The sequence below is a fragment of the Petromyzon marinus genome, chromosome 43 (genome assembly GCF_048934315.1).
Source record: "Petromyzon marinus isolate PM22_M1 ecotype Great Lakes invasive population chromosome 43, UKy_Petmar_22M1.pri1.0, whole genome shotgun sequence".
Taxonomy (NCBI): Eukaryota; Metazoa; Chordata; class Hyperoartia; order Petromyzontiformes; family Petromyzontidae; genus Petromyzon; species Petromyzon marinus.
In genome coordinates, this window is record NC_133709.1 from 13,260,061 (window position 1) to 13,332,149 (window position 72,089).

The 72,089-nt window shown below is 47.7% G+C and overlaps 1 long non-coding RNA gene across 2 annotated transcripts; it reads left to right on the forward strand.

Moving 5' to 3' along the window:
- The first annotated feature begins 36,464 nt into the window (after positions 1-36,464).
- Positions 36,465-44,114, forward strand: LOC142930817 (uncharacterized). 2 transcript variants are annotated; one of them, XR_012946791.1, is made up of 3 exons: positions 36,465-36,780; positions 37,679-37,739; positions 38,680-44,114. It is a non-coding gene; the product is annotated as an uncharacterized LOC142930817 (long non-coding RNA). The 2 variants fall into 2 exon arrangements; XR_012946790.1 differs by lacking the exon at positions 36,465-36,780 and having other exon boundaries at positions 36,890-37,739.
- Positions 44,115-72,089: the final 27,975 nt, after the last annotated feature.

Here is a 72,089-nt window from a genome sequence, read left to right on the forward strand (position 1 = left end):
TGTTATCAATAAACTCTATATTCTCCAATCAGCTAAGCTACCAACAATAAGTCGTTATATATCACAATGCTATATGGCGAAAAAATGGGTGGATTCTTACCCTCAAATTTTCAGCACCACGGATAGCTACGGGCCCCGTTCAGACGGACGAGTTCGTCCATGGTCGGAACAGAGGAGGGGGAGAGAGACAGCTGCGAGGCCCTAGTATGCTCCATATTGTAAAACTATGCCATTAACCGTGGTGTGAGAGGCATTAAGAGGCAATGCTGGCGAAAGAGTTGCGGTCTGAAGGTCATCGTAAAAATACAATTAATTAAGAACAGAAATGATTTAAAACATCTTTCCAGTGGTTACTAAGCCTGAATCCATCTTCTCGGTTGAAATTGTCTCTGTGCTTGTATATGTGAATGGCCTCATGAACGAATCTCTCATGGTAGCCGGTTGGTTTGCAAAGAACCTCCGTCTTGGAGAAGTCAATGTCATGTGAGCCCACTGAATTATAACAGTGATCTGCCACGGCAGAGGAGTTCGTCCTACCGTGTTTCAAGTCTGCTTTGTGTTCGCGGATGCGGTCCGAGATATGTCTTTTGGTTTCTCCAATGTAGCTACTACCACAGAGGCACTTTAGTTTGTAAACGCCCGGGTACTGTATGTCTGGAACAGCATCTTTTACAGATGGAACTAAATCACGGATTTTATGTACTGTGTTGAATCGGACCTGGATCTTGTGTTTGTTCAGGATTTTGGAGATCTTTTTAGTGACCCCTGCAATGTAGGGTAAGGTGATGGTTTTGAGTGGCTCCACAAGAGGATCCTTCTTCATGACTGGAGTGATGGCTTTTCGGATTGTGTAGTCGGAGTAGCCATTAGCCCTGAGAGCCTGGTGTACGTGCTTGAGTTCACTGGTAATGTGTTCCTGGTCGGAAATGCATTGGGCTCTATGGTATAGAGTCTTGATGAGGGAGTTCTTCTGGGATGGATGGTGGTGGGAATCCGGTTTCAAGTAAGCATCTGTATGGGTAGCTTTCCTGTAGACAGAGTGGCTCATTGAACCATCATGTCTTCTTTTAATTAAGACATCCAAAAAGGGTAGTTTGCCATCTTTTTCGACCTCCATGGTAAATCTGATGGCTGGGTGTATGGAATTGATGTGGTCGCGGAATTGGTCTAGAGCAGGCTGGCCATGTGGCCAGATGACAAAGGTGTCATCAACGTACCTCTTCCATAAGGTCGGGCGTAGAGTGGCAGTCTGGATGGCGTCACTTTCAAATTTTTCCATGAATTCGTTGGCTACAACCGGAGATAGGGGGGAGCCCATTGGGGTGTCCTCAGTTTGTTTGTAGAAAGTTCCATTCCAGGTGAAGTAAGTGTTGGTTAAGCAATGTCTCACCAGGGGGGTACATCAGTATGCAGTCCTTGATGAACCAGGTCTTCAATGATAGCGATGGTCTCAGGTACCGGGACTTTGGTGAACAAGGACACCACATCAAAACTGACAAGCAGGTCGTTTGGGGACAGGGAAATGCCTTTGATTGTCGATACCAGGTGAGTAGAATTTAGTACCGCAGAGGTGGTTTTTCCAGTGAAAGGTCGCAGTATATCAGCAAGAAAACGTGCCAGTTTGTAGGTGGGGGAGCTGATAGTAGAGACGATGGGACGAAGGGGTGTATCTTCTTTGTGTATCTTTGCTTGTCAGTTTTGATGTGGTGTCCTTGTTCACCAAAGTCCCACCCATTTTTCGCCATATAGCATTGTGATATATAACGACTTATTGTTGGTAGCTTAGCTGATTGGAGAATATAGAGTTTATTGATAACATGAAGGTAATTTATATTTTAGTTTTTATTGGTTCACTATATAGTACTGTGAATAGCTCAGATGTGTAGTCATTTCTGTGACCAGTCACTAGCTAACCACTCAGTTGTTTCAATGCTGGATTCGCCTAGTTATTTCAATGCTAAATTCTCCTGTTTGATTTGTACTAAGGGCCTCGGTGAATGTGTATGCTCTGACTTTAACGTAGCTATTTCTGCAGCAGGTACAAGCTCTATTTCTGCAGCAGGTACAAGCTAATCACTCAGCTTTCTCAATGCTAAATTCTATGCGAATTCCATTGTCAAGATGTGTATGCCTTAACTTAGCTATTTCAATGCTAAATTCTATGCTAATCCCTTTAACAATGGGTGCCTCTGCGGGTGTGTATGCTTTAACTTTTAACATAGCTATTTCTGTGACCAGTCACAAGCTAATCATTCAGCCATTTCAATGCTAAATTATATGCTAATTCCTTTGTCAAGGCGCTTTGTTCCTCTCACACAGCTTAAAGGCCGTATCTGAACGTGGCTCTTTCACTCCAGCGCTGTCCTATCAGACAGTCTCGCCCCCCTTCACCAGATGAAGGCCGCTTGTGTTGTGGCCGAAACGTCGTGAGAATATTATTGTGTTATTTTATTTTATCAATTTATTATTTTATTATCATTCTACGTGACTTTACCGAAAGAACAAAAGAAGATCTCCATGATCATTTCCACGATCATCTCGATGGTCATCTCCATGATCATCTCGATGGTCATGGAGATGACCAACAAAGTGGCTTATCAGGTGGAAATGTATACGGAACCAAATAATCGAAGGGCATGTTTCTAAATGTGGAGGGAAAAACTGGAGGGTCCGAAAAATTTAAACCTACTGCGACCATGGGGAGAACATTTAAACTCCAAATATACAGCAGCAGGCGTCAGGGTCAGAATCGAACCCACGACCTCCTGCACACCAGGCGAGGGAGTTAACATCTCCTAGCCACCGCAGCGCAATGCAAGATGAGCTATGGGAGGTCCATCACGATGTGGGTGTGTATTCATGTGTTTGTGTTTATGTGTGTGTGTTTCATTTGGGGGAGCGGTAGTGTAGCGGTTAGCGCGCTGTGCTTTGAATCTGGCGACCGTGTTCGATTCCCGCTCACGGCCAACACCAGTGACGATTATTTGAACCGGTCCAGGGCCTCCCCGAGGTGGATTCAGCCTCAAATGAGTACCTGGTGCGATGTGTAAACACTGTCACTAGGGAGACAAAGGCGGCCGGGCGTGGTGTTGGCCACCCCCTCGTGTGCCGTGCCGGCCTTCGTAGGTGCTCGCTAACAGCACTTGCCCCTACAGTCTTTTAAGGCTACATGGGGGATCTTTGCCTTGTGTTTTATGTGTGGCGTACTGCACACTATAGTAATGTATAGTAGTTTGAGTAGTGCAGTGTAGTGTGTAGTAAATATTGTAGTGTGTGATGTTATATAGTGTAGTATTTAGTGTAGTGTGTGATGAATAGTAGAACGCATGAGTGTGAGGAGTCGTGTAGCGTGAGGGTGAATGTGGTGAGGTTGACCTGTGAGTAGGGGGTGAGTGTGAGCAGGGGATGTGTGTGCCCCGTCAGGTTTCATCAGTGCTTACTAACAGCACTTGCCACAAAAGTCTGTTTCGGCTTTGTAGCAAGGTTAGTGTGTGCGAATGGCAAGTAACCCCTCCACCTGGCACTAATCTTACCAAATACCGGTTAAGCGGCATTATCTCTACCTGCGTAATGCTGTGTGGAAGCTACCTGGCCTATCACTCCATAGGAAGCTCCAGGTCTTCTCGGCCAGTTATTCCCTACCTTCTCTAGAATTGAAAAACATGAAGCCCTATTAAAGGAACATCTACGCCAGTTTGATATATTCAGGCTGATCTGTCTATGTTTAACCAGAGATTGGATTGTGTGAGGAGCTCCCAGATCCTTGAAATATCTGGACATTTCCACCAGTGAGCTCTTTTGGCTGGGTCATGTAGCTCGCATGCCCAGCCACCACATGCCAAATAAACTTTTATGTATCTGGATAGAGGGGCAGAATGGGCGAGGCAGGGGTTAGAGAAGAGATGGACTGATGCGGTACAGAAAGATGTGGAGCTGATTGGACTTCCAGATGACCAGTACAAGCGGTGTCAAGATCGGTCTCTTTCAGGGGCAACTCGTGAAGGACGCTCCTGGGCAATTGGAGGCAGCCACCCTCCAAGAAGAACGGAGCACAGAGCAGTGACCCTCACAACAACGAGCCAAGTGCCGGGCGACTAAAATGCAGCAAGTTGACAAGTGGGGAGCGCAGGTGTTGCATCTTCCAGTCTCCCCAGTCAGTCAACCTATGACACTTAGGCCTGACCCCTGACCTCCTGTTAGCAAGCTTTCGACAATTCACAAGGCCTCAAAGTGCACCGAGTCTTGTACAAGCTCTGTGGTAATGTTACTGTCACTTATTGGCGAACGACGGTCGTTATCGATGTTAGAGTTGGTCGGTGTTGGTGCGTGTGTACCTCTTTATCGTGAGTGTGCACACGTGTGCATTAGAGGTACGGGGCTCTAGCCTATAGCGCCACCCCGTGGTCACGTTGTGTAACTGAACACAACTGTCAACGAATACGCGGTGGGGTTAAAGGAAACAACTGAACCTGCTTTAGAGTGAGAAGGCGAGTGTTTGAACTCGAGCGAGGTCAAGTAGATACACAAGTGCAGCCGCCAGGGGGGGCAAGCCGAGTCCAGCGCTGGCACGTACCACCAGATGCTGTGGCACCAATAACGAACCCCCAGGGGGCTTCGAATGTATGTTGAACTTATTTCGCGGCGTACGTAGCCAACAAAGTAAACACAAAAAGCAGTTCGAAAGAAATTTAGTTTGTCATCTAGATTTAAAAGTATATAGCTCCCAGTGGCTTCCTAGAGCGTTCCAGACGGCCACAGAAGCGCATCTGAAACCGCGCGATGCGGTGACCGTCTTTGTTCGATGGCTCAGCCAAAAGCCGCTGCTGCGAGGATGGTCGGAGTTCGCGTGATTGTTTATGCTCCTTGACGAGATCAGCAAGGCATTATGGTTCATTTGTGGCAGGCCCTTTGTTGTATATATAGGTGTTATGAAAATTGATGAAAAGAATGAAAATTAAATGAAATGTAAAATTTGCATAATTTATCCGAAATTATGTTAATTGGTGTAATTATGCGCAGAAATTATGCTGACTCGAGATATAATCGTATTAATTTATGCGAGTGGGCGTGGTTATGATAATCCTGGTCGTAATGGTTTATGTGGTCGAGCCTCGGTGACGAGGTTTGGTTATTAATTGGAACAACGCGATTAATCGTATGCAGTGACGCAGGCGTTGTGAGCGTAAATGAGAGAGTCAATTCGACTCTGCTCTTTCATTCCGTATTATTGATAAGGATACGATTACTCTCGATTGAACATTATGAATTATGTGTGTTATGGATTATGTGTGGTGATAGTGTGCTTATGATAGGTCCCCTCAAGGTTCAGATCTCATACGCAGAACAATATTACGCAGAATTTCAGGAAGAATCACACACAAACCTGCTTTAATCAATTTTATTTTCTAGCTAACTTTAATTTTTGGATAATATGAAAACTCAATCTCGAGATTTTGGAATTTCAACACAGCGTTAACATGATACCATCACGATTGCGTTGTTTCACTTTGATAACGGCACCTGTGGTTAATTCCCGACGCGTAACGCAATCGATCGGTTGTTGAGAGAGAGATTAAAAACATGCGAACTATTCTATCAAAACCTTAACCTTATAATATGCAAACTCGTATACTTGGATTGTTACACAACACGGCACTCGGTCTTTGATTCGTATCCAATCCTTAACACATTCTGATATGCGAAGTTATTATGCTTGAAATCGTCAGCACAGTACCACGTCGATGTTCGTTCATTGATTCATAACGATTATGCAATTAAAGCGTTCGACTGAAAAACTTCTAATTGCCTTATCAACACCACTCAATTGCCGCAATGTTTTCGGCACTTGAATTGTCACACAACACAGCATTCGGTCATTGATCATGCGCGGCCCTTAATGCAATTATTGTCACGTTGTTGACAATAGGATGACTGATTATTATGCATCGCTACTCGTTGAAAGGGCACTACAACCAGTATTATTCTTGAAGGCACAAATATGCGTTTGCATTCGTTATTTCATTCATGGATACCAGCAAGATTATGCAGAAAGAAAAATATTAACGAACGACTCAAGTATTTCTAATCGACTTTCTCAACGCAACTCAATGGGTGGCGATGTTTCCCTTTGAGATCCTTATCTCGGGCCAATCTTTTAATTAATTGTGGCCAGACCCCTGACAGGGAACCGGTTGAACACGCTCTTCACCCCCGCGAGCGACGCTCCGTGGTGAGGTGCCAAGAATTAATACTTATTAATGGGTCAGTTTGTAATTTATGCGGTTAGAAGTACAGCCCCAACACAATATTAAAGAGGAAAATTATGAACACTCTTAAAAACGACGGATTATTCACTCGGTCGTTGCGATGTTTCCACAATCACGGTTGGTTCAATGGCTTGAGGTTTTAGGCTTTTGTTAATGACCCGTGTGTGTGTTGAATGGAATGAGTGGTGAAAAAGTAGGCCAATGTTCGGAATCGATTCTTTGCGTCAAGCAGACGTCTGGTTTGTCGTGTAGTTGGTTCGGACTCGGCGGACGTTGGTGAACGAGTTGATACGTTGTTGTAGTTGCGATGACCGTCCGGTAGATGGCGCTAGAAGCACGCCCGCAGCGGCGCGGTTGTACGCGGACGGTAGGTAATGCGCGCAGTGCGTTTGCGAGCAGCTGGCACGCTGGTGCTCCGTCGTTTGCGGTTGTAGATTGCAGGCTCACGATTCGCTCGTGGTGGCGCTGGCCGCTAACAGCGGCATCGGGTCGCCAATCGGCGACACTCGCCAATTGGGCGAGTTTGTAGAGGCGTCTCCAGCGTCGGTGATGGCTGGTCTTCTGCTGAGACGAGTGGAGATGAGTCTTCTTCTGTTGAGCTGGCCCCGAGGGCTGATGAGTTGAATTAAATTCTGAAACGGCTCCTTTTTATGCCAAAAATCTTTCTCCTTCTTGGCTCCTCCTCCCGAGGCGGAGCTGTCTTTGATCTTATCGTGTGTCGGTGGGGTTCGTGTGTCAGTGTGTATGTATGTGTGTGTGTCATTTATGACAGTTCTGTTCGGGTCTTTTCGCTAGCTGTTGTGTGTGTTTTCCCATTAATCCGTCTGGCTAGCTCCAGATGGCCCCTTGTGATAAGGTGTGGTTCCTGCTTCTCCGTGCTGTGAGAGAGACAAAGGTGGTCGGGGTTGCTTGGGATATTGTTTAACTCTTTCGTAAGTTTGCTCGTTCGCCTCATTCCTTCTCGATAACCTTTGATGTGACTCGGTATTCCCGCTCTCAAGTTGGTGATTTAACAGTAAGAGTATTAAAAGGTGAAAATCATTTGATGTTGAATTAATAATTGAATAAGAATTCACTGATGTGTCTAGTGGCCTGTTCTTAATTGGAGTGAGCGTTAGGACCGCTAATTTTATCTTATTCTTGTTGTTGCCTTTTAATTATTTTTTCCGTTGTTTTACCGGCAAATAAGAAACAAAAAAATTGTATACGATTTACCCTGTTGGCGCCTCCATGTCTACTCTCTTGGTGTTCTGACCTCGGGGGGACCTTTCCTAAGGGGCCCATCAAACTCTTGTTCATCTGGAGATTTTCGCAGATAGCTGTTAACATCCTCGCCTTGAGAGTTTTATTACTTATTTATATATGTCCTGTTTATGATCGACATCTGGTTTTTCGTGTTTCTGGCTTACGGGTTTTATTCATTATTAAAATAAAAATTGTTCGTCACAAAATAAAGGAAAAATAAATCTACGTGTATGCATCCTTAAATATTCGTATGGATATTAATTGTGGAAAAAGGGCCGTATACAACAACAGGTTCCACAGGATTGGAAGGACACCCTGGTGGTCCCCCTCTTTAAGAAAAGGGACTGCACAGATTGTAACAATGACAGGGAAAGGCCCTGGCAAGGATTATTCAACATCGTTTTGCCAGGCACACTGAGGAGAGGTTTGCAGAGCCCAAATGTGGTTTCAGGCCAGGGAGGTCCTGCACGGATGCCATATTCTCTGTCCGCCTGCTACAGTAGAGGTGTAGGGAATACCAACATAACCTATATCTCTGCTTTATTCACCTGATCAAGGCCGATGATAACATCAATAGGCCGGGCTCTGTGTTGTTGTTCGTGTTTTCGGATTCCCCGACTCTGCTCACAATCATTATGGACCTTCATGATGGTGGGCAGGCCCGTGTAATGCTACATGGCTGGGAGTCAGAACCATTTCCTGTTCACCTTGGAGTGCGACAGGGATATCCTCTATCTCCTACATTATTTAACACATTTTCGACCACGTAGTTTGAGAAGCTTTCCATGGCTGTACTAGAGGAATGTCCATCTGGTACAAATACAATGGGAGGCTGATTGATGCCCAGGTGCGGTCGAGGGATGGCAAGATTGGCCTCTGTGAAGGAGGCATGTGAAGGAAGCTACTGGGCAATTGGAGGTAGTAGTCATCCTCAAGCAATAGTGGAGGGCAGAGGAGTGACGCTCACAAGTGGTGCATCTGCCAGTCATCTCACTCAGTCAACCCATGGCACCTGGGTCTGTCCTATGACCTCCTGCCAGCGAGCCTTCAACATTTCGCGTGGCCTCAAAGTGCATATAGCCTGGCACAAGTCCACTGGTGATGTCACCGCCACTTCGTTTGGAATGGAGGTTGTTGTTGTGACATAGAGTATTGTGGTTGAACACGATATGAATGACATGAAAGAGTTGGGCTGGTAGACCAAGACCTCTCAGCATGGGAGGAGGAATTGGAGGAATTAACAAGTGAAATTCAGGGGAATAGTAACCATGATAGGAGAGATAGAAGAGTGATATGGAGGTGACTGACCACCGGTGAGCAAGAAGCCAGAGTGAATCAGAATCTTTATTAGACTGGAGGAATCCGATGAGCCATGAAGCTCGTTTTCACAGATGTCCATTTGGGGCAGGTGAGCAAGTTCCAACAGAAAGTCAGTGAGTGCTGGATCATCAATCACCCTGCTTTATGTTGAATTCTATCAAGTGCAGTGAGGTAGAAAATAGGTACTCCACCCCAGATGTGACAACAGTTTTCCACCTTGCATGAGTGGTGACACCCTGGGTTGGAGTGAGGGCTGCAACCACTGCGTGTGATTGAACCGGGTTCTCGAGTTTAACGAGTGGATGGCTTTGGCCCAGCTAACAATGACTGTACCCATCAAATGTGTGCACACATTTTAGAGTCTGGATTTCACTTCATTCGGATAAATTCCACCGAAACATGCGATTAACGCCAATGTCATTACGAGGGCCCTTAGGCAGGATAGAGCTTTGGATGAAGGAAGGAGCTGTGGATGAAGAGGAGAGAGAGTTGTGTGTGAAGGAGGGAGCTGTGTGTGAAAGTGGAAACAATTGACTGGAACCCTTCCCCGTCTCCGCGTGTTGGCGAGGGGTGAGTTGGCTACACCGTGCAAAAGTCTCCGACGTTGCCCTCCTGTAATGGGGGATCAGCCGTCAACATTCGTGTGTCCCCCTCTTGAAAGCCTTTCTGGGAACGTGTATTGCTCGTTTTCTTCCATGCAAGGGAGTTGCGAGGTCATATTTGTCTACGTCAGGGGTCGGGCAAACCTGCGGCTCTTGAAGCGACCGCTTCATGACGTTATTTATTAAGGACCCACCGTCTCGTATTCACGTGGCATGGTGGCTCTTGAAATTTAGAGAGATATTTTTCAATATAATATACCAAATTAGAAAAAAACAACGGCCCGTCTTGTTATTTTGGCTGCCGACGCCTGGTCCGAGCAGAAAGTGGCGTCCTGTCCTCGCGTGTTAAAAATAAATTGCCCGTGAATTCAGAATTGGTTCTACGACTCGTGACGGCCAAACAGCAGCGTGCTGCCACGCCTGGGAATGACCATCAAGGAGGAGTGAGCAACAGGAGCCTTGCGATGCGACCGTGTCAGCCACCACCACGACGACAGACTCTGCGGGACGCGTGTGCACTTTTTATTCAAAACAGATTATGTACAAAACACAGATGAGAGAACACGCCAGTTTTGGAAGGGCATCTCCATAATCATCTCGTTGGTCATCTCCATAATCATCTCCATGATCATCTCGACGGTCATCTCGATGGTGATCTCCATGATCATCTCGATGGTGATCTCCATGATCATCTCGATGATGATCTCCATGATCTCAGAATGGAATCGTAGTCACGTGCATCTTCGAAATTAGCGGCTGGTGTACATCCCTTATGTTTTTCTTCCAATAACTGAAAAATAAAGAGATCGTTTAAATCATCATCATCAAAGTTACTTGTGATCTATATCTCGTGAACGCCTTTTCCAATATACAGGAGCATCCGAGCGTAATTGTGTTAGAGAGTACAATTTTTTAAATACACGATGCGTAGCCGAGTTGACCCCGACACTGAAGGAAAGTTGTGAACATCGATCGGAGGCCGCGCGGCCCCTTTTAAGAACATGCACGAGTTTTGTGAACTTTAAACATAACCCTCACCACCCCACCCCTTACCCCTCCCCTGTACCGTCAAACGAACACTAAAAAAACCGCGTCAGAAACACCCACGAACGAACAAACGGCGAGTGTACAAGTGAGTGAGTGTACAAGTGAGTGAGTGTACAAGTGAGTGAGCGTGGAGGCGAGTGTTCAGGCGGGAGTGCAGGTGAGTGTACAGGTGAGTGTACAGGTGAGTGTCACAGGTGAGTGTACAGTTGAGTATACAGGTGAGCGTGCAGGTGAGTGTACAGGTGAACGTGCAGGTGAGTGTACATGTGAGTGAGTGTCACAGGTGAGTGTACAGGTGAGCGTGCAGGTGAGTGTACAGGTGAGTATCACAGGTGAGTGTACAGGTCAGTGTACAGGTGAGCGTACAGGTGAGTGTACATGTGAGTGAGTGTCACAGGTGAGCGTCACAGGTGAGTGTACAGGTGAGTGTACATGTGAGTGAGTGTCACATGTGAGTGTCACAGGTGAGTGTACAGGTGAGTGTACAGGTGAGTGAGTGTCACAGGTGAGTGTACAGGTGAGTGTACATGTGAGTGAGTGTCACAGGTGAGTGTACATGTGAGTGAGTGTCACAGGTGAGTGTACATGTGAGTACACAGGTGAGTGTACAGGTGAGTGTACAGGTGAGTGAGTGTCACAGGTGAGTGTACATGTGAGTGAGTGTACAGGAGAGTGTCACATGTGAGTGTCACAGGTGAGTGTACATGTGAGTGAGTGTACAGGTGAGTGTGCAGGTGAGCGTGCAGGTGAGCACCTGGAACGCGTCGTTGGCGCACTTGCGGCACGGGTTGTGCTGGCAGGGCAGGATGACCACGGGCTTGGAGGACATCTCCAGGCAGAGGGGGCACAGCAGCTGGCGCGCTCCAGCTCCACGTAGCGCGCCTGGGACTCGCGCAGCAGCAGCAGCGACCCACAGGCGGACAGCCTCGTCGCTGCTACAGCTGTCACGTACAGGCGGACAGCCTCGTCGCTGCTACAGCTGTCACGTACAGGCGGACAGCCTCGTCACTGCTACAGCTGTCACGTTCAGGCGGACAGCCTCGTCGCTGCTACAGCTGTCACGCACAGGCGGACAGCCTCGTCGCTGCTACAGCTGTCACGTTCCCGGGCTCCCTATCCTCCTCTTCCCCATGTCACGTGGAGACAGAGAGAGAGAGGGCATTCACACCACGAGGTCACGTGGCCCAGGAGAGAACAAATCCCCCCCCTCTAAACCATATCCCAACATGGACTGGTCCGTCCAAGTCAAACTCCCTCGCCCCCTGTCAAACACCAACTATGGACTCGTCCATCACTGGTCCCACCTCCCTCACGGAAAATCATCGAAGTCAACGTACAGTAGGACAGTCCACAGAAGCGGCATCGACAACAACAACAGCCGTCACCATTCGCCACTAAGTGGCGGTGACGTCCCCACGGCGTTTGTGCCAGGCTAGGTGCACTCTTAGGCCACGCGAAGTGTCGAATGCTCGCTGACAGGAGGTCACGGGACAGAACCCTGCAGGTTCCATGGGTTGACGGACTCGAGATGGCTGGCAGACGCCACCAGCTGTGCCAACTCGCCGCATTTTAGCCGCCCGCCTCTCCGCTCGTTGTTGTGAGCGTCGCTCCTTTGCCCCTCCGTCGTCGTCGTCGTCGTTGTTGCTGGAGGGCGACTGCCTCCAACTGCCCGGGAGCGTCCCTCACGAGCCTCCTCCTCCTCCACAGAGGCCGATCTTGACACTGCCGGTACCGCTCATCGGCAAGTCCACTCGGCTCCACATCCTCCAACCAGGTACCTTTGTAGACCCGCAATGATGCCGTGCCGTGTTGGCAGTCCACTGCTGGATGAAGGCTTCGGGTCGCCACGGTGGCTAGGAGATGTTAACTACCTCGCCCGGTGTGCAGGAGGTCGTGGGTTCGATCCCGACCCCGACGCCTGCTGCTGCTGTATATTTGGAGTCTGCGGTGTCTCTCTCCCCGGGGTCGCGTGGAGTTTTGCTCCGGGTGCTGCGGTGTTTCCATTCCACATTGAGAATCGACGTGTTTACAATATTTGGCTGCTCTAAATGACCACACGATAAGCCACTTTGTTGAGCTATCATCTGTGGCCAGGTCGCTTCTTATAAAAGCGCTATGTAGCTCAGTGGGACTTAGGTGGTTAAAATAATTAAAAATAGTAAAAATAACAACACCACCACTCCACGCACACAGAACATCTGTCGTGATCCTGACTGCAGTGCACATCTCGATATGGTCGATGAAAGTGAATTACGTGACGGCCGCTACGTTCAAAGGTTTCGTCACCTTTGGGTGGCATCAGTTGCTGCTCTGGCCCATCGGGAAATACAATAATGCCTTGATGGAGGCTCCATTGAAGATGCGTGCGACCCTCTCAACTGGCCGTCTGACCCGAATGTTCGGTCCAACCCGAGCTGAATATCGAGTGGAACTGTGTGACCCTGGGGCTATTAGCTACAAAGCAACACTTTATTTTTTACTGCCCACGGTAAATCCACTGCTGGATGAAGGCCTTCCCACCATTGTGGTTCTTTGACCATATCCCACCACGGGTGTTCGATGCTGGTCGGTCAAGGTAGCGGGCAACCAGCCCTGACATCGCTCGCCAGTCGTGTCGTTGTTAGCCCTGGACAGGAATTGAACTCGGGTGGAGCCGGTTCGTAGCGTGGCGCGCTAACCATCTGTGCCACTTCTCGTCACCCTCTTTGGCTGTTTACTCAACGACCCCAACATCCGTCAATGATGACCGATTCCATTCATGAAGTGCGCTCTTGCCGCCGTGTGCGCTGAGTAGTACTCAGTATTAAACACGCGTTGACTACTCTATACTGCTGGGGTGTCCAAACTTTTTTTCCCGATGGCCACATACAGAAAAATATACGAAGGATTGGGCCACTCACTAGACGAGATGTATACTGCCTCACTTCTCATGCACTAATATTGTCAAAATCAATCAAATGCAGGTAAATTACGTTTGATTATTGAACATGTTTGAAGAAAAAAAGCCTCCATCATAGCTCTTCATTAGTAGATTTTAATTTTATTTTTTACAAAAAGGTTGGCAGGTCATTCTCTCAGTGACAGCCTCAGATTGGTTCTTAGGGTGCTGATCCCCCTTCATTGTCCATATGAAGGGAGAGACAAGAAGAGAAATAGGGGATGTGGATATTTCAAGCTTATTACACAAATAAATTATTGGGCTTGTTAACACATCAACTAACGTTTGTTAAAAAAATTGTCATCAACTTTAATTGACTGAATGTATTAAGTAATTGGGCTTATTAACAAATGAAAACTGCGTGTATATTTTTAACTCACCTGTAATGGGAAGAATGTTACGCTCAGTGGGAGCAGTGATGCTGCGCTTTGGTGTGAAGGATAGCTGGCAGGTCAGGAGTAAGTTTGGTGGTTGAGATGCGAAGGACGTCACGGAGATGGCTGTCGGTCGTTCTGGTTCTCAGCCTGCTTTTGTTCAGCGTTAACAGAGAGAATGTCTGCTCACATATATATGTTGAGCCGAACAGACACATCATTCGTTTTGCATGGCGTCTCATAAGAGGAAACTTGGCCTTTTCCAAACTCCGGTAGAAGTCAGGTAGGGAGAGAAGCTGATGCTGATTCTTCAGAGAATCATCACACTGAATTTCGATCAGTTCTAATTGCAGACTCTCCTCCACTTCTTTCGCATCCATTGAAAACGGAGCCGCAAACATTGTGATTTCCTTCTCAATGACAGAAAAATCTTGGAAGCGCTGACTGAATTCTGTCATGAGAGATGTGATCACAGACACATATTCTCCCATTTTTGCAGAGAGCTTGGCATTTGGAAATGCGCATTGATTTCGGTCAGCGTGGGGAAGTGCGCTACATTGAAGTTGCGCAGTTGTGACTCGAGGAGACGGAGCTTCGCACGGAATGCTTTCATGTGCACATACAGCTGTGGTACCAGCTGCTCTTTGCCTTGTAGTCTCTTGTTCGGGGTGTTGAGATGATCAGTGAGATCAACTAAAAAAGCCAGGCCTGCCAACCACAAAGGGTCACTGATCTCATGGAGAGGTCTGCCCTTTTCTTTCAACAACTTGTCGATATTTGATCTCAGGGAATAAAACCTCTGCAGCACGGAGCCGCGACTGAGCCAGTGCACTTGAGAATGGTAGAGTAGGTCCCCGTATTCAGCATCGACATCAGAGAGGAACGCTTGCAATTCTCTGTGGTAAAGCCCTCGGGCCATAATTTTTTTGACATTTTTCACAACTGTGTTCATCACATCGCCAAGCTGGATTATCTTGGCACAGAGGGCTTCTTGGTAGATGATACAGTGCATTTTAACAGCCTCACCTCCGCTCTCCTGCACCTTGGCACTCACCATAGAAGCCATTCCTTTGCGCTCGCCTGTCATTGCTGGAGCCCCATCCGTTGTAATTCCACACAGCTTGTCCCATTTAAGTCCAGCCTGGTTAATTGAATCTGACACAGCTTCAAAACATGTCCTTCCCAGTTGTTGTCCCCTTTAGACTCCGAAGATCAAGCAGTTCCTCTGTAATGCAAAAATTATCATCAACTCCCCGCAAAAAAATTAACAGCCGTGCAGTGTCCGTGGCATCTGTGCTCTCATCACATGCAATCGAGTAAAAATCGAAAGCACAAGCTTTATCTGACACTTGCCGTTTTAAGTTAGCCGACAAGTCTTCAATTCGCCGCACAACCTTATTTCTGGACGTACTAACATCGTTGAAATCCTGCATTTTCTCCAGGCACATTCCCACGACTTTAGTGAGGCACTGTTTGATGAAGTCACCGTCTGAGAAAGGTTTCCCGTGTAGGGCAATGAGTTGAGCTACTTCATTGCTGGCTATTGTTGCATTTTCTTGAGCTTTGTTAGCACGGAAAAAAAAAACCCTGCTGCTGCGTTAGCAGGCTAGCTTGCCATTTGCTTTACCTTCTCTCTCCGCTCGGCGCCAGTGTAGGACGTGAAGGTCTGATGTTTCGTTTCATAATGCCGTCGTACATTGTACTCTTTCATCACGGCAACACTCTCATTACAAATCAAACAAACACACTTCCCCTTGGATTCTATGAAAAAAAAATCATTTTTCCACCGAGTCTGAAATTTTCTGCACTAGCTTGCAATCTTGCGTCTCTTCAGTTCCGGCATTTCTGGTGACCCTGAGCAAATGTTTTCTTCGATTGCTTGCTTTGTGGAGACGCTGCCTTGTTCAAGACAATAGCGCCATCTAGTGTATAAATTAAGAAATGCAATACACTGGGCCATAGTCCATTATATTTTTAAACTTTGATACGGGCCAATTAAAAATGGATGGCGAAGTTGGCCCGCGGGCCGTAGTTTGGACACCCCTGCTATACAGGGCGGGATAGAGATCTCTACTCAACCCTGCAGGGTGACCCCTCTCATAGTGAAGGCGTTCACACTCGAGCCGCGGTTGCCCTGTGCCAGTAGTTGAATCATTAACTGTGCGAAATCATTATCAAACCATTACTTTAAAAATGCAGAATTTGCCATTAAGTTATTTTTCTTGGGTTTAGCAGAATTCCATAATAGCTCTCTCAATAGCTGTAGCGATTACATATTTGCATTGTTAAAATGAATGACTCATAAAACGATAATTAAATGACCCCTTAGTGTAGGACGATCATTGAATGTTGAACCCTAAAACTCTGCAATGTTAAATTTCGATTTAAAGCTTTCGTGACTGCAATGATTCATCTTCTTTGGTTCTTTCGGTAAAGTCACGTAGAATGAGAATAAAATAATAAATTGATAAAATAAAATAACACAATAATATTCTCACGACGTTTCGGTCACAACACAAGCGGCCTTCATCAGGTGAAGGGACGAGACTGTCTGGTAGGACAGCACTGGAGTGAAAAAGCCACGTTCAGATCACGACCTTTAAGCTGTGTGAGAGGAAACAAAGCGCCTTGACAAAGGAATTAGCATATAATTTAGCATTGAAATGGCTGAGTGATTAGCTTGTGACTGGTCACAGAAATGGCTATGTTAAAAGTTAAAGCATACACATCCGCAGAGGCACCCCTTAACAAAGGAATTAGCATAGAATTTAGCATTGAAATAGCTAAGTTAAAGCATACACATCCGCAGAGGCACCCCTTGACAAAGGAATTAGCATAGAATTTAGCATTGAAATAGCTGAGTGATTAGCTTGTAACTGGTCACAGAAATAGCTATGTTAAAGTCAGAGCATACACATTCACCGAGGCACTTAGTACAAATCAAACAGGAGAATTTAACATTGAAATAACTAGGCGAATTTAGCATTGAAATAACTGAGTGATTAGCAGTGACTGGTCACAGAAATGGCTATGTTGAAGTCAAGGCCTACACATCTGAGCTATTCAAAGCTATTCAAAGCTCAGATGTGTAGGCCTTGACTTCAACATAGCCATTTCTGTGACCAGTCACTAGCTAATCACTCAGTTATTTCAATGCTAAATTCGCCTAGTTATTTCAATGCATCAGATGTGTAGGCCTTGACTTCAACATAGCCATTTCTGTGACCAGTCACTAGCTAATCACTCAGTTATTTCAATGCTAAATTCGCCTAGTTATTTCAATGCTAAATTCTCCTGTTTGATTTTACTAAGTGCCTCGGTGAATGTGTATGCTCTGACTTTAACATAGCTATTTCTGTGACCAGTTACAAGCTAATCACTCAGCTATTTCAATGCTAAATTCTATGCTAATTCCTTTGTCAAGGGGTGCCTCTGCGGATGTGTATGCTTTAACTTAGCTATTTCAATGCTAAATTCTATGCTAATTCCTTTGTTAAGGGGTGCCTCTGCGGATGTGTATGCTTTAACTTGTAACATAGCCATTTCTGTAACCAGTCACAAGCTAATCACTCAGCCATTTCAATGCTAAATTATATGCTAATTCCTTTGTCAAGGCGCTTTGTTTCCTCTCACAGCTTAAAGGTCGTGATCTGAACGTGGCTTTTTCACTCCAGCGCTGTCCTACCGGACAGTCTCATCCCTTCACCTGATGAAGGCCGCTTGTGTTGTGGCCGAAACGTCGTGAGAATATTATTGTGTTATTTTATTTTATCAATTTATTATTTTATTCTCATTCTACGTGACTTTACCGAAAGAACCAAAGAAGGTCTGCAATGTTAATTTAATGCTGAGGGTGTTGACAAGAAAAGTAACGGATGTGTGGGGTTGAAATTGTCAACTCGTGTCCGCACTGCATCGTGCGGCGGGTTTCTGACAGCAGCAGCATCGCCACGACGCTCTCATTGCCGCTTGGTGAATATCCGTGGCGGGTTCCTTTTCGTTTTTTATTCATTGAATGAGGACGTCACCCTCCCTGCACCTGGCCACCCACTTGTGTTGTTTGTGTGGCTTCAGGTGTCACTGCAGAGCTATTGCAGAGGGATGCTGCGACTATACTGGCGTGGGGCTCAGCATAGACGGCGGCCCTCTGTCAATCCACAGTGGAGGTAAGAGCCCCCCACTCTGTGTCAGTAAATGGGGGGGGGGAGGGGGTGTTCGATCATACTTCACCACGCTGGTCAGTATGAGTTGGTGTGAAGGTGAGCCAGCCCAGAGATTTGTTCAGATGTCACTCAGCACCGACGTTAGCCGTGGCCGGGAATCGAACTTAGCTGGCAGTGGTCAGTGTGCGCTAACGGCCGGGCCACCGCTTCACAGGTGAACGGGTTGATTAGGTGAGACGATGGCGTTGCGTTTCATATCAGTGGCTACTCCTCCACGTGGCTGGGCGATTGAGTAACCACACCCACAGCAGTGTCCCAGTGTACCGGCACCCCCCCAGTGCTAGAGTCAACATTCTCTTGGCCCCGTTTTTCTTCACACGCCGCCCTGCATTTGAGCCCAGCAAGAAGCGTGTCCCCACCGAACGCGTTACGGTCAAATGTTGTAAGCGGCAGGTGAATCTAACTTTATATTTGACGACCTCTTCCAAGCCGTTCTGGCCAGTGTGGAGGAGTAGGCCAATGACCCTCACAGGGGCTCTCTGGAGCTCCCGCTCGTGGAGGCCCCATTTGCCGGCAGTGGCGTGAACAACCACAGGGGCTGTACCATTACCTTTTATCCACTTTTTATATTCAACATTTAATTTGGTCAGCAACGTGGTCTTGACCTCTTTCCCACAAACATTTCTGAGAAATACAAGTGCACGTGTATACAAGTGTACTTCTGTGGCAATGCTGTCGTGGTCGGTGCTGTGAGGGAGAGGGCCAATTCCAATTGGCCCTCTCCCCTTATGGCGTCTGTGACCATCACAGCGGCTAAATGAGGGCTCTGGACGGGTGCGAGGGGCTGGTAACCCCTCTGCCTTCAATTAACTACCACTAAACTACGACCGAAAAATGTAATTAGACATACACACACACGCATTCACATACACAAACACGTACACACCCATCAACACACACACATACAAAGACAAAGATCCCCCGTATAGCCAAAACAAGCTGTTTGGGCAAGTGCTGTTAGCGAGCACACGCACCTGCATACACACATACATACACACATAAACACACGTAAACAAACACAAATACACACATACACCCACACACAAAGACACATAGACATACACACTGCGATGGCAAAGTAATAAATGGAAGCGAGACCAGTTTTGTCACGACAAGTATATATTGATGTCAAGTGCAAATACAAAACGAGGTAGACAAAATCTCTGGAAAACATTAATCTCGCTTTCCCTTCCCACACTTTGAGCTGCTTTTGTACAAACGATAAAAACCCGGAGGAGACCGAAGTGTCACCGATCTACATTCACGAGTTCAGAAACCGCTGTTTCTGGAGGCATCATGGAAGATGGAAATAAAGTGCTTGGCGAAGTTCATAATTTATCGTACATTTCACGTATTAACGGCTTTGCGCTGCGGTTAGCCTGTCCATTGACATGTGCACGCCCCGTACATTAAAAAACAAAGTAACATATATGTATTCTTTGGGTCTTTCGGTAAAGCCACGTAGATAGAAAAAATAATCAAAATAATAACAATATCACGATGTTTCGATCACAACACAAGCAATCGTCTTCAGGTGAAAAAAGAGGGGTAAATCTGCCGAGGTAGGCTGTTGATAAAGGATTAGAGATGGGCAGGGCAGCTAATGCCAATGTGGGGGAGGTACTACGGAGCTGTGGGGGGTGGCCATTGTATTGTGAGAGATTAGCATGTCAATGTAAGACAGCGCAGTGGCCATATGGAGAGGGAAAATAATGGCAAGCCGCCATTTACTAACAGCTAACGATGGCTGTGTAGTGAATGTAACTCAGAGAGTCAAAAATAACTGCCAGGTAGGATAGGAACATCACAGCCAGTCATGACCTAAACTGGTTAATAACGTCCTTCCAATTATTGCTCAGTTTGTACCCGTCTTCTCAGTGGAAATTGTGTCCGTGTTTATACATCTGGATGGCTTCATGAAGCTACTCTCTTACAATACAATAGCCACCCCCCACAGCCACATTCACTAACACAGCCACCGTTTACTGTGTTAGTAAATGGCGGCTTGCCATTCTTTTCCACCTCCATGTGGCCACTGCGCTGTCCGAGCTCTCGCTGAGCTTCAAATATCTCACATTGACATGCTAATCTCTCACAATACAATGGCCACCCCCACAGCTCCGTAGTACCTCCCCGACATTAACATTAGCTGCCCTGCCCATCTCTAAACCTTTATAAACAGTCTTGATTTGAAGCTTTCATGACTGCAGGAATCCATACTCTTTGGTTCTTTTGGTAAAGTGACGTATTTTATTTTACTTTATAAGCAGCCTGCCTCGGCAGATTTTCCCCTCTTTTTCACCTGAAGACGATTGCTTGTGTTGCGATCGAAATGTCATGATATTGTTATTATTTTTTATAATTTTTTTCTATCTACGTGACTTTACCGAAAGACCCAAAGAATATTAATTCCTGCAGTCACAAAAGCTTTACGTCAAGATTTAACAGATATATAGTTTAAAAAAGTGCCGACGTATTCACAGTTCGATAAATAAATAAATACTTTGCAACAGTGGTGACTTTTTAAATAAAAGCCCCGCATTTTAAATGAACAGAGACAAGAACCGTAGGGAATACCTTGCACGACCTCAATGTGACCGCACTCCGGCCTCACGTTGCGGTGGACACAACCACTCTTCATTTGTTATGGGACGGTTCATTTTACGGTCACCATCACAATAACGTTCCTGGTGCCATCTCTCTTGACAATTGACTTCGGAATAAACAGAAACTCCAAGCCGTAATGGGTTGGTGTCGGCTGCATGGATCTTGGCTCTTGTTTCCCAGAATCATGGCTTAATTTTAAGCGCTTTGGTGCTGGGTTTTTCAAGTAATTGTGGATTGTGAGTTTAGAGTTGCTTTAATTGTTTTCCATCTCAGCATTGGACAGGTGTGCCATAAGGCCCTGAGGTAATAATTGCAGCTCTTTATTGTTTAGAGAATGTGGTCGTCGAGTGAGAATGTAGAGTCCAAGGTGATTGCTATGATGTTCAAGTGATTTCTGGGGTTGATGTTGGAGCTGGCGATGAGTAAATTTTGGGGCGCCGGCGACGCCGTGGTGAGCCGCTGCCTGGTGCCTTTGTAAAATGTCTCTCAAAATTAGTTTGAATTTGAGAGGAAGGAAAGGGTTAGCCACTTGATCGTGTGGAATTCAGGCACTAACCACTATCGGTGGGGCGACTGCCAGTTGTTACACCGGTGGTGGCTGCTGTGAGACCAGAGTGGCGGTGGCTGCTGTTGGACTGGCGTTGGAAGTGGCTGCTGTGGGATAGGCGGTGGCGGCAGCTGCTGTGGTTCTGACTGCTGCTTCTTCCAGACAGGCGGTGGCTGCTGTGGATCTGGCGACAGCAGTGGTTTCTGTTGGACTGGCGACAACTGCTATAAGATTGGGGGGTGGTGGCGGCTGCTGTTGGACTGGCAGCGGCTGCTAGGAGAGCGGGGTGGTGGTGGTGGTTGCTGTGGGACTGGCGACGGCTTCTTCGAAACAAGCTGTAGTGGTGTTGGCTGCTGCAGGACTGGCGGTGGCAGTAGCTGCTGTGGTGCTGATGGCAGCTTCTCCAAGACAGGCGATGGCTAATGTGGATCTGGCGACAGCAGTGGTTGCTGTTGGACTGGCAGTGGCTGCTAGGAGATCAGGGTGGTGGCGACTGCTGCGGAACTTGCGGTGGTTGCTGTTGGACTGGCAGTGGCTGCTTGGAGATTGGGGTGGTGGTGGTGGTGGTGGCGGATGCTCTGGGACTAGTGGTGGCGGCCGCGGCTGTTGCGTGCCTGGCGTTGCCGGTAGCAGCTGCTGCTGCTGCTGTTTCTGCTGTCGCCCTTGCAGTTGCTCCGGCAGTTGTTCCCGTTGGGGCGGTTCGCCATCTTGGGTTTCTGGAGATAAATAAGATGAGGGTGCTCAAGTCCAAACCGCTCGACACTGAGTGAATGAAACAAAACTGGTCTCAAGTAGAAACAAGAAGATTGCTGTACTTCACCGTTCCTCTCATGTAAAATGATGCACTGTCAGGGTTTACATTCTCCCCGGGCAGTTCCACGCACACGGGGTAACGTTTCAAAACCATCCTTTACCTTGCACGCCGGTGAAGAGAGCTGCTGTTCGGTGACGAGGTCCTGGGTCTCCATCACCGAGCGGGAACGTTTGATGCACAACCTGGACTTCGCCTTGACGTGCTCCAGCGGGCGGTAGCTGTCCGCTGGTGGCGCGTTCAATTCTGGGGACCTGAATGCCGGCACCACACATCGCAAACTGCGGTTAACACCACCGCTCGCTCCACCGCTGAGCTGTCTGGCCGGACACCCATCGCGGCGCTAAGCTCCAAATTAGTCGGAACAACTCAACTGCCTTTCAAGGAGACACTGCTGCTGCGGCTCGCGCAAGACAATATCTGTGCAGCGAGCTGGTCTGGGGGACGGTTGTAAGCGGAGGTCAAAGCGGATGGGAGAGAAGGGCGACTTACCGAATGTAGAAGAGCATGTAGGCCTGCTCATTCATCACAGCCTTGGTGTCGACGTGCCGCACGATGGAGTCGTTCATACGGCACCATTGTCCATCGCTGATCTGTGCACAGTTAAAGCATAGCTGCACTTGGTTACAATGTTTACAAAACCGCACCCAACATTCTCCGCTCATGTAATGACAACGAACGATACCCTCGAGACAACAAGATCCTCAAGAGCATCGCCCCAACGTCAGAGCTGCAGAGCGTGCTACGGTTGCTATGATGGTGTTGAAGTTACGGTAAGGTCTGCCTGAACACATCACTGCATCGATAACCTTGGACAAATTTAATAAAAATCTGAATTTTTATTGAGACTGGAAGAATCTGAGCTACGATGCTCTTTGTCACAGATGTCCAGTAGGGGTGGGTCAGAAAGTTACAACAAACAATACATAAACCGGTAGGAGTGAAGAGTGTAGGAAAGCTAAGCAAGTCAATAAATACAAATAAATAAAGTATATACTGGAAGTAGAAATTGCATAAATACATCCAAACGCAAGAACAGTTGCAAGACTGGCGGGTTTATTTATTTATTTATTTTATTCACTTTATTTTTATTATTTTTCTATCTACGTGAGTTTACCGAAAGAACAGAAGAATATGAATTCCTCCAGTCACGAAAGTTTTTTAGTAAAAATTTAGTTGCAAGACTTTAATTTCTTCCTCCCTATTAGACATTTGTAACATTATGGGCGCATTTGCAGATGTGCATTGTTATTGTTTGATGGTAACAAATGTAATTACCTTATTGTAGCAATAATAATGGCCGCTGTTGGAGTCGGCTCCCTTGTGCACCAGCACCGAGTACAGGGAGTAGATTGCGGGCTCGCCCTGAGATGTTGAGGTGAAGGGTTGCATGTCCAGGTGCTCCGGGTAGGTGATGTTCTACAGGCAGCGCACAGAGACAAACGTTAGAAGAGGAAACGGCAGGGGTGGTGGGGTGGGCAGCAGAGATGGGCACCATCTAAGTTACACGTCAACGTGATGACGTGATGCCTCGCTCATTTGAGCGTTGAAGACGGTGCTCATCTCCTGTTTATAGCCCTGAGCAAGTGGTGGAAATTCTACAGTCATATGACGGGGGGCGAGTCTTTCCGTAGCACTTATTCCAACATGGAGAGGCATTTTCTCCAGCGTTGAACTGACAAGGGCTGTAATAAAATAAATTCATTAGAGCGACGTGGAGGGGCAGAATCGTTACCCGGTTGATCTTGACGCCGTAGAGGTTGTACCGCTTGATGGAGACGGTGAGGACGTTGGGCAGGCGGTGGAGAGCCATCGTCTTCGTCGCTTTCCCCTTGTGACAGCACCTGCACGACAACAACGCCAGACATTGCACGCGTTCCCCAACCGATGAGGGCAACTTTTAAACGACAAATCTTCTCATTTTTTCTTTACTATTATTATAGTAAAAAAAAACAATTATTATTTATTCAATGTTTTTTTGTAAAACGAAAATTCTGCGTAGTAATGTATTTTGTTCTAATTATTTCTCATAATTAATATTCTTGTTTATATTATTGTGAGATATATATTTAATCTGCAGACTTTTGAAGCGACAAATGTTTGCAGGGTCTCGACACCCGACGGCCCGCTCACCTTGCACAGGTGTATTCATCCAGAATCTCCTCGTTGAAAAATTCCCCAAACGCCTCCACCAGATCCGATGAGTTCTGTTGCCCAACAGAGTGAAAGGCAAATGATGACTCTTAAGAAGCATTCCATGAACATCTGCAGAATTGTATTGTGACGGCTTCTCCGAAAACCCACATCTTGTATTAAATCGTACGACCGCAATAAACGAGATGCCGCACGTTACTGGCAGTGTTTGGATGTTCAGTGACTAATTGATGTATGTGTCTGCGTGATGTATGTTGGCACAGAAGGGGGCACAGGTGGTACATCGGCCAGTCATCTCAGTCAACCCATGGCACCTGGGTGTGCCCCGTGACCTCCTGCCAGCGGGCGTTCGACACTTCACGTGGCCTTAAAGTGCACTCAGTCTGGCACAAGCACCGTGGTGACATCACCGCCATTTAGTGGTGAATCGTGGTTGTTGTTGATGTATGCATGTTGAACCTCCTTCGCACCGTACGTACATGTATAACTGTTAAGCGATGGCTTTCTCATTGCTTACATTAATATGGAGTGCAATGTCCAGGCATGTGTCGTAGGTGTCGGAGTGGTTGCAGCACTGCATGCACTCCACTGCAAAGTAAACAAACATTTGGGAGGGACATCACATGCGTCTTAGTCAAACTCAATGCACGCTCCCCACTGACATAGGTAATTGGTACTTTTCACCAACTGGTAAAAGGTTATTCTGTGTGGCACGTGCGTGAGAGTGTGTAAACGCTGCAACGCGAGCGCGTCTACACTGTGATGATGCACTTGCTGCTCGCGGTTAACAAGTTTCTAGAGGAGTGCGCACAACTCACCACGTGATCGAAGGTAACCCCCGAAGATCTGGTAAATGAGGGTGGTAGCTTCCGTGTATCTGTCCAGCCTGCCACGTCACAGAGAACGACACCACACGGTGGTTACAGCGGCAGCAGAAGTAGGACCTTTACCGGATGCACACGCGTGTGTGAGAGTTACACCATTGCCCGAGCTGTCGATTCACTCTTTGCCTTCAGCACTGCAACGCGTGCTCTGTAACAACCAAACGTGCTAGCGTCTGCACAGGGCAGCCACCTTCACGGCACAGCCACAGAGCTGGGGGCAAGCTGGCAGCCGACACGCGGTGCTGTTGCCCGGCAGTTTTGTTGTGCTCGGCGTGCCACGTGCCGTCCGTCAACACGAGGAATGATGTCATGGGGCCACCGACGTCGAGATATCGACCCCCCGGTATTTATCGTCAACGTGAAATGCGCAAACAAAAGACGGCCCACGTCAGTGCCAAGGTGAAAGAACCGTGGTGCCAGCAGGGCCGGTCCTCTGCATCTCCCAGGTGTTCACACAAAAGTGTGAGTAGCTTCTCACAGACGTCGAAGGACAATCGTGCAGAAAACCAAGAGGGAGCCGTGAGGTACCGAACTGCAGAACGACCGCCGCAAGTTGACTGGCGCGCGGTACTCACTCGCTGTGGCCATGGAGGCATGAGGCTTGCATGGCATCTACCACGTATCGCAGAAACTCGTGGGCATCTTCCTGCCTCCCAATGCGCAGGTGTTTGGCGATGCCTGCAGAGAAATGGACATGGGGACAAAGTGACAGGTACAGGATCTGATGACATCCTTCAAGAGCTCCCCAACATGTCAAAAGGAGCAGTGCAAAGGACTTGGAACACAGACGGCGAAGGATCGCGGCCATAACTTCTCCTTCGAGTGCAAGTGTGAAGGTAGTTGTGGGACTCACGCGTGATGTTTTTAGTGATGCCGCTGGGTGTCAGCACTCTCTGCGAGTTGTTGAATGTGCTGACGACGTGACGCTCCATGACGCACATTAGGCAAAAGTCGCTCCGTTCGCCTGCGAACGAAGGCACAGGTGGCACAATCCGTCAGCGCACGCCACTCGCACTCAGCCCAGCTGGGGAGTAACAACAAATGCTAGGAAACCTGGCACCAGCAGCAAACGCAATTAATGTTGCGTCTAAGTACCAATTGCATCACAAGATGCTTTATAAGCCCAAGTTAAATCTGTGCAGCCTATTAAACACGTGTTGGCCACGTGTGCATGTGCTTATCAAAAACAATATTGATTTATGCTTGAGGAATCCGATGAGCTATGAAGTTATTTTTTTGCAGATGTCCAATAATGGTGCGGCGTGAGAACATTACAACAACAAACAAAACAAAAACACGATAGGAGTGGAAAATATAGGAAAGGTGAACAAACCACTTAAAAACAATTACAAATAAAACTAATCTATGTTTGTATTTTACCAGGCAAACTCGACTGAGCTATTAGCTGCTTCTTCAGAAGCGATCTGACCACGAATGATAGCTCAACGAAGTGGCTTATCAAGTGTGAAATTCATAGCAGCCAAATTAACCGTGACAATAACCTAGCCCATGGGTAAACGAGAGTGCCAGGGGGGTACTTACAGGTGCTGCAGTGCTCTTGCAGCAGCAGGTAGTTCACGAGCGGCGGCGTGTAGGCGAGGCACTGCAGCGTGGCGTTGAGGAAGCAGGTGTTCCCCAGGTTGCGCAGGCCGGCACCCTTGCCCACGTCGTTCTCCCACCTGAGGCTCAGCCGCTCCGGCGCAAACAGCGAGAGCCGTGCCGCCGGAATGCCGTCGTCCTCCTCTGCACAAAGGGAACGGTGGTGGCGGAAGCCGGCGTCATCGCAGAGCGCTGCACTGCCAATGGGGCTGGCGTGGATATTCAGTGGCCCCAGCCAGCACCCGTGCTGCTTCTCTTAACCAGAAATATTTTGCTCCACATATCAGTGTAAGGGTAAAGTTCGCGACAAATGTGATGCGCCTGTCACGTTGACCGATAGGTGTTTTGAGCTCCTCGTGTTACTGTTGAATGGCAAAAGTTGTGGTTGCAAAGCGGCCTTGCTTTGGTGGCTACCACCCTAACAAGATGCCTCGAGGCTGCATAATCGCACGCTCACCTTGGGGTGCAGGCAGCACAGACACGCTGTTGTGTCGTTCTGTGGCTGGCACCGGGGAGGGTTCCAGCCGGCCATGGGGAAGGCAGCTGGGTTGGGTGCAATGCCTCTCGTCGGCCGCCACCGGCACCTCGTTGGACGAGGTGGGGGCCAAGACCGTGAGGTCGTTACCGGACGAGGTGCCCTCCGCTCCAGCTGCCACAGTCGTGGTTGGGTCCTGCCACAGCAACGCAGTCAACACATCCACAATTACTCCTCCCATCCGGACTGGCATCCCAGCACACGTGGGACTGTTTTATCTCCAAAAGAAATACAATTTTAGTCCATGAACCGATGGGCAATCTGCATCAAACTCACTTTAACTCGTAAAATAGTCTATGAAGAAGGTGCCATTGACTATAGACGAACGAGTTCAGTTCGTTGTTACGTATGCTAAAGAAGGCAATAGAAGAAGGCAATAACAAGGTCCTAAATATATTTAAAAATGGTAATAGGAGTAATAGGAGTAAGTTTTAATAGGAGTAAGTTTTAACATTTGTTAAAATTCAACGAAATATCCCTCCGTTATCTGTTAAGATAAATATAATAATTGCGTGTCCTGACTTGTGGGCCACCCTCTGTAGGCCACGTTATGAAAGGGACCAACAACTGTTGACTTGCTCTGCAGATGGGCCATGGCCTGAAACGGTGCCTGTTATATATTTAATCTTGCATTATATATTTACTTCACATTATTATACAGGGTGGCCCAAATGTTAGGACAGAGGGATATTTCCTTTATCGTGCCACTGACATTACAACTTTTAATTATGTATTATTGAAGTAAAAAGTGTATCTATTATCATTGTTACTATCTATAACAAAATAATCCTGTTGTTTGTTCAAATGAACATAATAACTCCATGTATCCTGACTTGTGGGCCAGCCTCTATAGGCGACGTTATGAACGGGACAACAGCTATTGATGTGCTCTTCAGAAAGGCCATTGCCTGAAACGTCGCTTTTTTATATGTAATCATACATATATTTATTACACATCGGAATCAGAATATATTTAGACTGGAGGAATCCGATGAGCTATAAAGCTCTTTCGTATAGATGTCCAGTCGGGGCGGGTAAGAGCGTTACAACAACGAACAATATCAACATGTGATAGGAGTGCAAAATACAGGTTGGCCCAAAAGTTTCATTTCTCATGCCACTAAAATTGCAACGTTTTAATCATTTAGTCTAAAAGTTAACGTATTTTGTTATCATTAATACCATAACAAAATAATCCTCTGTGATTTGTTTAAACAAATAAATACAATAACTGTGTGTGTCCTAACTTGTGGGCCACCTTCTATCGGCGACGTTATGAAAGGGCAAACAACTGTGATGTGCTCTGCAGATGGACCATGGCCTGAAACGTCACTGACCCAATTCCCACCCAAGTATACTCCCAGCATTGTGATTGGCTGAGCGGCACTAGTTGGCCCTGCCCCACCCACCACCTGTGGCTCCTCCCCCTCACCTGGGGTCCGCCCTCAAACACGGCTCCGCTATCGCCTGCGCGGCTCCCGTCAGCTCCAGCACGGCGACCCGCGCCGCGCCTCGGACTTCATCCGGGGAGGGGGTCCCGGGCACAGCCCCGCGGGATCCCTCGGGGGGGTCGCCAACTGCAAGAAGAAGGAGGAGGAGCACAGCGATCACATTTTGTACTTCTGGGTCTAATTTCCCATTATAGATAAACATGGCCCCAGCCAGCACCCGTGGTGCCACCCTTAACCGTAAAGATTTTACTCCACATTCAAGTATGAAGCTCAAATTCGAGAATAATGTGATGTGCCTGTCACGTTGGCTGAGAGGTGTTTTGAGCTCCCCGTGTTACTCATGAAGGGCAACAGCAGTGGCTCCAAAGCGGCCCTTGCGTTGGTGGCTGTCACCCTAACGAGAGGTCACGAGGTCACGTGGTCGCACGCTCACCTTGGGGTGCAGGCAGCACAGACACGCCGATGTTCTCGCGTGCTGTGGCTGTCAACGGGGAGGGTTCAGGCCGGCCGTGGGGAAGGCAGCTGGGTTGGGTGCAATGCCTCTCGTCGGCCGCCACCGGCACCTCGTTGGACGAGGTGGGGGCCAAGACCGTGAGGTCGTTACCCGACGAGGTGCCCTCCGCTCCAGCTGCCACATTCGTGGTTGGGTCCTGCCACAGCAACGCAGTCAACACATCCACAATTACTCCTCCCATCCGGACTGGGATCCCAACACACGTGGGACTGTTTTATCTCCAAAATGAATTAAATTTAGTCCATGAACCGATAATCCATCTGCATAAAATCTCTCAGAAATATATATAGACTATTGATTTTTAGAGGAACCCCAAACTCACGAAATATTCTAAGAAGGGGCCATTGACTAAAGACGAACGAGTTCATTTCGTTGTTATGCATGCAGAAAAAGGTAGCTGTAATTTAAAAAAAAGTGCTAAATGCATTTCAAAAGAGTCATGGATATCAGTTTTAACATTTGTTAAAATTAAACTAATAACCCTTTGTGAATGTCTGCTCACACATGTATGTTGAGCCGAACAGACTCATCATTCGTTTTGCATGGCGTCTCATAAGAGGAAACTTGGCCTTTTCCAAACTCCGGTAGAAGTCAGGTAGGGAGAGAAGCTGACGCTGATTCTTCAGAGAATCATCACACTGAATTTCGATCAGTTCTAATTGCAGACTCTCCTCCACTTCTTTCGCATCCATTGAAAACGGAGCCGCAAACAGTGTGATTTCCTTCTCAATGACAGAAAAATCTTGGAAGCGCTGACTGAATTCTGTCATGAGAGATGTGATCACAGACACATATTCTCCCATTTTTGCAGAGAGCTTGGCATTTGGAAATGCGCATTGATTTCGGTCAGCGTGGGGAAGTGCGCTACATTGAATTTGAGCAGTTGTGACTCGAAGAGACGGAGCTTCGCACGGAATGCTTTCATGTGCACATACAGCTGTGGTACCAGCTGCTCTTTGCCTTGTAGTCTCTTGTTCGGGGTGTTGAGATGATCAGTGAGATCAACTAAAAAAGCCAGGCCTGCCAACCATAAAGGGTCACTGATCTCATGGAGAGGTCTGCCCTTTTCTTTCAAAAACTTGTCGATATTTGATCTCAGCGAATAAAACCGCTGCTGCACGGAGCCGCGACTGAGCCAGCGCACTTGAGAATGGTAGAGTAGGTCCCCGTATTCAGCATCGACATCAGAGAGGAACGCTTGCAATTCTCTGTGGTAAAGCCCTCGGGCCATAATTTTTTTTGACATTTTTCACAACTGTGTTCATCACATCGCCAAGCTGGATTATCTTGGCACAGAGGGCTTCGTGCTAGATGATACAGTGCATTTTAACAGCCTCACCTCCGCTCTCCTGCACCTTGGCACTCACCATAGAAGCCATTCCTTTGCGCTCGCCTGTCATTGCTGGAGCCCCATGCGTTGTAATTCCACACAGCTTGTCCCATTTAAGTCCAGCCTGGTTAATTGAATCTGACACAGCTTCAAAACATGTCCTTCCCAGTTGTTGTCCCCTTTAGACTCCGAAGATCAAGCAGTTCCTCCGTAATGCAAAAATTCTCATCAACTCCCCGCAAAAAAATTAACAGCCGTGCAGTGTCCGTGGCATCTGTGCTCTCATCACATGCAATCGAGTAAAAATCGAAAGCACAAGCTTTATCTGACACTTGCTGTTTTAAGTTAGCCGACAAGTCTTCAATTCGCCGCACAACCTTATTTCTGGACATACTAACATCGTTGAAATCCTGCATTTTCTCCAGGCAGATTCCCACGACTTTAGTGAGGCACTGTTTGATGAAGTCACCGTCTGAGAAAGGTTTCCCGTGTAGGGCAATGAGTTGAGCTACTTCATTGCTGGCTATTGTTGCATTTTCTTGAGCTTTGTTAGCACGGAAAAAAAAACCCTGCTGCTGCGTTAGCAGGCTAGCTTGCCATTTGCTTTACCTTCTCTCTCCGCTCGGCGCCAGTGTAGGACGTGAAGGTCTGATGTTTCGTTTCATAATGCCGTCGTACATTGTACTCTTTCATCACGGCAACACTCTCATTACAAATCAAACAAACACACTTCCCCTTGGTTTCTATGAAAAAAAAATCATTTTTCCACCGAGTCTGAAATTTTCTGCACTCGCTTGCAATCTTGCGTCTCTTCAGTTCCGGCATTTCTGGTGACCCTGAGCAAATGTTTTCTTCGATTGCTTGCTTTGTGGAGACGCTGCCTTGTTCAAGACAATAGCGCCATCTAGTGTTTAAATTAAGAAGTGCAATACAGTGGGCCATAGTCCATTATATTTCTAAACTTTGATACGGGCCAATTAAAAATGGATGGCGGGCCGCAGTTGGCCCGCGGGCCGCAGTTTGGACACCCTTGGTCTACATGTACTGCTCGTGTATAATATATACAGTAAACCCTCGCTATGCGTGAGTTTTGGACTCGGCTGCCCGCTTAGTCCTCAGTCTCGCAGAAATCCTGCTGTGAACTCACTATTTTGCATTTTTACTTTATACGTAACTAGCTTTACTACCCGGCTTCGCCCGGGACTTGGATTCACCACGCCCGGCCGCCTTTGTCTCCCCAGTGGCGATGTTGCACACCACACCAGTTACTCGTTTGAGGCAGAGTCGGCCTAGGAGAGGCCCAGGACCGGTTGAAATAATCGTCACCGGTGGTGGCCGTGAGCGGGAATCGAACTTGGGTCGCTGGGTTCGTAGCGCAGCGCGCTAACCGCTACACTACAATGCGTTACGCTTCCACGTGCGCAGGTCACGTGACAGATTTGACGTCACAGCTCACTTGCCGGGCAAAAAATTGATGCATTATTGAGCTCCCCCCCCCTAAAAAACACAAAAGTCTATTTTTATAATTTTTGCATGGTGTACAGTCTGGAAAGTACCCACATGGCAAATTTCCAGTTTGTTGCATGTCGGGAAGTACGCTAAACATTTTGAACAGACACACATTCACAACTTTGCCTTTTATATATATGGAGATGTAGTTGCAGTCGACTGTGAGGTACATTAAAACAAACGCGAATGTAATCGGGGAAAGTGTTGTGGCTTGCACTCCCCACAGTGGTAAAATCATAAGTGAAAAATGTTATTAAACATCGGCACCTCCTGAATTCCTCACCATCACCACCACCTCCATCGTCGTCAAATCGACAATCATCATCATCATCATAGGTAATTAAAATACACATTGTTCTAAATAATGGTTTATTTATGTATTGTACTGATTGTTATTAAACATTTAACATTTCCCCCCTATGTTCACTCGTACCAGGAACGTAACCCCATTTTTTCCCATTGGAACGAAGCTTTTTGCATTTGCGCATTCTACATTTGCAAGCGTTTTTAAGAACGTAACTCTCGTGGATGGAGAGGGTTTACTGTATATCTAATCGTTATATGCACAATGCACGTGTGTATGACTTTCATTCTCTTGAGGTGATTAATTTTACAGTATGCATGTTTAGTCTTGTAAATTATGCCACTGGTTTATCGCACAGACAACTGGAAATGTTTTTGCCTGGAGGCTTTCAAGTTATGAATTCCACATTTGAGATGAATATTTCTCATTCATTTGATGCGTATTTCCATATATCCAACCCCTCTCTATCTCTCTCTCCATCACCTTTTCACTCTAGAAAAATTAACAGGCGGACAATATGCCTGCTTCCCATATTTCTCTGCTCTTGATTATGAGAAATTTAAGGTCAAAACCGTTCCGGTTTACACTTTACAAAGGGCCTGCCACAAATGAACCATAATGCCTTGCTGATCTCGCCAAGGAGCATAAACAATCACGCGAACTCCGACCATCCTCGCAGCAGCGGCTTTTGGCTGAGCCATCGAACAAAGACGGTCACCGCATCGCGCGGTTTCAGATGCGCTTCTGTGGCCGTCTGGAACGCTCTAGGAAGCCACTGGGAGCTATGTACTTTCAAATCTAGATGGCAAACTAAATTTCTTTAGAACTGCTTTTTGTGTTTACTTTGTTGGCTACGTACACCGCGAAATAAGTTCAACATACATTCGAAGCCCCCTGGGGGTTCGTTATTGGTGCCACAGCATCTGGTGGTACGTGCCAGCGCTGGACTCGGCTTGCCCCCCCTGGCGGCTGCACTTGTGTATCTACTTGACCTCGCTCGAGTTCAAACACTCGCCTTCTCACTCTAAAGCCGGTTCAGTTGTTTCCTTCAACCCCACCGCGTATTCGTTGACGGTTGTGTTCAGTTACACAACGTGACCACGGGGTGGCGCTATATGCTAGAGCCCCGTACCTCTAATGCACACGTGTGCACACTCACGGTAAAGAGGCACACACGCACCCCACCCGACCGATTTGAATACCAATTAACACACCCGCGCACGCACACGCACCTCAAAAATGCTGACACAGACACGAAACGTACACACGCACCAACACCGACCAACTCTAACATCGATAACGACCGTCGTTCGCCAATAAGTGACAGTAACATTACCACAGAGCTTGTACAAGACTCGGTGCACTTTGAGGCCTTGTGAATTATCGAAAGCTTGCTAACAGGAGGTCAGGGGTCAGGCCCAGGTGTCATAGGTTGACTGACTGGGGAGACTGGAAGATGCAACACCTGCGCTCCCCACTTGTCAACTTGCTGCATTTTAGTCGCCCGGCACTTGGCTCGTTGTTGTGAGGGTCACTGCTCTGTGCTCCGTTCTTCTTGGAGGGTGGCTGCCTCCAATTGCCCAGGAGCGTCCTTCACGAGTTGCCCCCAAAAGAGGCCGATCTTGACACCGCTAGTACTGGTCATCTGGAAGTCCAATCAGCTCCACATCTTTCTGTACCGCATCAGTCCATCTCTTCTCTAACCCCTGCCTCGCCCATTCTGCCCCTCTATCCAGATACATAAAAGTTTATTTGGCATGTGGTGGCTGGGCATGCGAGCTACATGACCCAGCCAAAGAGCTCACTGGTGGAAATGTCCAGATATTTCAAGGATCTGGGAGCTCCTCACACAATCCAATCTCTGATCAAACATAGACAGGTCAGCCTGAATATATCAAACTGGCGTAGATGTTCCTTTAATAGGGCTTCATGTTTTTCAATTCTAGAGAAGGTAGGGAATAACTGGCCGAGAAGACCTGGAGCTTCCTATGGAGTGATAGGCCAGGTAGCTTCCACACAGCATTACGCAGGTAGAGATAATGCCGCTTAACCGGTATTTGGTAAGATTAGTGCCAGGTGGAGGGGTTACTTGCCATTCGCACACACTAACCTTGCTACAAAGCCGAAACAGACTTTTGTGGCAAGTGCTTTTAGTAAGCACTGATGAAACCTGACGGGGCACACACATCCCCTGCTCACACTCACCCCCTACTCACAGGTCAGCCTCACCACATTCACCCTCACGCTACACGACACCTCACACTCATACGTTCTACTATTCATCACACACTCCACTAAATACTACACTATATAACATCACACACTACAATATTTACTACACACTACACTGCACTACTCAAACTACTATACACTACTATAGTGTGCAGTACGCCACACATGAAACACAAGGCAAAAGATCCGCCATTTAGCCTTAACAGACTGTAGGGGCAAGTGCTGTTCGCGAGCACCTATGAAGGCCGGCACGGCACACGAGGGGGTGGATGGCCAACACCACGCACGGCCGCCTTTGTCTCCCTAGTGACAGTGTTTACACATCGCACCAGGTACTCATTTGAGGCTGAGTCGACCTCGGGGAGGCCCGGGACCGGTTCAAATAATCGTCACCGGTGTTGGCCGTGAGCGGGAATCGAACCCGGGTCGCCAGGTTCAAAGCACAGCGCGCTAACCGCTACACTACCGCTCCCCCAAATGAAACACACACACATAAACACAAACACATGAATACACACCCACATCGTGATGGACCTCCCATAGCTCATCTTGCATTGCGCTGCGGTGGCTAGGAGATGTTAACTCCCTCGCCTGGTGTGCAGGAGGTCGTGGGTTTGATTCTGACCCTGACACCTGCTGTATATTTGGAGTTTAAATGTTCTCCCCATGGTCGCAGTCGGTTTTTGTTTTTCGGACCCTCCAGTTTTTCCCTCCACATTTAGAAACATGCCCTTTGATTATTTGATTCCCTATACATTTCCACGTGATAAGCCACTTTGTTGAGCTATCATTTGTGGCCAGATCACTTCTGAAAATAATCTACATCGCTCAGTGGGGCCTTACTTAGTAAAATAACAGTAGTTCAGTTTACCATCCAGAGCCTGTCCCTGATCTGGGTTCATAGGCCTCCCATCTGGGGAATGACGATGGAGGTCAGGACAGCCACCTAGGCTGGCATGGTGGTGGAGGCCATCTCAGCTTAAATGAGCGGCACTCAAGCACTCTCTTGCTGGCTCTCAAGGAAGCTGTCTCTGGTGTGGACCAATCAGGTTCAAAGACGACGCTTATATTACCGGAGCGTGTTTTTGTTTGCATGTTCCCCACAAGTACTGTGTGCGTGTGGTTAATGCAAACAGGATTCCTTGCAACAGGTTTCAGTTTGGTGTTTTAACATCTTAACACCTGTACCAACGTGACTTTACCGAAAGAACCAAAGAGTATGGATTCCTGCAGTCACGAAAGCTTCAAATCAATCGTAACACCTGTTTCATTGCCAGAAAGGGTAAAACCAATTATTATATTCGCCTTTTAGCGTCCTCTGGTCTCACACCGTTTTGAGACGAGGCTCAAAAAGGTGTCTCTGGTGTGGAACAATCAGTTTCAGAGTGTTTTTTTATTTGCATTCTGACCACAAGCATTGTGGTTAATGCAGATATGATTCCTTGTAAAAGGTCTCAGTTTCGGTGGTTTAACATCTTAACACAGCTGTTTTGTTGCCAGAAAAAAGGGGAAAAACCGATGATCAATTATGTTCTGCTCACGAGAAATGTTCTCGCACGCACGCTTGCTATCACCAGCATGTTAAAGCCCCGTCGTTGACAGACCACATCCTCCTGCCACCAACACGTGGTGCACAAATATAAGCCCCACGAAGTAGTTGACCATCGCCTTATCACACTGACGAAACGCCACTGCGCCTCAGCTGTATTTTCGATATCTCCTGGGCCTAAACGTTTTAAAAGTTGACGAACCAACTCGGCCCACTTTCCCTGGTTGCGCGCAGGTAGAGTATCGATGAAATCGGCCGCTCTTCCATTTAAATGCAGCACCCATTAATTTTGGTAGTCGGGGTAACATTACCATAGAGCAGAGGTGGGGAACCCTTTTCCTGCCAAGGGCCATTTGGATATTTATAACATCATTATATCAATTATATTTATGTTGCTATGAAAAAAGCGCCTAGATTTATTGAATTTCGACTCGTGCAGTTGCCTTGGCAGGGCCAGACCAAATGATTTTGCGGGCCTCAGACGGCTCGCGGGCCGGGCGCTCCCCACCCCTGCCGTAGAGGAACTGAGGCATGTTGTCTGGTCATTTATTTTGTTATTTATTTTCTCCACACTTGGGTTAACGATTATTTTCACCATAATGTTCATTATCTCTGCTTCCTTAGCTTTGCACCCCACTCCCCATCCTGCAACACTTATTCTGTTTATCTCTTCCTCCCGCAATGCCTCTCTGTGGCTAAGCTACACAATCCGGCCGTCCATAAGCATGCCAGCTATCAGGTAAAGCACGCACGCATGGCCCTATGCCCCCCCCCCCCCCGCATGTCCTGGCATGCCCTGGTACTTGCATCCTAATAATTCTGAAGGCGTGTTTGAAGGTGCATGTATATATGTGTAAAGCTCCCTCGCATTGTTCCATTTTCTAGATTATTGATTTCACGAGAGCGTATTTACAAGGCGAGAGTACGACTAGCATGTTTCACAAGGCTATGACTATCTGCAGCCCCGGGGGGTTTCCCACTGGGTTAATCTCGAGAAGTCCTCGATGGTTTCCACCATGTAGATCTCGGACAGTCAGCCCCACTGTCGTCCACCTGCAGTCGCCCTTCAGTCCCCGAGGGAGCGCCCCAATCGCGGGCCTCGCTCCCCCTTATATACCCGCTCGGCCACACCCTGGTCACTTGCAGCACTTTCCCCCCGAAGATTGTTCCAGCAGACTCCACCGTCCTCTATTTCCCTTCTCGAACCTTCCCTCGTACAGTTCCCTGCACCTGTTTCCACCGATCTCCACCGATCCTACTATAATCCTTGCCATGTACAGTACCCTACATATATGTGTGTGTGTGTGTGTGGCAAACGGTAGTGTAGTGGTGAGGGCACTGCACTATAAACCCGGCGACCAGAGTTCGATTCCTACTCGCGGCCAACATCAGTGACGAACATCTTAACCGGTCCTGGGCCTCCCCGAGATCAACTCAGCCTGAAATAAGTATTTGGAGCAGTGTGTAAACATTACCACTGGTGAAACAAAGGCAGTCAGGCAATGGTAGAGAGTCAGCCCTGCCAATCAGGATTTGAACTTGTGACCTTCCGATTGTGAGCCTCTCATACTACCACTGAGCCACCTGCCTGGGAGAATAAAGCAGGGTGTTGACTGAATTCCTCTGTGTCCTGTTAGGAACTCGCCAACATTCAAGTCACTGGAGGAGAAGGTGGAGAGTACGGTGTCAACAATCAAGGTGAGACTGTGGAAGGTGTGTGTAAGAGGGTGATATTCGATTACTGGTAATCTATGGGGAGCGGTTAGTGGGAGTGTAGGCGGTTAGCACTACGCTGCGCTATGAACCCGGCGGCCCGAGTTCGATTCCCGCTCACCGTCACGACCAGTGACGGATATCTGCACCCTTCCTGGGCCTCCCCTAGGTCGACTCGGCCTCAAATGAGTACCCAGTGCAGTGTGCCGTAAACATCGCCACTGGGGAGACAAAGGCAGTCGGGCGTGGTGTTGGTCACCCACCCCCTCGTGTGCCGTGCCGTCCTTCATAGGTGCTAGCTAACAGCACTTGCCCCAACAGCCTGTCAAGGCTATATATGGGGGATCTTTGTCTTTGGTGTGTGAGGACATGCTCCTCCACGTTCCTGGGATTATTGCACTAATATGTAAACAGACAAACAAGTGTTTATTGCCCATGTATCTCGTGTCCTGTGTATTCGCCATTTGCTCGGAGTAGAATGTGAGATGTAAAAAAAGGTATGTTCACAAAGGTGTTTGTCAAGGCTGTAGTTTGTCTTCTGCTTGATTTAGTATGCAGGTCATTGTGCCCTTCCGAAATAAATAGATTCTAAAAATCTAAAATGTACTACACTTGGAGTATGGAGGTGTATTGGCTAGGACTGGCTGCAACCGTACTTTTGTTGGGTGTCTTCGGTGTTGTGGCTGGGCACTATTTTTGTAGTTCTGGAAGGTATCTGCCGTTTATATTAATATTTTATTTATCTAATGAATGGTTGATATGTTATACACAATGATAGAAGCCAAATTTATCGTCCAGATTCTTAGATGTCTCACTCTGGTCATCTTGCCCATAGTAGTAGCAATGTCATTGCCTATAATGACATCTCGATCTTGATTATGTTTCATGTTCAACGTGTCTCCTCTCTCGCATCCTGTACACACAGGCTCGGGTGAGCCGCAGTTCAAGCCGCAGTGGCAGCATCTCAGAGGGCCTTGGGGCCACTGATATCATTCAAGAGGCGGAGGAAGCGGAGGAGGAGGGTCTGAAGCTCCCCGTGGTGCCAGTAGGAACTGGGGGACCTGGTGCCACTGATAGAACAGTGGAAAATGTGCCACTGTAACTGGGCCATCAGGGCTAGCTTTTCTCACTGCTGTGTAGAACACACAACCACCGCCAGCACAGTGTAGGCTTTCGCATGCCAATGTTAACCAGTGCCATCCATAAAACCACTATCCTGTGAACTTCACTCTTTGATTCCTCCTGCCATGTTGAAAACTCCACATAGGGTTCAACCACCGCACTGTAGATCACAACACCACACCCACTCGCAAACCTAACCACCCACTGATTCACCCTCTCACTCATCCAGTGTCTCACTCACCCATCCACTCTGTTACCCACCCAATCCACCTGCCCAAACCAACCCACCCACCCATCAAAAATTACCCACTCAAAAAACCGACCCATAAAAGCCCATCAGCATATAATAACACACCCACCAACCCAACTACTGAACCAAACCAACTAACTAACCAACCACGCAAACCAACCCACCCACACCAACCCACTCACCCAAACCAACCCACCCACCCAAACCAACCAACCCAAACCAACCCACCCACCCAAACCTTTCCCCGCACCTCCAATGAGCACGGTTGGCTATGAACGGTGCAAAAGAAGTTCAAGATACATACAACTCACCCAAACTAAGCAAGCAACCAACCCACCCACTCATCCACCCACCCAAACCAACCCATCCACACCAACCCACCCACACCAACCCACCCACTCAAACCAACCCACCCACCCACCGACCCAAACCAACCCACCCAAACCAGCCCACCCATCAACCACACTTCTCTTTCTGCTCCATCCCTAGTGAGGTTTGACATTAGAATTTCTTCCCATTTTATTTTTCCAAGCTTTAATAATCACCATGCTCAATTCAAGAAAGTCTTAACTGGTATCTATTACAACTCTTGATCGTGCTCTTTATTTCTTTCCGCATGATGTTTTGGGCATTTGGGTCTGTGCTCAGTAACTTTGTTCACCCATCATTCCAGTGCCTTGTACCTCACCTGCATATCTCTGTCCTTTCCACATGTGCCCGCATCATTCAAGCTCTGCAATTGCCATAATATTCAAATATCAAGCTTATTTTCTTCAACCAGGTGAGACCATAAAGAGAAAAGTCTCATTTGCAAGAGCGACTTACCTGGGTCGCCAAATTGACAAAAGCGAAAACATAAAAAGAAAGTACACCAATGAAACTAATAGACATCAGAGCAAAACAATCATTTATTTTACCAGGTATGGCCCACTGAGCTATGTAGCTCTTTTTCAGCAGCAACCTGGCCACATGATAGTTCAACCACGTGGCTTGTCACGTGAAAATCTATAGTAGCCTAATACTCTAAACGCACGTTGATTCTAAATGTGGAGGGAAAAACCGAAGGACCCAGAGAAAAATCCACGCGACCTCGGGGAGAACACGCAAACACAGACATACAGGGGTCAGGGTCGGGATCGAACCCACGGCCTCCTGTATACCAGGTGAGGTTGTTAACATATCGCAACCTTGTATCGTGAAATATAGAAATCATAGAATATATATAGAAATCATCGCAAAAACAAAAACCTAACCAACCATTCACCCGCTCGCTTCACTGCAGGTTACAACATTTCTCCTTCTTCCCTCGCACTGCTCCACTTTGGAATCTTCCCCTTGTCCCTCTTCCCAACGTCATCTCACCTCATCTTGTTCCTGGGGCCCTACAGTCAAGTCAACCGGAATGTTCCCGATCTCATTGGAGCTCGGAAGCAAAGCGGAATGGAGCCTGGAATAGTGCTCGGATGGGTGACCACCATACACATGCATGCATACGTGTGTGGTAGGTAGCAAAGGGGCAGTCCAGCAAACCACATTGTTGGACTCTCCCTCTCTGCTCCCAAGTAAATGCTCCCCGTCTTCACTGACCCCTACTGACCATTGTGGTGAGGTATGGTGAAAGAACCACAGGACTTTATAGATGCTACATCTATCACTTATGTTTCCCATCGGGCAACATTGGTTCCCTAAATGCGTTCAAAGGTACCTAACTAAGCTCACCTAAACTAACTAGAACGGCATTTAAAACTCCCTAACCATACACGGTGAAAATTTCTAACAAAATAGATTATCAGGCAAAATTCCTCCTTCCCGTATATGTCCCTCCACGTCAACATAAAGGTATTTCATAGCTCGCATCAGCCTCGTCGCCTTCTTGGAATGCATACATTTAAGCAGCATTGGTTCAATTTATAGGGTCTCATCAGCAAGTCAGGCTTGCTTGCTTGCTTGAATCAACGCGAGTGAACTACTAGTTGCGTATAGGCACAGGCTCTGTCTCTTAGATATCGGTCCTACTTCTGGTTCTTTTCATTATTTACCATCCGATTTTGACACGAAGGAAGAGAAATGCGTTTCCAGTGGATCATTTGGTTATCCCATCACTCCATCTCACTGGTGGATGTCTTCACGGATATGTTCGATTCCCTTGACTGCCCACTTATTGTTCGTCACCGTGGCCCGTGCTGCCAGCCACGATGTACCCTGCGCAAAGCCTACTTAATACTGAAGCGTATCAATAACATCATCTAATATTCTCTAATCCAATTTGCTCCTTTCCCTGTTTCTCATTGTGATTGCCAGCATGCATCTCCCCGTGCTTCTTTGCACATTTTTAAGCAGTTTAGATTCCTGAGGTGTTTCTGACGCATATCGTGGCAGGGAGTATGCACAGATTACAAAACATTCCCGTCGAGGTACATTGCTGTGGTTTTTATTATTATTATTATCGAGTTCAGCCTTCCTAGAACACTTAGACCTGCTCTTGCCCTTCACTTTATTTGATCTGTTTTTTTATCCGGGTCTGCCTTAAATGTTTGTTTCAGGCACACGTGGAAAATATCCCCAAAGCTATAAACGTACATGTTACATTTATTCGTTATGTTTCCAATGGTTTGAAAGTTGTTTCGCCTAACTGCATTTCAAGCTATGTAACTCAGCTACCTAACTAAGCTACCTAAGAGGCCTAACCTAAACGACCTAAAGTTACCTTTTGCAACTCCATAACCAGATAAGATTTTGTTTTAATAAAATAAATTAGTGGACAATACACCTCCATCACGTACCTCTCCCTCCACGTGAAAGCATCAAAGTAATTACACAATCCATGAACTACACGTCCCTTCTGGGATTGAATTTCATTGCAGCATTGGTTTAATGTAAGCACATTTTGGACCGGTTTTACATTGAACGTCTCATCGGCAGAGTCGGGCTTGCTCGAAGCAATGCTGAGGATCTGCCATGTGTTTATATGCAAGCGTGACTGGTAATGAGAGACTGAACGTGGAAATTAGTGCAGAGTTTTGCGTGCGTTGAAACCAATCCTGCTGAAATGCATGCAATCCCAGAAGGCTGTGTGACTGATGGGATGTTAAAAAATAAAACCTCATGTGAAGGTACAGATATGGAAAGGAGGCATCTTTGTCTGATTATTTGTCTTGACATTATTTAGGGGACGGTTTAAGAGGCCAAGGTTGTTGATAATTTCATGTTGCTAAGCCCCAGCAATTGTGTAGGACATTGACGTTATGTAACGCTACTGCAACTGTAATGGACTGATACTGCATGGGTCATGTATGGATATTATTGTGCGCTAATGCTATAGATAGATGAACTATAATTTTGGTAGAACATTACATATTAACACTGATAGGATTAACACTGCTATGGGTTTACTGTGTACTAACACTCCAATATGGTTCTGTATTATGTATGTTTATTGTGTTTCAACGTGCCTGTAGAATGATTGTGTATTAATACAGTACTTGTACGAGGTAAACTCTGATAGGGCTAATGTAAATGCTGCAGGGTTGTTATTAACTGCCATGATATGATGCCCATTCATACTTGCTGCATACACATTGCATAAAGGTTGTAATATAGCAATGTGAAAAACGTATGAGTTATAGTATAAATACCAGTCATCTCAGTTTGATACATACTCCTTTATAAGGTTGTTGAATGGTAACCGGTAAAGCGGTAAATGCTGTCAGAATCAATTACCACTTCCAAAAGTCAGGAGCCATGAATTGATTCCAGTGGCATATTCACAGTGAACGCTCCGTTTGGTACATGTGAATGTACATGTGGTACATGTGGTACATGTGAATGTACATGTGGTACATGTGGTACATGTGAATGTACGCGTGGTACATGTGGTACATGTGAACGTACATGTGGTACATGTGAACGTACATGTGGTACATGTGAACGTACATGTGGTACATGTGAACGTAAATGTGGTACATGTGAATGTACATGTGGTACATGTGAACGTACATGTGGTACATGTGAACGTACATGTGGTACATGTGAACGTACATGTGGTACATGTGACCGTACAAAACGGAACGGTGGTGGACCAAAGTCACCTCGAGGTGCATTTGTCAAATGTTTCGGTGAACAGGTAAAGGTGCGGCGGCCCTGCACTTGCTCGCTTACTCGGCCGCTGCTGACGACAGGGCCTCCACTGAGAGAGCTCTGGAGGGTATTTTTGCTCCACTCTTGCAGATAGTTTTGGAAGCGGTGGGCACGCCCCAACTTGATCCCATCAAAGGTGATCTGCCGATTGTGGACCCATTGTGGAGGCGCCACTGTGGTGAGAGGGTGCCACGGTGGCTAGGAGATGTTTACTTCCTCGCCTGGTATGCAGGAGGTCGTGGGTTTGATCCCGACCGTAACACCTGCTGTATATTTGGAGTTTGCATGTTCTCCCCGTGGTCGCGTGGATTTTTTTCCGGGTCCTCTGGTTTTTCCCTTAAAAATTAGAAACGTGCTTTTCGAGTCATTTGGCCGCTATAAATTTCCACGTGATAAGCCACGTGCGATGTAAGAAACTGGCCCCGTTGTTTCAAATGCCGCGCTGGGAAATGAAATTGGAGACCTCTGGGCTACAAGTTCACTGTGGTAACCGTTACACCACAGCAGCTTCCTTTAATTTTCTGCTCTAAAGGTAAAACTTTTGTGTTGCTGGACATTCTATATGTGTAGTGAACCAGTTTACCAAATATTTTTTACTGCTTTTTAAAGCGGTTACCTGCAACACAAAAGACTTGAAACAACCCTTGCTCTATTCAAGCACTAGTCTGATTCATAATATCGTATTTCATTTGGCTTTTGTTGAGGTGTCATTTTAAATCATAGTTATGCAATGCCCATTGGTTGTGTACGGGGCCACGTTTACATTTCACTCAATGCTGTATTTTTTAGTAAACGTTGACGTGCCAGGCTGACCAAAAACTATTTTAAAATAAACACATTCATGGGTATCAGTTTGTGTGTGGTGTTATGATCCGTGTTTGCCTATGGGGAGCAGTAGTGTAGCGGTTTGCGCGCTGCGCTACGAACTTGGTGACCCGAGTTCGATTCCTGCTCACGGCCACCACCAGTAACGATGATCTCAACCTGGTCCTGGGCCTCTCCTAGGCCGACTCAGCCTCAAATGACTACCTGGTGCGGTGTGTAAAATATTGCCACTAGGGAAACAAAGGCGGCCGGGCGTGGTGTTGGCCACCCACCCCCTTGTGTGCCGTGCCAGCCTTCATAGATGCTCGCTAACAGCACTTGCCCTAACAGTTTGTTCACGCTATACGGGGCATCTTTGTTTTGTGTATGTCTATGCACACGGCGACGGGGAAAACAGCGAGTTCGACAATAATTTTTAAATCAGTAGATAACGACCGTCGTTCGCCAATAAGTGACAGTAACATTACCACAGAGCTTGTACAAGACTCGGTGCACTTTGAGGCCTTGTGAATTGTCGAAAGCTTGCTAACAGGAGGTCATGGGTCAGGCCCAGGTGTCATAGGTTGACTGACTGGGGAGACTGGAAGATGCAACACCTGCGCTCCCCACTTGTCAACTTGCTGCATTTTAGTCGCCCGGCACTTGGCTCGTTGTTGTGAGGGTCACTGCTCTGTGCTCCGTTCTTCTTGGAGGGTGGCTGCCTCCAATTGCCCAGGAGCGTCCTTCACGAGTTGCCCCCAAAAGAGGCCGATCTTGACACCGCTAGTACTGGTCATCTGGAAGTCCAATCAGCTCCACATCTTTCTGTACCGCATCAGTCCATCTCTTCTCTAACCCCTGCCTCGCCCATTCTGCCCCTCTATCCAGACACATAAAAGTTTATTGAGCATGTGGTGGCTGGGCATGCGAGCTACATGACCCAGCCAAAAGAGCTCACTGGTGGAAATGTCCAGATATTTCAAGGATCTGGGAGCTCCTCACACAATCCAATCTCTGTTTAAACATAGACAGGTCAGCCTGAATATATCAAACTGGCGTAGATGTTCCTTCAATAGGGCTTCATGTTTTTCAATTCTAGAGAAGGTAGGCAATAACTGGCCGAGAATACCTGGAGCTTCCTATGGAGTGATAGGCCAGGTAGCTTCCACACAGCATTACGCAGGTAGAGATAACGCCGCTTAACCGGTATTTGGTAAGATTAGTGCCAGGTGGAGGGGTTACTTGCCATTTGCACACACTAACCTTGCTACAAAGCCGAAACAGACTTTTGTGGCAAGTGCTGTTAGTAAGCACTGATGAAACCTGACGGGGCACACACATCCCCTGCTCACACTCGCCCCCTACTCACAGGTCAACCTTACCACATTCACCCTCACGCTACACGACACCTCACACTCATACGTTCTACTATTCATCACACACTACACTAAATACTACACTATATAACATCACACACTACAATATTTACTACACACTACACTGCACTACTCAAACTACTATACATTACTATTGTGTGCAGTACGCCACACATGAAACACGAGGCAAAGATCCCCCATGTAGCCTTAAAAGACTGTAGGGGCAAGTGCTGTTAGCGAGCACCTACGAAGGCCGGCACGGCACACGAGGGGGTGGCCAACACCACGCCCGGCCGCCTTTGTCTCCCTAGTGACAGTGTTTACACATCGCACCAGGTACTCATTTGAGGCTGAATCGACCTCGGGGAGGCCCGGGACCGGTTCAAATAATCGTCACTGGTGTTGGCCGTGAGCGGGAATCGAACACGGTCGCCAGATTCAAAGCACAGCGCGCTAACCGCTACACTACCGCTCCCCCAAATGAAACACACACACATAAACACAAACACATGAATACACACCCACATCGTGATGGACATCCCATAGCTCATCTTGCATTGCGCTGCGGTGGCTAGGAGATGTTAACTCCCTCGCCTGGTGTGCAGGAGGTCGTGGGTTCGATTCTGACCCTGACGCCTGCTGCTGTATATTTGGAGTTTCAATGTTCTGCCCATGGTCGCAGTAGGTTTTTATTTTTCGGACCCTCCAGTTTTTCCCTACACGTTTAGAAACATGCCCTTCGATTATTTGGTTCCGTATACATTTCCACGTGATAAGCCACTTTGTTGGTCATCTCCATGTCCATCGAGATGATCATGGAGATGACCATCGAGATGATCGTGGAAATGATCATGGAGATGATTATGGAGATGACCATCGAGATGATTATGGGGATGATCATGAAGATGACTATCGAGATGATCATCGAGATGATCGTGGAGATGATTATGAAGATGACCATCGAGATTATCTTCGATATGATCATGGAGATGACCATGGAGATGATCATGGAGATGACCATCGAGATGACATCAAGATAATCATAGAAATTACCATGAAGATGACCATGGAGATGACCATCGATATGATCATGGAGATGACCATAGAGATGATCGTGGAGATGATCATGGAGATGACCATCGAGATGATTATGGAGATGACCATCGAGATGATCATGGAGATGACCATCGAGATGACCATCGAGATGATTGTGGAGATGATCCTGGAGATGATTATGGAGATGACCATCGAGATGATTATGGAGATGCCCTTCCAAAACCGGCGTGTTCTCTCATCTGTGTTTTGTATGTAATCTTTTTCGAATAGAAAGTACACACGCGTCCCGCAGAGTCTGTCGTCGTGGTGGTGGCTGACACGGTCGCATCGCAAGGCTCCTGTTGCTCACTCCTCCTTGATGGTCATTCCCAGGCGTGGCAGCACGCTGCTGTTTGGCCGTCACGAGTCGTGGAACCAATTCTGAAATCACGGGCAATTTATTTTTAACACGCGAGGAGAGGATGCCGCTTTCTACACGGACCAGGCGTCGGCAGCCAAAATAACAAGACGGGCCGTTGTTTTTTTCTAATTTGGTATATTATATTGAAAAATATCTATCTAAATTTCAAGAGCCACCATGCCACGTGAATACGAGAGGGTGGGTCCTTAATAAATAACGTCACGAAGCGGTCGCTTAAAGAGCCGCAGGTTTGCCCGACCCCTGACGTAGACGAATATGACCTCGCAACTCCCTTGCATGGAAGAAAACGAGCAATACACATTCCCAAAAAGGCTTTCAAGAGGGGGACACACGAATGTTGACGGCTGATCCCCCATTACAGGGGGGCAACATCGGAGACTTCTGCACGGTGTAGCCAACGCTCCCCTCGCCAACACGCGGAGACAGGGAAGGGTTCCAGTCAATTGTTTCCACCTTCCCTGTCACACACAGCTCCCTCCTTCATACACAACTCTCTCCTCTTCATCCACAACTCTCTCCTTCATCCACAGCTCTATCCTGTCTAAGGGCCCTCGTAATGACATTGGAGTTTATCGCATGTTTCAGTGGAATTTATCCGAATGAAGTGAAATTCTGATTCTAATATGTATACACACATTTCATGGGTAAAGTCATTGTTAGCTGGGCCAAAGCCATCCACTCGTTAAACTCGAGAACCCGGTTCAATTTCGATATAAAGCTTTCGTGACTGCAAGGATTCATCTTCTTTGGTTCTTTCGGTGAAGTCACGTAGAATGAGAATAAAATAATAAATTAATAAAATAAAATAACACAATGGTTACACATGACATTGACTTCTCCAAGACGGAGGTTCTTTGCAAACCAACCGGCTACCATGAGAGATTCGTTCATGAGGCCATTCACATATACAAGCACAGAGACAATTTCAACCGAGAAGATGGATTCTGGCTTAGTAACCATTGGAAAGATGTTTTAAACCATTTCGGTTCTTAATTAATTGTATTTTACGATGACCTTCAGACCGCAGCTCTTTTGCTGGCATTGACTCTTAATACCTCTCACACCACGGTTAATGGTATGGTTTACAACATGGAGTATAACAGCGCCTCACAGCTGTCTCTCTCCCCCTCCTTCGTTCCGACCATGGATGAACTCGTCCGTCTGAACGGGGCTCGTAGCTATCCGTGGTGCTGAAGTTGAGGGTAAGAATCCACCCATTTTTTCGCCATATAGCATTGTCATATATAACGACTTATTGTTGGTAGCTTAGCTGATTGGAGAATATATAGAGTTTATTGATAACATTGAAGTAGTTTATATTTTAGTTTTTATTGGTTTACTATATGGTATTCATTATATAGTGTAGTGTATACCCAGTTACTGTTAATAGCTCAGCTTATTGAAGAATATATTGAGTACATTTATTATATTGATGTGATTTAGACTTAGGTTTTTTCACATCGTTTTACTATATGATAGTCGAGTTGTTGCAGCCCCTTTGGCGTCCATGTACTAGGTGCCTCTGTAGATGTGTAGGCTTTGACTTTTACATAGCTATTTCTATGACCAGTCACAAGCTAATCCCTCAGTTATTTCAATGCTAAATTCTCTTGTTTGATTTATACTAGGTGCCTCTGTGAATGTGTATGCTTTGACTTTAACATAGCCATTTCTGTGACCAGTGACAAGCTAATCACTCAGTTATTTCAATGCTAAATTCTCCTGTTTTATATGTAAACCTCTTTGTCAAGGTGCCTCACTTCTCTAAACCAGCTTAAAAAGACGCTACGAATCTTAACAACGTTCATTGAAGCTCTGTCGTCCCGACGGGTCTGTTCCTTTCACCTGAAGAAGGCCGCTTGTGTTGTAGCCAAAACGTCGTGAGAATTTTATTGTGTTATTTTATATTATGAATTTATTATGTTATTCTCATTCTACGTGACTTTACCGAAAGAACCAAAGAAGATGAACCCGGTTCAATCACAGGCAGTGGTTGCAGCCCTCACTCCAACCCAGGGTGTCAGTGGCGCCGGCTCGGCGCTAGGACCTCTGAGCTGCCCCAACCTCCTCGTGGCATCTCGAGCGGTGTGCCGCCGCAAAGTTGTGCTCATTAGCAGGACCGACTCTTTGGTTCGGTGCGCCGTGAAGATCGAGCGGGCTCGAAAGTGTCCTGTTGGAACGAAAGGGGTTGAGAAATCGCTGCTATCGAGTACGTGGATGAACCTCGGATCCATCGGGGCTGTGGCTCTCGCACAGATCTGGAAGATCGCCGGCGAACGGTGGAACAGCGCGGACGTCGGGAATGAACGCCTCGTTCGGGACCCAAACATCAACCACCGCACACCTCCTGGCATGGACAATCTTCCGCAAATACACCGCTGTCACCATGAACCGCACCAGAACATCAACGGAACGATGTGCACGTTTATACGAATGGAAAATTAGAGACGAGCTGCAACATGCAGCAGCAGTAGTGCGACTGTGGCCATGCAACTCAAGCTAAGGACCGTAGAGTAAACCCACACACACGTTGTGATACATGGAGACTCGTAGAGACCCATAAGAGACTCGCAGAGATAGAGGCACATTCAAGACCAGCCACAGTGCGACTCAAGCTATGGACCGTACAGTCCACCACTGTCGTCTCTTGCTCGAGGGAAAATGAGCTGACGTGACTGCAAAGCCACCTCGTGAGTCCTGTGTCTGTAGAGATATCATTGCCAGTGCAATCGCATGCAGCTCAATGCGAAGCAGTGCTGCTTGAGATTCCAAACTAAAATATTTATATTTTATATTACCAGGTAAGACCCCACTGAGTGATGTAGATTTTTTTTCAGCAGCGACCTGGCTATCACAAATGATAGCTCAACGAAGTGGCTCGTCACGGAGACATGCATGGCAGACACAAATACTCTAGACGCGTGTTGTTTAAATGTGGAGGGAAAACGCGGAGGACCTGGAGACAAATCCACGGGACTACGGGGAGAGAGACACCGCAAACTCCAAATATACAGCAGCAGGCGTCAGCATCGGAACCGAACCCACGACCTCCTGTATACCAGGCGAGGAAGTTAACATCTCGCCACCCCGTGGCACCCCACGGAAGTGAACGCCTCGCCTGTCTCACAGTGGTAGGAGGTTATCGAATAGAAACAGATCAAGTGGCACTGTCTCTTTCATATGTCTCCCCGCACACACACTACTGTACATACATCACGAGCTACACATCCACGGCACCAGTTGTGTTGCCGGTATCGACATGGCGATGTAGACAGAAGAGAGGCGTTTTACCCTTTCCGGCAATAACGCAGGAGGTGTTAAGACGCCCAAAATGGACTCACCGATTGCAAGGCATCGAGTCTGCATTAGCCGCACATTCACGGATTGGTGTTTGCATCGCCTCTGTGCTGCCGTTCGCCTCCTCGTGTCGTTGTTCTCTGGCCTGACAACTTGTGGGTGGGTCAAGGCCATGACGGAGGACGTCTCTGCTGGAGGCCAATGTCGTTTCAGGGACAAGGCGTGCATCATCAGAGCACGTCGGTTTGGATGCTTGACCACAATCACGACGTGTGGTCAATGCAGACTCGATGCCTTGCAGTCGGGGTGCCTATTTGGTGTTTGCTCATCTTAACACCTCCTGTGTTACTGCCGGAAAGTGTATGAAGACTTTAATATTTTAATCATCATCATAATAATAATAATTAAATTATATTGAAGCCGTTGAAGTAAACAGTGGTCTATAAAATGTATCGTATATAAAATGTCACAAACAAATACTCGAGTGCTGCTTGATTCTCAGATAACATCTAATCTTCCAGGAGACAGAAACACCGACACGCATTCACAAGGGGCGAAGCTTCTCCAATGCACACGTGAATGCACATTGGAGCACACTGCACAGAGTTACACACTTCTGCCAACCTTGCACTTGACACACACACAGAGAGAGCAGCATTATAGGATACAGAGCTACTATTGACCACCGTGGGAATAGTAATAAGAATAATAATAATCAGAGGTACTCGCTGACAGTTGAGACGATGAGGCCACGTCTATTAACTCTCCCTCCTCCCCCCGGCCGCCTCTGTCCACCCAGCAGTGCGCCAAGGCGCGGTGGGGTAAAGTGTGGGTACCGCCGCCTCTTCGAAGTCGGTGTGTCCGTGGTGGGAGAGCCGGACAAAGACATCCCTCGAGAGGTGAGACTCTAGAGAGCTCGCTGTAGGTGGAGGCCGGTGCGTCCACAGTGGAGCGAGCAAGCAATTGCAGGGCTGCGCCTGCAGCAGCTGCTGCTGCGTCATCACACTCAACTTATTAAACTATTTTTTATTCCGCCAGGTAAGGCGCTCTGAGCTGCGTAGCTCTTTTGTCGGAAGCGACTTTGGCCATCACAAATGAGAGCTCACCCACGTGGCTTATCATCGTGTGGACATTGACAGCGGCCACATACTTTGTACTCTACTTTGATTCAACGGGTATCGTACAGACAACACCGTACGATTGGGATAATCCGAATCCCGTATGACCAGATGGTCAAATATTCAGCAGGAAGATTGTTGCAACATCAGCTTTGAGAGAAACGTCAATCAAACACCAACGCAGGCACACACACAGGTGCACACACAGACACCTGCATGACGCACCCCATACATTGCCATCTACGCGGCTTGTTCAATCCACTGCTGGATGAACGCCTCTCACGCACCGTGTGGGTGTGGCTGTGTGACCATACCTCGTCACGCCGGCCACGTGTGGATGAATAAACTGCTGGATGAGGGCCTACCCTTAAATGAAGCGATGAAGACCACTTGTGTTGTCATGGAAACGTCGTGGGTTTTTTGCTTTTATTATTTTCAATTTAGAATTTGTATTTTTACATTTTTAAAATGTAATTTTAATTTATTGTCATTTTATTCTTATGTTTTCATCTTCGTGACTTTACCGAAAGAACCAAGAATATGAAGATGTGGATGATGTAGATGTGGATAATAACGATGATGATGATGTGGATCATGATGTTGATGATGATGTGGACGATGATGATGTGGATGATGATGTCGATGATCATGCGGATGGCGATGTTGATGATGATGTGGATGATGATGATGTGGATGATGTGGATGTTGATGATGATGTGAATGCAGATGATGTATATGATAATGATGTGGACGATGAGGATGATGTGAATAATGTTGTGGATGACGTGGCTGATGATGTTGATGATGATAATGATGATGTGGATGATGTAGATGTGGACGATGATGATGCTGATGATGATGTGGATGATGATCATGTTGATGGCTATGATGATTAAGTGACTGATGCTGATGTCCTCACCCTGCACGTGTTCCCCACTCCACGTCTTCTTCGCCTTCTGTCGCTCAGAGTCTCACCCCAAGCTCGCCTCGCTCTCCCCTCGCTTCTTCTTCTTCTTCACTCTCGAGGCCTCTCGTTCCAACCTCGCCACGCGTCCCCTGAGCCCCCGATCCACGTCGATTTGGGTCGCAGCTGCTAAGCAGAGAGGCCCAAAACGCCGAGCGGCCAACAACTCAGAGCACTGCTCAAGATCCCTCTGCGTGTGTGTGGTTGGGTTCGGCCAAGTGGTCATTTTAGGTCGTGATTCGTGTCGGGGTTAAGCGGTCGCGTTGACCACCATCACTCACGGGGTAGTGGACCCCCCGTGAGTGACCAACCGTCACTCACGGGGTAGTGGACCCCCCGTGAGTGACCAACCGTCACTCACGGGGGGGGGGGGGGTGGCACTAGCCCCTCCCCCCTCGTGCCCCCACGAGCCCCTCCCCCCTCGTGCCCCCCACGTGCCTCTCGCGTCTCCAACGTCGTAACGATGACGAGGGACCACGTGCCGAGTTTGAATGTCGCCAAGATGATGATCGTGGTCGTTGTCAAGGTGACGCAATGGTCACGTGAGGCCCGTAACGGTCACAGAACTCCAGCACGGCGAGAAGACCAGACGTGTTTGTGTGATTCTGCGTCGTCCCTGCTCTCTTTAACGTGAACAGCGGCGACACTTTCAACAAGCTGAGAATCCCATCGACCGATTATGCCAGGAGAGCTTCTCCAAGGTGAGCGTCGGACTTTTAAAGGGAAATTATCAACATTTTTACCTCAAAAATGTGGATTTATTCCCTGCACACGCACACACTCACAACACATATGAGACAGGCGGTAAAGTATTGTATTGTGTACAATCTGGAAACTACCCACATGCCAAATTTTAAGTTTGTTGCATGTTGGGAAGTATGTTAAACATTTCGAACAGACACATTCACAAATTTCCCTTTTATATAGAGAGAGATGAGGGAACACGATCGTGAATGTGTTTATTCGTCCATATTTGGTCAAAAGACGCCGTGCAAATAAATCTACACCACGTCAACAGCACCGCTGCGAAGGGAAACAAATACAATAGATGGGGCTGTTGAAGTCGGGCCATGACAGACGTCCACCTGCACCTATGGAGGCCGCAGTGTCGCTATCGACACGGAGAGTGCCGAGTGGTTGTGTTCTGGTCCAACCTGTTCACCACTGCCGACGCAGTAGCAGCAGCACCACCCGTATGGTTTAATTGCGTGATTGGTCGCTTTAAATAACCAATATCATGATGAATAGTCACTCAAAAGGCCCGAAACGCCGAGCGGCCAGCAACTAACAGCAACTTCTAAAGATCGCTCTGCGTGTGTGTGGTTGGGTTCGGCCAAGTGGTCATTTTAGGTCGTGATTCGTGTCGGGGTTAAGCGGTCGCGTTGAGCACCATCACTCACGGGGTAGTGGACCCCCCGTGAGTGACCAACCGTCACTCACGGGGGGGGGGGCAATGGACCCCCCGTGAGTGACCAACCGTCACTCATCAATTCAAGATCATGAACTTTATTCATCGTGGATAAATCCGATGAGCTATGAAGCTCTTTTAAACAAATGTCCAGTAGAGACGGGTTCAGAAAGTTACACCAATACCGACACGAGAAAGGTATAAGAAAGGTAAGAAAATCCCGTAAACTAAATAAACTACTCTTTTTTTATTAAACCAGGTGAAGCCCACTGAGCTATTGAGTTCTTCAGAAGCGATAGGCAGGCCCATGTCTGTCTACAGTGGGAAATGTAGAGCCGTGTGTTTATCCGTAGTGTAAAATGTGATCGACGTGCTCCTCCTTCTTCTTCTTGTTCCAGTTGGCGACCCCCCCGAGGGATCCCGCGGGGCTGTGCCCGGGACCCCCTCCCCGGATGAAGCCCGAGGCACGGCGCGGGTCGCCGTGCCGGAGCTGACGGGAGCCGCGCAGGCGGCGGCGGGACCGCATCTGAGGGCGGAGCCTCAGGTGAGGGGGAGGAGCCCCGGGTGGTGGGCGGGGCCCGCTGGCGCTAATCACAACGCTGGGAATGCACGGGTGTGGGGAAATTGTTATTGGATCGTGATCGGCGACGTTTCGGGCAATGTTCCTTGTGCAGAGCACGTCAACAGTTGTTAGACCCTTTCATAACGTGGACTACAGAGGGTGGCCCAAAAGTTAGGACACGCAAAGTTATTGTATGTTTCTTAAGTAATCACAAAGGGTTACTTAGTTTAATTTTAACAAATGTTAAAACTGATATCCATGACTCTTTTGCAATGCATTTAGCACCTTTTTAAAATTACAGCTACCTTTTTCTGCATGCATAACAACGAACTGAACTCGTTCGTCTTTAGTCAATGGCCCCTTCTTAGAACATTTCGTGAGTTGTGGGTTCCTCTAAAAATCAATAGTCTATATATATTTCTGAGACATTTTATGCAGATCGATTATCTTTTCATGGACTAAAATTGTATTTCTTTTGGTGATAAAACAGTCCCACGTGTGTTGGGATCCCTGTCCGGATGGGAGGAGTAATTGTGGATGTGTTGACTGCGTTGCTGTGGCAGGACCCAACCACGACTGTGGCAGCTGGAGCGGAGGGCACCTCGTCCGGTAACGACCTCACGGTCTTGGCCCCCACCTCGTCCAACGAGGTGCCGGTGGCGGCCGACGAGAGGCATTGCACCCAACCCAGCTGCCTTCCCCATGGCCGGCCTGAACCCTCCCCGGTGACAGCCACAGCACGCGAGAACATCGGCGTGTCTGTGCTGCCTGCACCCCAAGGTGAGCGTGCGACCACGTGACCTCGTGACCTCTCGTTAGGGTGGCAGCCACCAACGCAAGGGCCGCGTTGGAGCCACTGCTGTTGCCCTTCATGAGTAACACGGGGAGCTCAAAACACCCAGCGGTCCACGTGACAGGCACATCACATTTGTCACTAACTTGAGTCTTGCACTTCAATGTGGGGCAAAATGTCTGGTTAAGAGTAGCAGCACGGGTGCTGGATGGGGCCACTGAATCCAGTGCCATGTTTATCTACAGTGGGAAATGTAGAGCCGTGTGTTTATCCGCAGTGTAAAATGTGATCGCTGTGCTTCTTGTTGCAGTTGGCGACCCCCCCGAGGGATCCCGCGGGGCTGTGCCCGGGACCCCCTCCCCGGATGAAGCCCGAGGCACGGCGCGGGTCGCTGTGCCGGAGCTGACGGGAGCCGCGCAGGCGGCGGCGGGGCCGCGTCTGACGGCGGATCCTCAGGTGAGGGGGAGGAGCCCCGGGTGGCGGGCGGGGCCTGCTGGCGCCGCTCAGCCAATCACAACTCTAGGAGTGCACGGGGTGGGGGAAATGTTACAGGAAAATGATAGGCGACGTTTCAGGCAATGTCCCTTCTGCAGAGTACATCAGTTTTTTCCATTTTCATAACGTCGCCTATAGATGGTTGCCCAAAAGTCAGGACACAGGTATCGTATTTATTTGAACAAGTCACAGAGGATTTGTTATCGATATTAATAATAATAGTTAAATTGTTAACTTTAAGAATAATGAGAACGGTGTAATTTCAGTATTAAGTTAAATTGCACTCCTATTATGTGTTTGTGTTGTTCGTTGTTGTAACGTTCTGACCCGTGCCAATTGGACATGTGAAAAATAGCTTTATAGCTCATCGGATTCCTCCAGTATAAATATTCTGACTCTGATAATAACGTGCAATACATATATAAAGAATTATTAAATATAGAAAAACGACGTTTCAGTCAATGCCCCTTCCTCAGAGCACATCACAGTTGGCTCTTCATAACGTCGCCTATAAAGCGTGGCCCACAAGTCATGCCACATAGAGCTATCATGTTTATTTCAACAGATAACAGAGCTTTATTTGATTTGTTTAATAAACGTTAAAACTTACATCTATTAACATTAATGCACGATGGACGAATTTATTATTTCTTCAAATTAATTTAGGCCTTTAAAAAAATCAATCACAGCTGCCTTCTTTTGCATATGTAGTGGGTTTGTATGGAGACTGAGTCTTCGTAGGAGGCAACACGTATTTATTTATGACAACAATAACAGTAACACTAGGTCACTAACACGGAGGGGTAATGGCCCCTTCTACCCACCACCTAAGGAGGTAAGGCCTCCGGGCTAACGTGCCCTAATTACTGGGGCTAACCACTCCTTAGCCCTCCGGCTAGCGGGACCTAGGGGAGGCTGACCCGACCCAGCCAAGGTCCTCGGGTCTCGACCGCTGGCCCACACAGACCCGGCCCTGAGAAGGGCGTCGGGTCGGGGGATCCTCAGGGTCCTAGCCTATTGATCACTGGCCTCACTGAGCCCCGGCCCTTATAAGGACGGCGGGGCTTGGGGTCCAGGGTCCTATCTTCAGGTGGGCTTCTGGGTCTTTGGCTTGAGGCGAACTGCCTCAGCCGCACTGGGGTCCGGCTTTTATGGGGCTCCCAGGGTCACCCCGCCCCTGGTCACGCCCACCATCTGGAACCTTCTCGAGGGACCTGGATTATTGCGCAATCCTCCCCAGCCCCCCACCCGGGGACCTGGGGTGTCCCCCTCCGGTTCCCAACCGTCCCCCCCCCCGGGATGCCTGACCCACGAGTCCTGCTTAGCACAGGCCGTACTCACTATTGCCCCCTGTGCTCAACCAAAGTGGTGGCGGCGTATTACGCCCAACAATTACCCACCACACATACAAATGACAATCGAACTCGTTCGTCTTTGGTCAATTACCTTTCCATTTTTGAAAAATGTCACCTGAAAAAGCAAAATAGAAATTAATAATAACGTATAAAAGTTGCGTAATTGCCCGTCACGTGACGGGTATTTTCACGTCGTAAACGATCCAGTGTGTCGTGACTTTGTCGATGACGCCATCTCTGCCGCCTTCCTCCGTTTAATCGACGTCTTCTTTCGTCTGCGACTCTTCTGGCTTCATCTGAATGAACTAAAGTTACGGAATGTGACGTACCGAATGTAATTTTCTCTTCTGAGAGTAATGTATAACACACCTGTAAATGAAGAATGACAATTGTAAATCACCTTCATCGTTCTCGCAGCTGTTTGAGTTTCCTTTCTGTCGGGAAGTAAACTAAATGTTGTAGGAATGATTTCGTTCTAAGTATCGACTTACTGGATTCCCTATTTATGTGAATAGTAAAAAATAAACTATTTATAAACCGGAAGGACGCGTCGGTGTGTTCACCAATTTTCGCTCAAAACGTGAGCAGAAAGTCGCTTTTACCAAAATGAATTTGAACTCGGTGAGAGGGGTGGCCCTAGACCAGCTGCTGCCAGCAACTGGCAGCGCCCTCGGCCAACCTCGCAATGGGCGCCGCCACCCCCAAACCCCAAGGGCAGATCCAGGCTGAGGTTTCTGGTAAACTGGGAAACATTTTGCCCCGATTTTACGTTAAATGTTTTTAAGCGTATTTTTTTAAACAGAGGCAAAATTATTCGGTTTGTCTGCCCGTCCGTCTGTCCAACCAATACATTATCAGGAATGTTGAGAAATTAATAAAAATTCATAGACCCTCTGTACGTTGCACGGGAATCAAAATGACATCGTCGTTATTTTATTTGTATATTTTTTCCTCCAATTGTTGGCGCCCCAGGCGACCGCCTCGTTCACCTACATGGACGGGTGTCCGCCCCTGTTTAGTTACAATAACTTACTGGATTCTGATTTGATGTGAATTAAAATAAAGTGACCGTTCATTATTGATCGCAAGGGGAGATGTCGGTGTTCACCAATTGTCACAAATGTTCACCGTAAGTGCGAGCAAAAGCCATCAAAGTGAAATTGCACTGAGTTCAAATTAAAAGCGGATTCTGCTTCTTTATTTCAATTTCTATTCGACGTTCAAAAAATAAATATTGTCACGAACAAATTTAACTGAATAAATTATTTATTATTACTCACTAATAATGGTGCACAAAACGCAAAGATAAAATACAAAAACAGAGGGCAGACGTGGCTCTTATCATAAGAGGCACTGGTATATTTTGGGAGAAAATGTATCGTTGTGGTAACAACAAACTAATAATTTGTTACATTTTAATCCAAGCCTTTCGTGAAAGTCAAAAGAATTGCATGGGAATCCACGTAGCCAAGCCAGCGTTACCCGCAGCGTGTGTCAGGCGTTCGGCACAGATCATCAAAACTATAAAGTTGACTTTAAAAATAAATAATGAAAACGTTATGTCAGGGTTAATATAAATGAAATAACCCTGTCTTAACTTTTGGGCCAACCTGTATACTTATGTGTATTAAATATATACTGTATGATGAAAGATATAAAATCGACGTTTCAGGCAAGGGGCTTTCTTCAGGGCACATCACATCATGACGTCGTTTGTAAGAGGGTGGCCGAAAAATCAGGACATTATTGTGTTTATTTGAACAAATAACAGAGGGTTATTTCGTTTAATTTTAACAAATGTTAAAAATGAAGTCGATTAACATGAATGCACGATTTCTCTTTTGAAATGCATTTAGGACTTCTTTGAAACTATAGCTGCCTTCTCTCCAGCATGCATAACAACAAATTGAACTCGTTCATCTTTTGTCAATGGCCGTTCATCATAGAATATTTTACGAGTTAAAGTGAGATTGGGGTTCCTTTAAAAATACTGTATATTTTTACTTCTGAGACATTTGATTGCCCATCGGTTCATGGACTAAAATTGTATTTCTTTTGGTGATAAAACAGTCCCACGTGTGTTGAGATCCCAGTCGAGATGGGAGGAGTAATTGTGGATGTGTTGACTGCGTTGCTGTGGCAGGAACCAACCACCACTGTGGCGTGCGGAGGAGAGGGCACTTCGTCCGGTAAAGACCTCACGGTCTTGGCCCCCACCTTGTCTGACGAGGTGCTGGTGGTGGCCGACGAGAGGCTCTGCACGCAACCCAGCTGCCTTCCCCATGGCCGGCCGGAACCCTCCCCGGTTCCAGCCACAAAGAACATCGGCGTGTCTGTGCTGCCTGCACCCCAAGGTGAGCGTGCGATCACACGACGTTGTGAACTCTCGTTAGGGTGGCAGCCACCAACGCAAGGGCCGCTTTGGAGCCACTGCTGTTGCCGTTCACGAGTAACACGGAGAGCTCAAAACACCCAGTAGCCAAAGTGAAAGGCGAATCATGTTTTTCGCGAACTTGAGCCTAACAATGAAATGTGGAGCAAAATCTTTGTGGTTAAGAGTAGCAGCACGGGTGCTGGCTGGGGCCACTGAATATCCACGCCAGCCCCATCGGCAGTGCAGCGCTCTGCGATGACGCCGGCTTCCGCCACCACCGTTCCCTTTGTGCAGAGGAGGACGACGGCATTCCGGCGGCACGGCTCTCCCTGTTTGCGACGGAGCGGCTGAGCCTCAGGTGGGAGAACGACGTGGGCAAGGGTGCCGGCCTGCGCAACCTGGGGAACACCTGCTTCCTCAACGCCACGCTGCAGTGCCTCGCCTACACGCCGCCGCTCGTGAACTACCTGCTGCTGCAAGAGCACTGCAGCACCTGTAAGTACCCCCCTGGCACTCTCGTTTACCCATGGGCTAGGTTATTGTCAGTTATTTTGCTGCGATAAATGTCCCACGTGATAAGCCACTTCGTTGAGCTAGCATTTGTGGTCCAGGTCGCTTCTGAAGAAGCTAATAGCTCAGTGGGCTTTATCTGGTAAAATAAAAAAAAGTTTAGTTTTAAATGTAGATTTTTTTAAAGTGATTTGTTTACCTTACCAATACTTTGTACTCTTATCTTTTTTTGTATTGTGTCCTCGTTCGCAGGCCAACAGAGCGACTTTTGCCTGATGTGTGTCATGGAGCGTCACGTCGTCAGCACGTTCAACAACTCAAAGAGAGTGCTGACACCCAAGGTCATCACTAAAAACATCACGCGTGAGTCCCACAACTACGTTCAAACGTGCACTCGGAGGAGAAGTTATCCCCGCGATCTTTCGCCATCTGTGTTCCAAGTCCTTTGCACTGCTCCTTTTGACATGTTGGGGAGCTCTTGAAGGATGTCATCAAATCCTGTACCTGTCACTTTGTCCCCATGTCCATTTCTCTGCAGGCATCGCCAAACACCTGCGCATTGGGAGACAGGAAGATGCCCACGAGTTTCTGCGATACGTGGTAGATGCCATGCAAGCCTCATGCCTCCATGGCCACAGCGAGTGAGTACCGCGCGCCAGTCAACTTGCGGCAGTCGTTCTGCAGTTCGGTACCTCACAGCTCCCTCTTGGTTTTCTGCACGATTGTCCTTCGACGTCTGTGAGAAGCTCCTCACACTTTTGTGTGAACACCTGGGAGATGCAGAGGACCGGCCCTGCTGGCACCACGGTTCTTTCACCTTGGCCCTGACGTGGGCCGTCTTTTGTTTGCGCATTTCACGTTGCTGATAAATACCGGGGGGTCGATATCTCGACGTCGGTGGCCCCGTGACATCATTGCTCGTGTTGACGGGCGGCACGTGGCACGCCGTGCATAACAAAACTGCCGGGCCACAGCACCGCGTGTCGGCTGCCAGCTTGCCCCCAGCTCTGTGGCTGTGCCGTGAATGTGGCTGCCCTGTGCAGACGCTACCACGTTTGGTTGCTACAGAGCACGCGTTGCAGTGCTGAAGGGAAAGAGTGAATCGACAGCTCGGGCAATGGTGTAACTCTCACACACGCGTGTGCATCCGGTAAAGGTGCTACTGCTGCTGCCGCTGTAACCACCGTGTGGTGTCGTTCTCTGTGACGTGGCAGGCTGGACAGATACACGGAGGCTACCACCCTCATTTACCAGATCTTCGGGGGTTACCTTCGATCACGTGGTGAGTTGTGCGCACTCCTCTACAAACTTGTTAACCGTGAGCAGCAAGCGCATCATCACAGTGTAGACGCGCTCGCGTTGCAGCGTTTACACACTCTCACGCACGTGCCACACGGAATAACCTTTTACCAGTTGGTGAAAAGTACCAATTACCTATGTCAGTGGGAAGCGTGCATTTAGTTTGACTAAGTAACATGTGACGTCCCTTCCTAATGTGTGCTTGTGTTTTGCAGTGGAGTGCATGCAGTGCTGCAACCACTCCGACACCTATGACACGTGCCTGGACATTGCACTCCATATTAATGTAAGCAATGAGAAAGCCATCGATTAACAGTTATACATCTACGTACGGTGCGGAATAAGTTAAATGTACATACATCACGTACATGAACAACAACCGCCATTCGCCACTAAGTGGCGGTGATGTCACCACGGTGCTTGTGCCAGTCTGAGTGAATTTTAAGGCCACGTGTAGTGTCGAACGCCCGCTGGCAGGTCACGGGACAGACCATGGGTTGACTGAGATGACTGGCCGATGCACCACCTGTGCCCCCTGCTGTGCCAACATACATAACACACACACATACATAAATCAGCCACTTAACATCCAAACACACTGCCAGTAGCGTGCATGATCTCTTTTTTTGCGGTTGTACGATTTCATACGAAATGCGGGTTTTCCGAATTGCCATCACAATATAATTCTGCAGATGTTCATGGAATGCTTCTTAGAGTCCTCATTTGCCTTTCACTCTGTCGGCCAACAGAACTCATCAGATCTTGTGGAGGCGTTTGAGGAGTTTTTTAATAAGGAGACGCTGGACGAATACACCTGCAGAATGTGAGTGGGCATCGTGTGTTGACACCCTGGAATCATTTGTAGCTTCAAAAGTCTGCTGATTGAATCAAATTCTAATAAAAAGATAGTAATAAAAATATAAAATAAATAATACATTAAAAAATAACGTCCAATATATAACGTAAATAAGTAACAATTTTTATGTTAAGAAATTAATAAAAAAAATAAGGAACAACAAAAAGTGAGTAGACTTATTGTTTAAAAGTTGGGGAACACGTGCAATGGCTGGCGTTGTTGTCGTGCAGGTGCTGTTGCAAGGGGGAAGCGACGAAGACGATGGCTCTCCACCGCCTGCCCAACGTCCTCACCGTCTCCATCAAGCGGTACAACCTCTACGGCGTGAAGATCAACCGGGTAACGATTCTGCCCCTCCACATCGCTCTAATTAATTTATTTTATTACAGCCCTTGTCAGTTCACTGCTGGAGAAAATGCCTCTCCATGTTGGAGTAAGTGCTACGGAAAGACTCGCCCCCCGTCATATGACTGTAGAATTTCCACCACTTGCTCTGGGCTATCAACAGGAGATGAGCACCGTCTTCAACGCTCAAATGAGCGAGACATCACGTCATCACGTTGACGTGTAACTTAGATGGTGCCCATCTCTGCTGCCCACCCCACCACCCCTGCCGTTTCCTCTTCTAACGTTTGTCTCTGTGCGCTGCCTGTAGAACATCACCTACCCGGAGCACCTGGACATGCAACCCTTCACCTCAACGTCTCAGGGCGAGCCGGCAATCTACTCCCTGTACTCGGTGCTGGTGCACAAGGGAGCCGACTCCAACAGCGGCCATTATTATTGCTACAATAAGGTAATTACATTTGTTACCATCAAACAATAACAACGCACATCTGCAATGCGCCCATAATGTTACAAATGTCCAATAGGGAAGAATAAATAGAAGACTTGTTTCTGTTCTTGCATCTTGATGTACTTATGCAATTTCTACTTACAGTATATATACTTTATTTATTTGTATATAGTGACTTCCTTAGCATTCCTACACTTTGCACTCCAATCGGTGTTGTATTGTTTGTTGTTGTTGTTGTAATTTTCTGACCCGCCCCTACTGGACATCTGTTGAAAAGAGCTTCGTAGATCATCAAATTCTTTCAGCACAAATAATTATTCTGATTCCGATGAAATTGGTCCAAGGCCAGCGATGCAGTGACATGGTCAGGCAGACCATTCTGTAACTTCAGCACCATCATAGCAACCGTAGCAACTTCTGCAGCTCTGACGATGGGGTGATGCTCTTTACGAACTTGTTGTCTAGAGTGTATCGTGTCTTGTTATTAATGAACGTTGGAGGTTGGGTGCAGTTGTGTAAACATTGTAACCAAGTGTAGCCGTGCTGTGACTGTGCGCAGATCAGCGATGGACAATGGTGCTGTATGAACGACTCCATCGTGCGGCACGTGGACACCAAGGCTGTTATGAACGAGCAGGCCTACATGCTCTTCTATATTCGGTAAGTCGCCTTCTCTCCCCTTCACTTTAACCTGCACTTACAACCGTCCCCCAGACCAGCTCACTGGAAAGATATTGTCTTGTGCGAGCAGCAGTGTCTCCTTTGAAGGCAGGTGTTAACGGTTTGCGACGCGTTGGTGCGTGCATGCAGGTCCCCAGAATTGAACGCGCCGCCAGCGGACAGCTACTGCCCGCTGGAGCACGTCAAGGCGACGTCCCGCTTGTGCCTCAAGCGGCCCCACTCGGCGAAGGGAGACCCCGGACCCTGTCTCTGTACGGCAGCTCTCCTCACCGGCGCGCAAGGTAAAGGATGGATTTGAAACGTCGCCCCGTGTGCGTGGAAATGCCCAGGGAGAATGTACACCCTGACAGCGCATCGTTTTATATTAAGGGAATGGTGAAGTACAGCGATCTTCTTGTTTATACTTCAGACCGATTTTGTTTCATTCACCCAAAGTCGAGCGGTTTGGACTTTAGCGCCATCATCTTCTTTACCTGCAGAAACCCAAGACGTCGAACCGCCCCAACGGGAACAACTGCCGGAGCAACTGCAAGGGCCACGGCAGGAACAGCAGCAGAAGCTACCGGCAACGCCAGACAAGCAACAGCCGCTGCCGCTAGTCCCAGAGCAGCCACCACCACCCCGATCTCACAGCAGCCGCTGCCCTTCCACCAGCAACCACCGCCGGTCCTGCAGCAGCCACCACCACCACCGCCGGTCTCGAAGAAGCCGCCGTCAGCACCAGAGCAGCTGCTGCCACCGCGTGTCCCACAGCAGCCAGTCCCACAGCAGCCAGTCCAACAGCAGCCAGTCCAACAGCAGCCACCGCCACCAGTCCCACCACAGCCACCGCCACTCTGGTCGCACAGCAGCCACCACCGGTGTAACAACTGGCACTCGCCCCACCAATAGAAGTCGGTGCTTAAAATCCATGATCGCGTGTCTAACCTCTTGCTTCCGCTCAAATTCAAAATAATTTTGAGAGACATTTTACGAAGGCACCAGGCAGCGGCTCACCATGGCGTCGCCCGCTCCCCAAAATGTACTCATCGCCAGCTCCACCACCAGCCCCTGAAATCACTTGAACATCATTGGAATCACCTTGGACTCGACATTCTCACTCGAAGACCACATTCAACACAATAAAGAGCTACAATCACTAGCTCAAGGCCTCATCACACGCCCGTCCAATGCTGACACCCGTCCAATGAGAAGGAAAACATCTCAAGCAACTCCGACCTCACAATCCACGAAAAAATAAAATACATTTAATAATAGAATACTACGTTTCGATTGCAACACAAGCAATTGTCATCAGGTAGAAAACAAACCGAGTGAACTTAGAAATACAATGCAATCCAACACTGAGAGACACAGAGAGAGACACACAACATATGTTGTGTGTCTCTCTCTGTGTGGCTCTGTGTTGTCTCTCTCTGTGTGTGTCTGTCTGTGTGTCCCCGTGTCTGTGTTTTATCTCTCTCTCAAATTTTGCAATCTTTGAAAGAACGTAATCAACCAGGTAAAGTACTGACTGTTGTGTTAGTCGACTCTCTATGTTGGATTGCATTGTATTTCCAAGTTCACCAGGTTTTGTTCTACCTGATGACCATTGCTTGTGTTGCAATTGAAACGTCGTACTCTATTGTTTAGTTTATTTTCTTTCTACGTGACTTTACCGAAAGAACCAAAGAGTAATTCCTGCAGTCATGAAAGCTTCAAATCAAGTTTTAATCCACGAAGACTTGAAAAACCCAGCACGAAAGCGCTTAAAATCACGCCAGCCATTCTGGGAAACAGGAGCCAAGATCCATGCAGGCGGCACCAACCCATTATGGCTTGGGGTTGCCGTTTATTCCCTGGCCAATCGTCAAGAGAGTTGGCACCAGGAACGTTATTGTGATGGTGACCGTAAAATTAACTGTCTCATTACAAATGAAGACAGAGGTTGTGTCCTCCGCAACGCGAGGCCGGAGTGCGGTCTCAGTGAGGTCGTGCAAGGTATTCCCGTACGGTTCTTGTCTCCGTTAATTAAAAATGGGGGACTTTTATTTCGCGTTGTGTCGGGGATTTAAAAAGTCACCGCTGTTGCAAAGTATTTATTTATTTATCGAACTGTGAATACGTCGGCATTTTAAAAACTACATATCTGTTACTTTTTTACGTACGGGGCATGCACATTTCAATGGACACGCTAACCGTAGCGCCAAGCCGTTACCACGTGAAATGTACGATAAATGATGAACTTCGCCAAGCACTTTATTTCCATCTTCCATGATGCCTCCAGAAACAGCGGTTTCTGAACTCGTGAATGTAGATCGGTGACACTTCGGTCTCCTCGGGGTTTTTATCGTTTGTACAAAAGCAGCTCAAAGTGTGGGAAGGGAAAGCGAGATTAATGTTTTCCAGAGATTTTGTCTACCTCGTTTTGTATTTGCACTTGACATCAATATATACTTGTCGTGACAAAACTGGTCTCGCTTCCATTTCTTACTTTGCCATCGCAGTGTGTGTGTGTATGTGTGTTTGTGTTTGTTTACGTGTGTTTATGTGTGTATGTATGTGTATGCAGGTGCGTGTGCTCGCTAACAGCACTTGCCCCAACAGCCTGTTTTGGCTATACGGGGGATCTTTGTCTTTGTATGTCTGTGTGTTGATGGGTGTGTACGTGTTTGTGTATGTGAATGCGTGTGTGTGTATGTCTAATTACATTTTTCGGTCGTAGTTTAGTGGTAGTTAATTGAAGGTGGAGGGGTTACCAGCCAATCGCACCCGTCCAGAGCCCTCATTTAGCCGCTGTGATGGTCACAGACGCCATAAGGGGAAAGGGCCAATTGGAATTGGCCCTCTCCCTCACAGCACCGACCACGACAGCGTTGCCACAGAAGTACACTTGTATACACGTGCACTTGTTGTATTTCTCTGAAATGTTTGTGGGCCAGAGGTCAAGACCACGTTGCTGGCCTAATTAAATGTTGAATATAAAAAGTGGATAAAAGGTAATGGTACAGCCCCTGCGGTTGTCCGCCTGTACGTGACAGCTGTAGCAGCGACGAGGCTGTCCGCCTGTGCGTGACAGCTGTAGCAGCGACGAGGCTGTCCGCCTGTGCGTGACAGCTGTGTCGACGAGGCTGTCCGCCTGTGCGTGACAGCTGTGCGTGACAGCTGTGTCGACGAGGCTGTCCCCCTGTACGTGACAGCTGTACCGACGAGGCTGTCCGCCTGTGCGTGACAGCTGTGTCGACGAGGCTGTCCGCCTGTGCGTGACATCTGTAGCAGCAACGAGGCTGTCCGCCTGTGCGTGACAGCTGTAGCATCGACGGGGCTATCCGCCTGTACGTGACAGCTGTAGCAGCGACGAGGCTGTCCGCCTGTGCGTGACAGCTGTGTCGACGAGGCTGTCCGCCTGTGTGTGACAGCAGTAGCAGCGACTAGGCTGTCCGCCTGTACGTGACAGCAGTAGCAGCGACGAGGCTGTCCGTCTGTACGTGACAGCTGTAGCAGCGACTAGGCTGTCCGCCTGTGCGTGACAGCTGTAGCAGCGACGAGGCTGTCCGCCTGTACGGGACAGCTGTAGCAGCGACTAGGCTGTCCGCCTGTTGGTCGCTGCTGCTGCGCGAGTCCCAGGCGCGCTACGAGGAGCTGGAGCGCGCCAGCTGCTGTGCCCCCTCTGCCTGGAGATGTCCTCCAAGCCCGTGGTCATCCTGCCCTGCCAGCACAACCCGTGCCGCAAGTGCGCCAACGACGCGTTCCAGGTGCTCACCCGCACGCTCACCTGTACACTAACCTGTGACACTCACCTGTGACACTCACTCACCTGTACACTCACCTGTACACTCACCTGTACACTCACCTGTGATACTCACTCACATGTACACTCACCTGCACGCTCACCTGTACACTGACCTGTACACTCACCTGTGACACTCACTCACATGTACACTCACCTGCACGCTCACCTGTACACTCGCCTGTACACTCACCTGTACACTCACCTGTGACACTCACTCCCATGTACACTCACCTGCACGCTCACCTGTACACCTGTGACACTCACTCACATGTACACTCACCTGCACGCTCACCTGTACACTCACCTGTACACTCACCTGTGACACTCACCTGTGACACTCACTCACCTGTACACTCACTTGTACACTCACCTGCATACTCACCTGTGACACTCACTCACCTGTACACTCACCTGTACACTCACCTGCACTCCCGCCTGAAAACTCGCCTCCACGCTCACTCACTTGTTCACTCACTCACTTGTACACTCACTCACTTGTTCACTCACTCACTTGTACACTCACTTGTACACTCGCCGTTTGTTCGTTCGTTCGTGGGTGTTTTTGACGCGGTTTTTTTCGTGTTCGTTTGACGGTGCAGAGGAGGGGTAAGGGGTGGGGTGGGGGTGGTTGTGTTTAAAGTTCACAAAACTCGTGCATGTTCTTACAAGGGGCCGCGCGGCCTCCGATCGATGTTCACAACTTTCCTTCAGTGTCGGGGTCAACTCGGCTACGCATCGTGTATTTAAAATATTGTACTCTCTTACACAATTATGCTCCGATGCTCCTGTATATTGGAAAAGGCGTTCACGAGATATAGATCACAAGTAACTTTGATGATGATGATGATGATTTAAACGATCTCTTTATTTTTCAGTTATTGGAAGAAAAACATAAGGGATGTACACCGACCGCTAATTTTGAAGATGCACGTGACTACGATTCCATTCTGAGATCATGGAGATCATCATCGAGATGATCACGGAGATCACCATCGAGATAATCATGGAAATGACGATGGAAATGATCATGGAGATGACCATGGAGATGACCGTGGAAATGATCATGGAGATGATAATGGAGATGACCATCGAGATGATCATGGAGATGACCATCGAGATGATCGTGGAAATGATCATGGAGATGATTATGGAGATGACCATCGAGATGATTATGGAGATAATCATGGAGATGACCATTGAGATGACCATCGAGATGATCGTGGAGATGATTATGGAGATGACCATCGAGATTATCTTCGATATGATCATGGAGATGACTATGGAGATGACCATGGCGATGACCATCGAGATGATTATGGAGATGAACATGGAGATAACCATCGAGATGATCATGGAGATGATCATGGAGATGATATTGGAGATGACCATCGAGTTGACCATCGAGATGACCATGCAGATGACCAATGAGATGACCACCGAGATGACATCAAGATAATCATAGAAATGACCATGGAGATGACCATGGAGATGACCATCGATATGATCATGGAGATGACCATGGAGATGCCCATCGATATGATCATGGAGATGACCATGGAGATGACCATCGAGATGATCATGGAGATGACCATCGAGATCACCATCGAGATGATCGTGGAGATGATCGTGGAGATGATCATGGAGATGACCATCGAGATGATTATGGAGATGACCATGGAGATGCCCATCGAGATGATCATCAATATGATCATTGAGATGTTTATGGAGATGACCATCGAGATGATTATGGAGATGACCATGGAGATGCCCATCGAGATGATCATCGATATGATCATTGAGATGATTATGGAGATGACCATCGAGATGATTATGGAGATGCCCTTCCAAAACCGGCGTGTTCTCTCATCTGTGTTTGGTACGTAATATTTTTCGAATAGAAAGTACACACGCGTCCCGCAGAGTCTGTCGTCGTGGTGGTGGCTGACACGGTCGCATCGCAAGGCTCCTGTTGCTCACTCCTCCTTGATGGTCATTCCCAGGCGTGGCAGCACGCTGCTGTTTGGCCGTCACGAGTTGTGGAACCAATTCTGAATTCACGGGCAATTTATTTTTAACACGCGAGGAGAAGACGCCGCTTTCTACACGGACCAGGCGTCGGCAGCCAATTTGGTATATTCTATTGAAAAATATCTCTCTAAATTTCAAAAATCACCATTCCACGTGAATACGAGACGGTGGGTCCTTAATAAATAACGTCACGAAGCGGTCGCTTAAAGAGCCGCAGCTTTGCCCGACCCCTGACGTAGACGAATATGACCTCGCAACTCCCTTGCATGGAAGAAAACGAGCAATACACGTTCCCAGAAAGGCTTTCAAGAGGGGGACACACGAATGTTGACGGCTGATCCCCCATTACAGGGGGGCAACATCGGAGACTTCTGCACGGTGTAGCCAACGCTCCCCTCGCCAACACGCGGAGACAGGGAAGGGTTCCAGTCAATTGTTTCCACCTTCACTGTCACACACAGCTCCCTCCTTCACACACAACGCTCTCTCCTCTTCATCCACAGCTCTCTCCTTCATCCACAGCTCTATCCTGCCTAAGGGCCCTCGTAATGACATTGGCGTTTATCGCATGTTTCGGTGGAATTTATCCGAATGAAGTGAAATCCTGACTCTAAAATGTGTGCACACATTTGATGGGTGCAGTCATTGTTAGCTGGGCCAAAGCCATCCACTCGTTAAACTCGAGAACCCGGTTCAATCTCACGCAGTGGTTGCAGCCCTCACTCCAACCCAGGGTGTCACCACTCATGCAAGGTGGAAAACTGTTGTCACATCTGGGGTGGAGTACCTATTTTCTACCTCACTGCACTTGATAGAATTCAACATAAATCAGGGTGATTGATGATCCAGCACTCACTGACTTTCTGTTGGAACTTGCTCACCTGCCCCAAATGGACATCTGTGAAAACGAGCTTCATGGCTCATCGGATTCCTCCAGTCTAAATAAAGATTCTGATTCACTCTGGCTTCTTGCTCACCGGTGGTTAGTCACCTCCATATCACTCTTCTGTCACTCCTATCATGGTTACTATTCCCCTGAATTTCACTTGTTAATTCCTCCAATTCCTCCTCCCATGCTGAGAGGTCTTGGTCTACCAGCCCAACTCTTTCATGTCATTCATATCGTGTTCAACCACAATACTGTGTGTCACAACAACAACCTCCATTCCCAACGAAGTGGCGGTGACATAACCAGTGGACTTGTGCCAGGCTATATGCACTTTGAGGCCACGCGAAATGTTGAATGCTCCCTGGCAGGAGGTCATAGGACAGACCCAGGTGCCATGGGTTGACTGAGTGAGATGACTGGCAGATGCACCACCTGTGAGCGTCGCTCCTCTGCCCTCCACTATTGTTTGAGGATGACTACTACCTCCAATTGCCCAGTAGCTTCCTTCACATTCCTCCTTCACAGAGGCCGATCTTGCCATCCCTCGACCGCACCTGGGCATCAATCAGCCTCCCATTGTATTTGTACCAGATGGACATTCCTCTAGTACAGCCATGGAAAGCTTCTCAAACTACGTGGTCGAAAATGTGTTAAATAATGTAGGAGATAGAGGATATTCCTGTCGCACTCCAAGGTGAACAGGAAATGGCTCTAACTCCCAGCCATGTAGTATTACCCGGGCCTGCCCACCATCATGAAGGTCCATAATGATTGTGAGCAGAGTCGGAGAATCCGAAAACACAAACAACACAGAGCCCGGCCTATTGATGTTATCATAGGCCTTGATCAGGTGAATAAAGCAGAGATATAGGTTCTGTTGGTATTCCCTACACCTCTACCGTAGCAGGCGGACAGAGAATATGGCATCCGTGCAGGACCTCCCTGGCCTGAAACCACATTTGGGCTCTGCAAACCTCTCCTCAGTGTGCCTGGCAAGACGATGTTGAATAATCCTTGCCAGGGCCTTTCCCTGTCATTGTTACAATCTGTGCAGTCCCTTTTCTTAAAGAGGGGGACCACCAGGGTGGCCTTCCAATCCTGTGGAACCTGTTGTTGTGTACGGCCCTTTTTCCACAATTAATATCCATAAGAATATTTACGGATGCATACACGTAGATTTCTTTTTCCTTTCTTTTGTGACAATTTTTACTTTAATAATGAATAAAACCCGTAAGCCAGAAACACGAAAAACCAGATGTCGATCATAAACAGGCCATATATATAAAGAAATAATACAATTCTCAAGGTGAGGATGTTAACAGCGATCCGCGAAAATCTCCAGATGAACAAGAGTTTGATGGGCCCCTTAGGAAAGGTCACCCCGAGGTCAGAACACCAAGAGAGTAGACACGGAGGCGCCAACAGGGTAAATCGTATACAATTTTTTTCTTATTTGCCGGTAAAACAACGAAAAAATAATAATTAAAAGGCAACAACAAGAATAAGATAAAATTAACGGTCCTAACGCTCACTCCAATTAAGAACAGGCCACTAGACACATCAGTGAATCCTTATCCAATTATTAATTCGACATCAAACGATTTTCACCTTTTAATACTCTTACTGTTAAATCACCAACTTGGGAGCGGGAATACCGAGTCACATCAAAGGTTATCGAGAAGGAATGAGGCGAACGAGCAAACTTACGAAAGAGTTAAACAATATCCCAAGCAACCCCGACCACCTTTGTCTCTCTCACAGCGCGGAGAAGCAGGAACCACACCTTATCACAAGGGGCCATCTGGAGCTAGCCAGATGGATAATGAGAAAACACACACAACAGCCAGCGAGCACGTTTTTAAGTTAAAGAAGTGGCTACACATCAGTCACACGTAAAATTAGGAATAACGTGTTCACCTTACACGACATTCCATTATAGAACCTTACAGAACCAAGGGATATGGATTCCAAC